We start from the raw sequence: 72,089 nt of genomic DNA on the forward strand, positions 1-72,089 counted from the left end.
TTGACTATATAAAGTAATAACCATGCTGCTGCTGGTAACAATGACAACAATGATAATTTGTGGGATTATGGAAGTAACTGAAATTCATAACATCATATAAATTGGTGGAGGGGTGGTAGTGAATGATTGGAATTCCAGTTCTAGGGTCCTTGAATTGTTCAACAGTATAAGGATAGTGATCCATTTTAGACTTTGATAAGTATGCAAGACGAAATTTATAAGGTAACCACAGAACAAACAGAAACAAGACCATTAACCTCCAATTTAAGTAGAGAAAATGGGAAAGGGAAAGTAGTAAGTCCAAAAGAAGGCAAGAAAGGAGGAAAAAAATGGAAGAAAAAGAAAGTATAAAATAAAATAATAAAAAAAAATCCAAATATGTTATTAAACTAAATACAAATGTTGCTCCCCTACACTGCTGATAGGTCGTGTAAATGGTACAAACTTTTTGGAAACAATTCAGAAGTTTCTACACTGAAGTTAAACATTCTTTTTTTTTTTTTTTAAAGATTTTATTTATTTATGTGACAGAGGGACAGCCAGCAGGAGGGAACACAGCAGGGGAGTGGGAGAGGAAGAGGAAGAGGAAGAAGCCGGCTCCCAGTGGAGGAGCCTGACACGGGACTTGATCCCGGAATGCCAGGATCACGCCCTGAGCCGAAGGCAGATGCTTAACGACTGTGCTACCCAGGTGCCCCTTAAGTTAAACATTCTGATATCCTACTAGGGAGAAATCCTAATTCATACTAAACATACCAACTAGAGAAAAACTCTCCTGTGTGTATACCAGGAAACATTCACAACAAGGCTAAAAATAACACTACTGTCCATCAATAGTAAAAGGAATAACAAGTTGTGACTTTCCATGCCTTCTAGGATATATAGGCATTTGTATTCTACTTATTGGCCTGGGTAACATGTATCCAGGGTAATACTGGGGAATAAGTTTGCAATTTATCATTGCCCTCAAAGTGTACCTGCACACTTTCATATACATTTGTGTGTATTCTATAATCTCACAACAAATAAAAAGAAGATAACCGAGAATCAGAGAATTGTCAAAGGCTGCAAAGCCTGTGAGTGCTAGAGCCACAATCAGAAAAAGTCTTTGTGACTCTCAATCTCAACACCTTAACCATTATTCCAAAAATAACATCAAATACTACTAGCATGGATCCACTAGAAACCAGTGTTAAATAAACAAAAGCAAGCCCACAGTTTTTGTCAAGATCCTTACCAGGGCCCCGCCCGTAGTTTTCAGTACCAGTATCCCAAATGCCAGCTTTGCCTCACCTCCCATTGCATCCTCCTCAGGCCTGGCAGAAAGCCACATCTCAGTGATAAAGACTGAGAGCAACTCTGACCAAAAGGCAGTCATGACCGCAGAATATTATCTGTAGTCACGAGAAACAAGAGCCCTTAGGTTATCAACAGAATGCCCAAAGTGCAACATACGCACGGAAGGGATGATGGCAAACCACCACCACAAAGCTGAATATGCCTTGGAAAGTCTGCTTATCCAGGAAAACTTCTCCCAGGACTGGTCTTTGCGCCAGACTAGGATCCAGGGCCATTTCCCATGCTTCGAGTATGTTTACTGTTTCCTACTATGGCTGCTCCTCCAATCCTAAGAGGTGCCAGGATATTTCAGAAAATCTTGGCATTCCTAGAACGCTGTGTCTGTAAATATGACCAGGACAGAGTTGGAATTTAAAAAGGCAACCTGGAGGCTCAATGAATGAATCTATGCAAGCGTTAGATGAAAGGTCTCATCTCATGGATTTTTCTACCGAACTCTGCCTACCCTTGATATCCAGTTATAATTACAGATGACTCAGAAGTTTAGAAGACTAAACTCTGGGCAGAGAATTTCTAAAGTAGGTATAAAACAATATTAGGGAAGGCAAACGCAAAAACAGGAGTTCTAGGGAGCATAAGCTAAATCTGAGCGATTATTGCTTTCTAAAAACATGTTTGCGGCAGCACGGCAATTCCCTAAACAACTTGAAAACTAGTTGTGTAAGTCAAAGACCTACAGAAGTTCTTCCTGAGACAATGTTAGATTTCCTAATGACTACGTGATAGCATTACTGCTCTAACAGTGCTCTTGGAAAGTTACCTCTTACTGGTATCCAAACAAAACAGCTGTTAGTTGTCTTATCAGCTATTCTGAGAACTGAGCTAATTAATAAAGTGGCTTCATTAACTCAACTTATATTGAATAAGGAAAGTAAAAGGGAGGGGCGCCTGAGTGGCTCAGTCTGTTAAGCATCTGCCTTCGGCTCAGGTTGTGATCCCAGAGGCACCCTTCTCCGTGGGGACCCTGCTTCTCCCTCTGCCTCTGCCTCTCTCTCTGTCTCTCATGAATAAATAAATAAAATCTTTAAAAAAAAAAAAAGTAAAAGGGAAAATGGAACTCTCTGAGAAAAACAAAACGAAACAAGAGTCACTCCAACATACATATTTGGATTTGCTGATTTTCAGTCAAAATCAAAGGGAAGAATCCGGATGCCGGGCTGCCTCAATCAGTGGGCATGCAACTCTTAACCTCAGAGTGGTGGGTTCGGGCCCCCATTGGGTACAGAAATTACTTAAAAACAAAATCTTAAAAAAAAATCAAAGTAAAGAATCAAAGTGTAAGAACAGAGGGAAAAAGAATGGGGGGAGAGTAAGAACAGAAGAGTAGCTGACCATTAGGGTAACCTGTTTACAAATGTTCCTTTGGGATCGAACCCATCTAGTTTGATAAGAATATAATTGATAGGGCTATGCCGGACATACCTAGTTGCCTGAGTTCACCTACAAATTAAGTCTATGACTTGCTCCAGGCAGAGTCCACAGAGTCAAAGTCCAGATAGTTAGGCTAAAAAGAAGAAAAAACAAACCAAAACTAGCTGTTGATGGTCTCATTTCCCAGACGTTCCAGTCCAATAAAATCTAGCTATGTCATTGATATGAAAAACAAATAATCCGTGCTTATAATAAGAAAGAATTTAACTCACCCCAAACCAGAAGAGGGTAGAGGAGAGGGAAAACAATGCAACACGCATTTAGAAATATAGAATTTATTTATATTCACTGTAAGACAGTTTCACATTTTGTGCATGGTTACCAGAAAAGATACGACACTCTCAGAGTTTAACACGGCATTATATCGCTATCAAACATTGCTTATGCTGTGTGAGTTGGGAAACACTTATTTTCCCCTTTAAAAAATTTAAGGCTCAGTTTCCAAAACGTAAGTTTACCACTTATTTTTCTGTTTAAGACCCTGGGAACATTCTGAACTAAACCTCAGAGGGGTGGAGGGTGAGGGGCAGGGCACACACCGGGCTCATTCATCCCCCGCTGAAGACAAATGTGATTTATTGTTGCGAAAGGCTCCTCCTGTTTGAAAATACGTCGGTACAAAATCAAATCAGTAGATGGGAGAGGCACCAGACATACATCTTAGTGTACCAACAAGGGGAACTGAAAATTTTATCACCAGCTGTCAGCTAAAAACTGTTTATTCAAAATTCGCCTACCTATAAATGCACACACAGAGTAACCTGCTCTCACTTTTCTTTGGTACAGCTTACCAGACAGTAGCGCTCTTCTAACACACTAGTAAAAAAATATATTTACATTTGCTTTCAAATTTCAGATCAAGTGGCCACAAATTTGTTCTCTCTCCTGAAGAACGTCCTCCATTTTTCTTTTCGATCTTGCAGTAGAGGGTAAACATGTAGGGGTAACCTTGAACTGACAAGGAAGCCCGCTGTTTAAGTGATTGAAGGGGGAGATGTGGGGAGAAGGAGTGAGAAAGTTAATCATGAAAAGAGCATGGGGGATTTTTTTGAGAATTACCATATCAACAAGTTCGAAACACAGTGAGTTCCAAAAATGTTTTAGAAGCACTTTCTCCTGCACAAGTATTTCATTCAATCAATGATGACATCATCATTTTACAAAAGGCAGAATCTGTTTAAATTCAGTAAACTACCTTACAATTCATGAAGCTAATGCTATTAACAATGACAAAAGCCGAAAAGGGCCCCCGACGGGTTCTGCCTCTGGCATAAAGAGGTAGAGAAAATCCAGCCTGTAGAAAAGATTAACAACAAAAAATCAAAAACAGTAAAACAAAACAATACTTCACTCCCTCGCCAAAAAACCCCCAACGCATTCCATTTCTAGGGGCTGGTTCTGGGAAGCCAAATTTTATCACCAGGGTAGCATTGAGTCCGATTCAAAGAGGTCCATTGCCCACAATCATCTTGCTGTAATTCTTCTGCTGCTCTTCCTTGAAGGTGTCCTTCACCTTTGCTCTCTTCAGTCCTCCATCCCTGGGAATAAAAGGCAAATAAATAAAAGATACTCCCAACAATGAGTTAAAAGCATTAGCTAGCTAACACACAGTTGCACCACAACACTTAGGTGGCTGGCTGGTCAGCAATGGGGCAAAGAACATGGGATTTGAAAGCAGAAAGACCAAAATTTCAGTCTCTGTTCTACCAGTCACCAGATGTGTTTTACTTTGAGGAAGGAACAGTCTCTGTGATGCTTGATTAAAATACAGAATAAAAATATCAGGGGCACCTGGGTGGCTCAGTTGGTTACACAACCAACTCTTGATTTCGGCTCAGGTCATGAGCTCAGAGTCATGAGATCAAGCCCCGCGTCAGACTCTGCGCTGGGCGTGGAGTCTGCTTGAGATTCTCTCTCTCCTTCTGCCCCTACCGCCAACCCCTGGCTTGAGCTCTCTCTCAAAAAGAAAAAAAAATAGGTTAAAGAAATAAATAAATAAAATATAGAATAATATCTCCATTCAATTTCTTTTTAGAAGTTAGTGTTGTTATATTCAGTATTTGGACTTTATATTAAAACTAGGATTGTTTGACTATCCTTTTCCCCAAGGAAAGCAAAGTATTGTTTTCTTTCATCTAATCAACCTGTGTCTTACTAGAAAACCATCCGGAATATTTAAAATAGACCCACAAGTAATGGTGAGGGTACTGTATACGTATGGGTAAAGTACTGAAAGATAAATGGGTCAATCATTATTCAAAACTAATCCTATGCCTACCAAGTTGTATTTTCATTCAAAGCACTATATATTTCAAGTATTTATAATCGTCCATATTCCAAAACAGAGTCAGAATAAAAACAAACAACAAAATCACACGCTGCATTCAAGAAGTAGTTAGCGCCTATGAAAGCAGCATTCCTTAATTCAGAGCCTGTGCGTCTTTGAACTCTGTCCAGGGTGGTGAAAACACAGCGCTGCCTGGTTATGAGGACTCTGCATGCCTTTCCTTCTTTGGACAACACAAAGAAACAACAAATTGGAAGCTCTGGGAGGAGACTGGACTATGAGGGGCCACAATTTCTCTCCTAATCTAATGTTTTTGATTTTGAACTCCTAGGAGAGCATGGATGGTGAACTTGCTTACTTCATACTGTGCCTGTTTAATTTTAACCCAGTTAAGCACAAATGTTTACCAAGTGCTCTCTGATGATAATGAATGGATCATAGGTTAGCCCGTGAACTTAATGCCCTGAAGACAGAACTTGACCTACAAACAAACGTCTGCCTGAAACCACTGCAATGTTCTGGCCTCGAGAGTCAAATCCAAGACACAGCCACCCACCCCCGCCCCCCGTAAGTCCTCAACTTAAAATAGACTGCAGTCCACATACATTCTAGGGGCTCAGCTGTAGGAAATTTCCATGAAACAGGGTTATAAAGTGCTGTTAGCTCCCCAGAATTGTCCCCAAAAGCCTCTTTTATCCAAAGGAGCTGCCTCCAATGACTCACCGCATTTATATGAATTCTGAACAGCAAGAACTAAGCAGCGGAAGGAGAAGCAGAAGAAAGGCCATTCTTTCTTTCCTAAGGTCCAGGCCAAAACTGACAAAGAAGTTAGCAACATCTGCCCCTAAGCATCCTGACATGATTTTGATGCAACTCTCCTAAGCACTCAGAAAACTCACACTGCTCTGAGCACCCCAGCTGTGACTTGCCCCCTCTAGACTTGAAAGTTTTACTCAATTCCCCATTGGAATGGCAGCAGATCCAAGTTTTTAAGGAGGCCAGCAGCCATATATAAAAGCCTGTTTAAGATGATACAATCGAATTCCCATTTAATCTCAGAGAAAAACATTCATACCCAGTGTGTGAATGACAGATACACCTGGAAAGGTAGTGAGTCTTTTTTTTTTTTTAAAGAAGAGGCTAGGTAATTAAAAGCTATCATTTATGACAAAATTGACATTTATGGCCCAATAAAAGGGAATTGAAAAATTCTGAGGTCATCTTTTATATATATTTTTTATGTATTTATTTATTTATTTGAGAGAGATAGAGAGCACAAGCAGGGGGAGGTACAGACAGAGGGAGAAGGAGACTCCCCACTAAGCAGGGAGCCCAACATGGAGCTCGATCCCAGGACCCTGGAATCATGACGTGAGCCGAAGGCAGACGCTTAACCCACTGAGCCACCCAGGCGCCCCCTAAGGATCATTTCTGACAGTTTTTGTTTAAGCCAGTCTGATTGGGATCTGTCCTATGACTGACTGGGGTAGGCTGTTATCTTTCAAGGACTTCTGCCTTTCTTTGGTGTCTGAGGCTACAGATCCAAAGCTCCAAGGATATCATATGGCTTCGGGGCAGGAACAGGACTGAGAAGTTGGGTGAGAGAAAGCAGGGTAAAGAAATGAAAACAATGAGCAAGAAAGAGGAAGTCAGATCCAGCGTGAAGTTGGGTCACTAGGACATTTATGAACTAGGACCTGTGGAAGCGGGTCGTTTAGTTTCACATATTCCCGCTTAGGTAGTGTGATACAAATGTTAGTTTTAACCTATCTTGACTGGAATCCTGACGTTAGGGCCAGTCAAGTGGCCCTAAATCAAGAGCTCATACTGTGGGGATGGTCAGCCAGGCACTGAATTAGAAGACCACCCTCCAAAGGTGGCACTCTGAGGCTTCAGCTGTCTTTGTCTTCCATCAACTTCCCAAACTTTGTGAATTCACATAAGGAATTTTAGAAAGGGGTTTTCACTATAGAAATTAGTGGCTTCCTAATTAGCATAATGGATGCCAGAAACAAGTTTCTTGCGTGAAATTGGTTGTACTCAAGATACATGAATGGATAAAATATTCTAGAGACATTCCCCAGCTTGCATAAAGAGTATAAGAATCCAGCTGGCCGTTATTCCAGAGGCTTAATTCCTGAGCAGTCCTGGTCCCTCTGCAGGTTCTGAAGTTCTTGGTCAAACAGGCTGACAGCCTGACTCACCCAAATCCTGCTCCTAGAACATTACTATAATTGTCTCCAGTGAACTTTTCATGCAAAGTGTTTTCAAAACACCAAAAAAAAAAAAAAAAAAAGATAAACAGAGGGACTTTAATAAACTTACAGGATTTGAAATATGATTACTCCCATAATGTAGGAATAGTTAACCCTCACTGATACAGACTAAATGTATATGCACCCTCCCCCAAATTCATATATTAAAGACCTAACCCCCAATATAATGGTATTTGGAGATGGGACCTTTGGGAAGTAATTAGGTTTAGATGAGTTCTTAAGAGTGGTCAGTAATCCTCAAGGTAAGAAGAGACACCTGTGAGCCTGATCTCTTCTCTCTCCCTCTCTCCCCATATTCACACAAAGGCAAGAAGATGGCCATTTGCCAGCCGAAAGGGAGAGAGCTCCGACCAGAAACCAATCTTGCTGGCACCCTGATCTCAGACCTCCAGCCTTCAGAACTGTGAGAAAAGACATTTCTGTTATTTAAGCCACCCGGTCTATGACAGTTTGTTATGACAGTCAGAGCAGACTACACACAACCTTCCTCAACAAGCAAAACGTTAAATCCAAAGTTTCCATAACTAAGATATTTCATTTATTTCCTTTCAAGTTTTTAAGTTATCTTCAATAGAGTGAGAGCTAGCATTAAACATGAACAAGCCTATCAGTTGCCCCTCGCTCCCAGGGTCCATTCCCCACTCCCAAATCTATTCTCACTTTCTTCTTCAGTAAAAGAACCCTCAGTCTTAGCTAGATATATGGCCTTCCAGAACAAAGACGGCATCCGCCGGTCTTCTTTGCAGCTGTTATCACATCACTTGAGGTCTAGCCAATGGGCAGAGGTGGAAGTGACATGCCCAGCGTCCATCCTGTGCTCGCAAAGAGATGGAAGTGTCCCTGTTTTCATTCCTTCCTGCAGGCCATTTTCTGTACTTGGAGCCATGCTGAAGCAGCACCCTGGACCTGTCACAGAAGCACATTGAGGACGGGACAGCACAGAGCGGCCTGTCTCACCAGCCTGCACTGCCCATGCTTAAGCAAGAGGGGTAAACTTCTACCTTCTTTAAGCCATTGTACTTTTATGAAAACCACTGTCACTTTCAGTCAAACCTCTGGCTAACCACCACAATCACTGACATTATTGGAAGTAATTTTTTAATTAAAAAAAAAAAATGACAGTACTTCTGAGAAATGTCTTACCAGGGAAGCTCAGTCAATCCTCCCTGCACAGCAATGGCAGATTTAACCCTGTTAGCAAACTGGACGGCGTCTTCTCCCTCCTAGGGAAAAGAAAATCACAAGCACATCGTGGGAATAGAGTTTTCAAATAATTCTTAAGATATCTCATAGTTATTTAGATTTGTTTTAAAATGTAAGATTCAGGGGCGCCTGAGTGGCTCAGTCGGTTAAGCGTCCAACTCTTGATTTTGGCTCAGGTCATGATCCCAGGGTCGTGAGATCAAGCCGCACATCAGGCTCTGGGCTGGACGTGACGTCTGCTTAAGATTCTCTCTCCCTCTGGCCCCTCTCCCCACACGCACATGCCCTCATGTTCTTTCTCTCTGTCTCTTCAAAAAAAAGGTAGGATTCAAATCTTAGCTCCATTCTATTCTCAATCATAGCAAATATCATTTGTTCTATCAAGAAAATGAAGTGCTATATTGTTTAATTTTCTATCATGTATATATATTTATTATACTCTTTATTAGTCTTATCCAATATATAACATTCCATAATATCCGTAGGTTCACTAAACCAACAGCAACTATAAAAACTATTATGGAAGAGTCTCTGAATATAAAATAGCCTGATTTGAAGAAACCTAAATACATTTTTTTTAATTGACCCATTCGCTGAGAAGGAAGAAAAGAAGTCCAGCTCTAGCTTGAGGAAGAGAGGCACTCAGGATTTCAGGTAAAAGTTTTCTCGCCTTGATCTGACTGGATAAAGCACCAAAGACCAGTTGTTATTTACAGACAGATACCTCTCTGGTCATGGGGGGCATGTACCACACGTCACAGACGATGGCCCAGCTGGTCATCATTCGAAGCAGGTAGCTCACCATGTTGTATTTACTACTGTTCCAAAATGCATCTCCAAACTGAGGGTTGTACTGAGGAAAAAAAAAAAAGAAAATACATCCCAGTTATGAACGAAGTGGTGGCCTCGCTTATGCATGTCAGTGTTTCCAAGGTGACAAGCCAAACATCTCTATCAGACCACAAGAGAAAGAGAAGCTACTTCGCTTGATAGAAATGATCAAAGACGTAAACCGGGCCAGCTAACTCCTCTGACCCAAGCCCCAGAGTGCTGCAACAAGAGAGTTACCCACTGAGTCTAAAAGATCTGTCTCCCCACTTAACTGAAGGTGGGTGAAAGTGGGCACAGTAACTGTTTTGCTTATTACTGTTTTGTCTTCAGGACTTAATACAATGCCTGGCACACAATCTCCTGGTACCTATCTGTACATACATCCAGAGAGAGAATGATCAAACAAACAGAGCAAAATGTAAACGGCTGGTGAATCTGAGTAACGAGTACACAAACGCCTTGAGGAAGACTTTATACACAAGAGGTCTTTAGAATACGTTGGTTGGCTAAATATCTCTAATATGATGACATCACAATTTTTCCACCAACTATGTGATTGTGAGGCAAATTACCTAGCATCTCTGAGACTCAGTTTACAAACTGACGAAGTTTAATTAACATTGTGGTTTCTAAACGTTCTGGTTTAGCAGCAAATTATAAATCATTGTCTTCAAATCACATCTAATGCAGAGTCCCAGTATATAAAACAGATTTGAAAAAAGAAAAGACAGATGTAAAGAAAAGGGAACCCTGGTGGGGATGTCAATCAATACAGACACTACAGAAGACAGTATGGGGGTCCTCAAAACATCAAAAATGGAACCACCATATGATCCAGCAATCCTGCTTTTGGATATATATCCAATGGAAATGAAAGCAAGATCTTGAAGAGATATCTGCACCTCCATGTTCATTGCAGTGTATTATTCACAAAAGCCAAGATCTGGAAACAACCTAAATGTCTGTCAACAGATGCACAGATAAGGAGATGTGGGATATATATAGTGGAATATTATTTAGCTGTGACAAAGAAGGAAATCCTGACATTTGTGACAACACAGATGGACCTTGAAAGCATTATGCTAAGTAACGTAAGTGAGAGAAAGGAAGGTAAGTACTCTGTCGTATCATCTATATGTGGACTCTAAAAAAGCTGAACGACAGAAACAGAGACCAGGATGGTGGTTACCAGGGGCTGAGGAGGAGAGAGGCCGACGTGGAGGAATCAGGGAGATGTTGGTCAAAGATTACAAACTTTCTGTTCTAAGATAAATAAGTTCTGGGGACCTAATGCAGAGCATGGTGACTATAGTTAGTAATACTGTATTATATACTTGAAAGTTGCTAAGAGAATAGATCTTAAATGTTCTCACCATAAAAAAGAAACAGTAATTATATGATTTGATGGAGGTGTTTGCTAAAACTATGGTGGCAATCATTTTGCAATATGTATCAAATCAACATATGGTATACCTTAAATTTACATGATGTTATATGTCAATTATATTTCAATAAAGCTGGGGCAGGGGGAAGGGTATACAAATGCTTGTTATTCTTACAGTCTTAAGACTGAAGTTATATCAAAATAAAGTTACCCAAGTCACTACCCTTCTGGGGGGCCAGGGGGGCATCTGTTTTACCTTAATTGCAACTGGATGTATGGTTCCTCCAATTTCAAAGCTTCCCTTTTTAAACATCATGACTGAAGTGTTATTGATGCAAGTCCCTGCAAAGGGGTGGAAAGGAGGAGGTGAATATTTGTAAAGGCAGTCTTTTTTTAAACAGATTTTAAAAAGGAATTATTTTGATATAAAATAATCTAAAATATTTAAATTATAGCAAAGTTATAGTTTATTATCATTTTGGGAAATAGATCAGTCCTGCTTAAGTAATTCAACAGCTCTAAGCAAGTTTAATAACAAACTTTTATTTTATTAAATGCTCTAGAGATATAACTTTGGCATGACAGGTGACAATCTCAATACTTTAAAATAAGGATCTTTGAGGGGCCCCTGGGTGGCTCAGTCAGTTAAGCATCTGCCTTCGGCTCCGGTCATGATCCCTGGGTGCTGGGATAGAGCCCCATGTCAGGCTCCCTGCTCAAAGAGGAGTCTGCATCTCCCTCTCCCACTCCCCCTACTTGTGCTCTCCCTATCTCTGTCTCTCTCTCACAAATAAATAAATAAATAAAATCTTTTAAAAATTAAAAAAATAAGGAACTTTGAAAAATTATAAACAATACCTGTCCAAGTTCATTACCCAGACATGACTTTTAAGATCAAAAAGGCACCATGACTTCCATCAAATGTCAAAAGAAAGCAAGGGATTACTGGCTCAGAGAAGAGCAGCCCATTCCTATAGGACAGCAGAGATCTGGACTAAGAATGTAAGAATGCCAATTCTAGAACAATCCAAGTCCTCATACACTTTTCACGCTTGTTGTTACCAACTAAGGCTTGGTAGGCAGTGGCCCTTTCTTACCTTCAGGAAAGATTAATATGGGTAGCTTTTTCTTATCAGCAATGTGTTCTTTTAGTCTGTGAAGAAAAATAAAGGATCAAAATGCTACCTGTATAAAGGTAGAGGTGGGCGTCCTCTTTGGTCTTCTTTACACTCTACTAGCACAAATATAATTGTATAGCAAGAAGGAGGGGAAAAATAAGACATAAGTAAAGGAGATCAACTCAAGTTGGCCCCTTTCTAAAAAGCAGAAGGTCATCTGTACTATTTCAATTTCTCTCATCTCACAGTGAGCGACCTTCAGTGCCTTCTGCCCACTCTAAAAAGAATGCGAGGTAGTCACGTGACATGTGCTCTAGCCCCTCCCCCCCATCAGAAGGTTTGCGCCCTTCTCCATGTACTTATATTTCGTCGTCTGAAAAACAGGGTTACTGATTGCTGGACCAGTCTGCCTCGTGCACAGGAAGTGTAAAGAAACTCCTCAAATGAGGAGGGCTGAGCTTTACTGTGACACAGACGCCATAAAGCTGAGAAGGACGGCTTGCCGCCTTAGGTCCTGCCTTCCCGGCAGCCAGCCCTACATTTCCAACTGCTCACCCGAAGGTGGCGAGGCTCAGGTGGAGACGTTAAAGCTGCCAGGGTCCCAGTGCCAAACAACCTCCAGCTGGGGAATGGTTGTACTGACCTTAAACAGATTTCAACAAGTACTTTTCATTTCACTCTTAAAAGCATAGCTCGCTGTCCTGTTTCTAGAAGCAATAACCACAGGGCCTCCAGGTAAAGGCCTCAGGCAAAAGCTCTTTCCCAGCAAAGGCTTCCCATAGCTCATCTCTATCCCGAGCCCTAGAGGTTCCTTCTGTTTCATAAAGAGCATTAGCTCTGTGTCTCTAGATGGACTTAAGTGATAACCGTCATCCAGGAAACAATCAGCCATTTCTTTACTCAGCAAACAGTTACCAATTATTTAACCTTCAAGGTGGTCATTTTTAATTCTGAAAACTCAGTGACGGAACTATTCCTAAGCCACAGCAATACAAACGTATGGGCCTTCTAATCCCATCATATTTCCCACCATGACTACAGAATTAAAATTTTTAAGAATGTACCTAAGACAGGTTATTCAGCAGAAAAAGCTAACCACAAATAAAACTCCATATATTTTAGGTTTAATCCTTAGTACTGCTCTGCCCTCTTTGGCAGGAAGGCCAAGATGGATCAGATTTTATGCTACCCCCAAGGATACTGAGTAATGTCACTGCTTACCTCTTAGTGACCAAGTGTCGATCCTTCATTTCTGAGCGTTCAAACCAGACATGTGGACAAGCCTTGACCATAGCTCTCTGAATAATTCCCATTAATCCGCCATGGACTTGGCCAACCTAAAGTACCATGAGAAAAAAAGAAGCATGTAAAGGCACAGTGAGGCAAAGAAAGCTTTTTTTTTTTTAAAGTACCAGTAAGCTCCTATTCCCCACCAAGAGAAAAGATTGGCTTTCTACTAATGACTGAAGTTCTTGGTCAAATCAGAGAACAGGAATGGCCAAATGTAAGCAGAAAGAGTTCTTTAGTAGCACCTTTGACTTATAAGCTTAAAATGTTGCTACACTAGTTACACTCTAGCTTTAAAAAGTAGAAGTCTTTCAACTTAGTCAAGATAAGAGAAATGCAAATTAAAACAACACTGAAATATCATTTCTCGCTTATTTCAGTGAAAAAGACTCAAAAACTTAACAATGCACTCTAAGCCAAAGCTAAGGAAAATGGCACTCAGGGGCAGCTGGGTGGCTGAGTTGGTTAAGCTTCTGACTTTTGATTTCGGCTCAGGTCATGATCGCAGGGTCTTGAGATCAAGCTAGGTGTGGAGACTGCTTAAGATTCTCTCTCCCCTTCTTCCTTACCCAGCCCCACCCCCCTGCTGGCCTCTCTCTCTCTCTCTCTCTCTCTCTGAAGGAAAGGAGAAAGAAAGAAAAGAAAGAAAAGAAAAAAGAAAAGAAAAGAAAAGAAAAGAAAAGAAAAGAAAAGAAAAGGAAAAGAAAAGAAAAGAAAAGAAAAGAAAAGAAAAGAAAAGAAAAGAAAAGAAAGAGAGAAAAAGAAAGAAAGAAAGAAAGAAAGAAAGAAAGAAAGAAGAAAGAAAAGAAAGAAAGAAAGAAAACGGCACATATATTGCTTGGGATGGGGGAGATTATAACACCCACAGAAGGAAATTTGGCAATAGCTATCAAAACTACATATACACTTATCCTTCAATTCAATAATTCTACTTCTGGGATTTACCCTGAAAATAAACCTCCAACAAAATGAAAATACATATACACATGGTTTTAATTGTAACATTATCTGTAACTTCAAGATACTGGAAATGACCTACATGCCAAACATAAGAAATCAGATGACTAAAAGATGCTACATACACAGAACAGAGGGCCATGCAGCTGGGAAGGTGCAAGGTTGATCTCTATGACTGATAAGGAGTGATTTCCCAGAGATTCTGGGTTGGGGTTTTTTTTGGTTGGGGTTTCAATTTTTTTTTTTTTTTTTTTTTTTAGTATAGTTGGCACACAATGTTACCCTAGTTTCAGGACATGTACAACACAGCAACCAAACATCTCTATACATCATGCTATGCTCACCGCTCGGGCGATGTTGCTAAGTGAAAGAAAGCGAATTGCCAAAGAGCAAACATAGTATGCTGCCCTTTGTGCACAATAGAAGGGGAAATATATACATATATTTCTTTCTACAAAAAGAAAAAAAAATCCAAAGCAGTGAAGTTGAAAACTACAAGGGTGGGAGGGAATGGGGCAGAACAGCCGTGGGCAGAAGTGACACTGTTATGAGTAGACCTTTATTGTTTAGCTTTGACATTTAGAAGCATTCCAATAATAAATCAACAAGGATGGGACTAGCAAACCGAAAGCAAACTGAAACAAACAAACAAACAACAACAAAAAAAAAAACCACTGTATTTCAAATGAATAAAAGAGTAACACTGAAGGAATGGGGGAAAAAAAATCTAAGAAATGTACAAAGACGGTATTTGACCACACACCCTCTCTCTCTCTTCAAGGAGAACTGCAAAATACCCTGGATTTTTTTTTTTTTTACAACATTTGTTTTTGTAGTAAAACAGGTGAAGCAATGCTGAAACTATTTTAGATGTATCATAGGATTGAGAAAACAGGTAAATATGTTGATATTTTTGGGAGCCAGGGTATTCACTATGAATAAAGGGAGATACAAAAATGGATTAGGAGAAAGCAAGAAAGAACACAATGAATTGCATGAATTGGTACAGTCCCAAATTTCCAATATTATATGACTATTAGAAATAAATACTAAATATTAATATATTAAAAATATACATAATTTATACACATCTTTATGTAGAGAGGCAAAGAGAAAGCCAGCACGTGAGAATGTGGATGATAAAGCAAATGGAGCAAAACGCTACCAACGGTGACTTAGAAAATATTTCTAAATTTTTTTAAAAAGTAGAAGTCTTTGTTTAAGAGGAAAAAAGATTCTGAGAAGCCACTGAGATGAGATCTTGAATATTCTTCAGATACATAATTTATGTTTAGCCAAAAGAGGCCACATGTGACCCCTGGAGGTCAGCAATACAGTCTCCTCCCATTTCTGCCCTCTCCTGCCTCGGATTTAAACCTTCAATGTGCTCTAATTGGCTTTCTGTGTCTATCACTCCACTGACTGGAAAGTTAGCAGGGGCTGTTTTCCTAAGCTGTGGCTAATATTGTAATTGCAGTCACACACAATCAAAAAGCATGGAAAGCTCCAACAAAATTCTGAGGACTCAGTCACCAATGAGTTGTAGTCAACTTTTTGTTGACCAGAACATAGAATGAATAAATATGGTCCCAGAAACACAAAATCATAATTCCACAAGTTGGTTAAAATGTCCAAACCTCAAGCTTTCTCATCTGTAACAAAATATCAGCCCAAATCTCATTGGATTATGGGAAGGTCACATATAATGGAGGTGAAAGTGCTTGTCCACATAAATGCAAGGAATTTTATTACATATGGCCAGAACGGTGCTGGGGGCCTACCAAGGACTGTTAACAGGAGGGTCCTTGAGTGGGCTTTTAAAGAAAACCACGCTTGTATCATGCACATTTATGTCAGTTTTTCTTAAGAAAGGGTACATAACTATTAACTGATGCCTAACCTAAAAAAGGTTAAGAACTACCAATTCCCCTAAGTCTTTTCCTAGAAGTAGTTAAAGCTTCCTTGGATTCCGAATGGGCTCCACAACTTAGACAAAATAATGATTAAAATGTTGTTGCCCAAGAGATGTATATCTGAACTTCTATTTTAGACAGATTAACTATCTGGCAATAAATTAGGAGTTTTTACAAAGGTTTTCAAAACCCCCTCAATGATTGAGAAAGGCAATGTGGTGTGTGTATGTGTGTGTATATATATATATATATATATATATATATATATCTCTTTCTTGCTTCATCATCATTAAAAAGTCTGATTTTTTTTTAATTGTATATGACTCCCTCAGGAAGGAAGACACAACTAATTGGCTGGTAAGGGATTCGCACAGCTCTAAGGAGGGAGACTATAGTCTCAAAGTGTTATTTATTAAACAGCAGGGATTTTAGAAGCAAGATGGAATCAACCTTGCAAAGACCTATCAAGCTCAAATATGTCTACATTTTAGTAAGTCAAAAATTTTACTACCTTTTTTTTTAAAAGATTGGTCCATTTATTTATTTTTATTTTCTAAATATTTTTTTTATTTTTAAGTCATCTCTACACCCAACATAGGGGTCAAACTCACAACCCCAAGATCAAGAGTTGCATTCTCCACTGACTGAGCCAGCCAGGCACCCCAGATTTTTTACTATCTTAATATAATGGCTACCTTCTGTCTTGTTTTTGCACCATGTAGTGCTCATTTAACGTATGACACAACTTATATAGCTACAGCAGTATAACCTAGTCACTTTCTAATATAAAACTCTCATAATTTGTGCCAAAATAAATTAAGAGTTTGAACAGTCCACAAAAGATGCAATGACTTGAACTATCACTGAGCTGCTCTTACCATAGCATAGCATCCGTCCGTGGTCAAGATCAAAACATCTATTGGGGAAGTATGGTTGGCAACACAAATGCCTCCCTTCTGGGGTCTGTACTGCCTGCAATTACAAACAATGGTAAATACCAACCCTGGAAAATTGTCATTATTTTGCAGAATAGCATGTATAGATTCATCCTATTTTGCTTTAAAAAGTAAATTAAAAAATACACTTTCAACGTATATGGTCCATCTTAAAAAGGTTATCTCTAGGCAGTATGATGGGAAGGAGGTGGGAGTATAGGAGAAAGGGCCAATGACTTGCCCTTTATATATATTTACATTGTTTTTTTGGTAATGATTTATTTTCCTTTTATAATGAAAAAGGATAATTTAAAAATATTAGACTGAGTTACAAAGATGCCATGACTTTAATATTGTGATATGCAAGTTTCATTTATCTTAAGGATTTTCCTATTATTTTAGTCTTCATAAGCATCACTTTTAGTAGTTTCACAGTGACCCACAGAATAAATTTACCATAGTTTCCTCCCTCTTATCCTTAAAGCAGAGGTTGGCAAACTTTTCCTATTGAGGGCCAGAAAATAAGTATTTTAAGTTTGCAAGCCAGCCAATCCCTGTCAAAACTACTGACGCTGCTGTTTAGGCACAAAGGCAGTCACAGACAGTATATACATGAATGAGCATGGCTGTGTTCCAATAAAGCTTTATTTATAAAAAAAAAGATGGCAGGCCCCATTGGGTCGCTAGGCCCATAGTTTAGTTTGCCGACCTCTTTCCTAGAGTTCAACCAGTATTTGACACTAATGAAGCAAAGTAGTCTTCGTTGGCCCAATACAAAGAAGAAAGAGAACCAAACGCATAACAACTCTAGCATGCTTTCCTTAAAATTAGAAGCAATTCTGTATATAATAAGTTGTGAACTCTGTAATTAAAGCACCTTTTCTGTAGATAGTGTCTCTTCTGATCACAGTTCTACCAAAGCATTTTCTTCTACTCCTCATCCTAAAACTCAGAGCTCAAAGACAAAATCATGCAATTTTAGAAACTTAAGAGGCCTTTTACGTCGGTAACACATGATAAAGCCAAAGGAGATAATGTCTCCCTTCCACAAATGAGACAGAGAGATCCAGTCAACAAAAATCAGAGGCTTTTCTAGAACTTTTAAAACAATGAAGTTAAATGTAAAAAAATTAAATCGAGTTAACAGAAAAGTAATACCAAAGCAATCAAAATTACTTCAGTCAGCTAATAACTTCAGTTAGCTACCCTTCTCCTCTACAGTTCGGGATGAGGGAAGCAAAGTGTGGTGTTCTGTCTTAGGGCTCAGTTACGGAACTTCAGAAGTGGCGGGACTGAGACTAGAAAGCAGGCCTCAAGGGTTAAAGGCCGGTCCTCCTTCCCCTCCCCTACAGGCCTGTCAACTGCATCACTTTTTACATCGACAGGCCCAGTTCACAACCTGACTCTGCCACGAATGAGCTGCATGACCCTAGACAGCCAGTCCCAGAGCTCCCCCCTCTTCACCTGTACAACAGGACAACAGTGCCTCTCCTGGAGGATGGCCTAGGAGAAGCACGGGCCCGGCCTGCACACCAGACATGCCCAATTATTAAGTGTCATTACAATATTCTGTGGTTCCTTTGGCAAATGAATGGCTGTTTAAAAGTTTATCGTGCAGGGGCGCCTGGGTGGCAGAGCGGTTGGGCTTCTGCCTTCAGCTCAGGGCGTGATCCCGGCGTTCTGGGATCGAGCCCCACGTCAGGCTCTTCCGCCGTGAGCCTGCTTCTTCCTCTCCCACTCCCCCTGCTTGTGTTCCCTCTCTCGCTGGCTGTCTCTATCTCTGTTCAAATAAATAAATAAAATCTTAAAAAAAAAAAAAAAGTTTATCGTGCAAAACCGCTATGTCTGTGACGCTCTCAGCAGCAGGGATGAACATACGAGAAGTATGCGGATTTCTTTCACCTGCTTCCTCCACTCACAGCTGTCAGTGGCAGGCTGGGTTTGCAGACAGAAAGGCAGATGGAAGGCCGCACACACTCACTTGTTATGGTAATGAATGGTACCGGAGAGGGCTCGCACACAGATCCGGCAGCAAGTCAGGTGCACCAGTTCGCTCAGCCAGTTTTTGAGGCTGAAAGAAAGAGAAAACAGTTCATGGCGCAGTTGTGGGCACCCGCAGCAAACAATAAAATAAAAGCTTCAATGTGCTCCTTCCTGGCCGCATACTGTGTTTTGAAACACAAGTACAGTTCACTTCTTAAAGTCTCATTGAGGCATTTAGGACAAAACTCTAGGGGAAAATAGCTCCCACCCGACGAGACTATCATGATAAATTCCTGACCACGATAAGCTGAGGCTTCTTTGGTCTCAGCCCAGTGACCCTGGCCGGGTGTAAGACTCTCTTGCTTTCCGTGAGTCCCTCGGTCTGTTTCCTTCCTTTCCTTCATGTCCCCTTTGAAAAACAATTTCTCACAATATATATGAAAGTGTGATGGCAAATCAAATACAGACTATGAATATGAAGTAAGCCAAATTTTAATAAGTGTGTTGAGGCCATAAATTTGATACAATACATAGGGATCAAATATTCTTTTTGTGGACACAGCTAAGAAAAGTGACAATCCTATTTATGGCCGAATGGAAGGAAACATTTCACCTGCTGTCTGGCAGCTGCCCAACCAGTGTAGTTCCTATAACCAACAAACTGATCCCAATGAAAGCCAAGGTAACCCTGAAAAAGAAAAGAAAAGGTAATGCAAAAGTTAATTGCACAGTAAGAGGCAAAGGGAAATAACCTAAAAGTTCATAGATAATGAAACTGTAAATAAGTTTTAGTCCATCTACAATATGGACTATGGTGCTGCCATTAAAAGAACTGGGTAAATCTCTAGATTCTGACATGGAAGAATGGTCCGTGGTACATTTTGAGAGAAAAAAAAAAGCAAAATAAATTTCAAAATAATTATGTAGAGTGGGGTACCATCTTCAAAATAATAGCAAGCATATAACTAGTTTATAGATGCATAGAGAAGGCCTGGAAAGTCATTCACAAAACTATCAAACAATCTATGTAATCACCCAAGGATTAAACAGGCTAGTGAAAAGAATAAATTAAAACCCTTGCCCTTTGCTTTTCTGAATTATTTTAATGTTTTTAAATATATTCATATTAACTTCATGTATACTATAAGAAAAAAAGTTTTATGTTGTATGAAGGACTCATGTCAGGTTGAAAGTAGTTCCCTTATTTTGTCTGGGATACACTGGTGGGCCTAGTATGATTGTAAATATCCTCCAAAGGTCTAAAAATGACTTGTTCTGTGCCTTTTAACGATGGGGGTAGAGATAATTCAAATTTTTCTCAAAGGAATTTACAATTTAGAGCAAATAGCAAGAAAGGCTCTATCATAATAAGAACACCAAATTATAGCACCATGTGGAAACCCTTTCATGCAAATCTGTTGTCCTTTTGTATGTTCATGGTAACTCAGAAGTTAGTAACAAGATGACTGACAATACCTCTCATCTCCACATAGACACTTTCCATTTTTGAAAGGTGCTTTTAATATTCATCTAATCACTTCAAAAAGAAAATAGTCATTTTCAGAAATGTAAGTAGAATTACACAAAAAGAAAAAATTGAGATTTAAAACCTTTCAAAATAAATAAGAGTTTCTTATAAACACATTGTTAAGGTGTTAAACCTTGTTAAAGTCTTGGCTGAAGACCTTGTGACAGAGCAATTAGAAGGTCAGATTCAGTTTACTTTCGATGCCGTATTTTCGTGCTAACCACTGATACACAATAACTAAATCAGTGTTTAATCTTATCCACCAATTGTGTAAAAGTTTTAAAATAACATTTTGCATTTTGCTGCCTTGCCCTAATGAGAATCATTTGATCCTACACATTGAATCAGAAGGGGTTACATTTGAACATGTTTAATAACTGGGTTCAAAACTATTGAAAGTTTTTACTTGCTAGATTAATAGACCAAAAACTTCTGGTTTCCAGTTTAAGTGAGCCAAGGTGAGAGCTCTCATAGATGTCACAAGTTTTCAGCCACAGTCTGTTTTTTTAAGTTTTACTGAGATACAATTTACCTATCATTCAATTTATCCATTTAAAGTAGTCAACAGTTTGGGGCATATTCACAGAGCTGTGCAACCATCAACACAATCAATGTTAGCATGACCTGCTTTTTGAGTGTTCATTCTGTAGAAACAGATCATCTTATAAAGCATTTACACAGCAATTCTTTCACACTGAAGAGGATGTACTAAGAGTAAGAGTCTCAATTCTATTGCTCTCTTCTTCTTGGGTGCTCACATTACTGGATTATCCTACATCTGTGTTTTCTTTGCAAGAATCTTCTATGTTACTTCTTTAGTTTGCAAGCGTTAGTTTCATCTAAGTAGATAATAGAATCATAACACCATTTGCTGGCACCCACCACCAGTGAAAGCTAACCGACAAATGAGGACATCTCAAATACCCTGTCTTCCAAAAATCCTCACTCTTCTCTCAGGTGGCCTCGGATACAGTGCCTGACTCGTGGGCCAAGTGCAGATGTAAGAGCTAATCTATATAGTCAACTTTACCAAAGTTGCATTTCTTTTTAAGACTAAAAAAGAATAAATGGAAGCTCTAATTATAAATAGCCTAGAAATGCCTAATAAATAAAAAGCTCAGATATTTCCTTCCTGCATACTGATGGATAGTCTTGTGCAAGCTCAGAGTACATGAACCCCCAGTTGAGGAACACTGGCTTAAGGTTCAAGCAAAAATATATGTGAATCCCTGAATTTCACTTTGTTATCACAGCTGAAATGATTCCCAAAAGAAATACTGTGCTCCAACTGGCAAACTGGCAACATGGGGGGAAAAAATAGAAAGAGCTTAGAAATGTGCCTTTGCCTATACTTAGGCAATCTCACCAGTAATAAACCTGAATGAGGCAAGTATAGGCCACCCTAGGGATGGTCAAATGGGTTCAAGTCATGTGCCAACTCAAGGGGACTGATAGCAACTGCCTGGAAAGCTCTATTGAGAGGACGCCAAGGCTATGTCCAGGGAAATTAAGCAAGACCATCAACAGCAATATTGTGACTGGTACATATGCCTACGAGCTGCCGTCACCATGCTAGACACACTGTGGCCACCTGTGCTTCACCCCACTGCCCAGCGTCACCTCTGCTACACTGAGGTTCCCCACGGTAGCTCCAGTAAAGTGCACTTGAAGGTACCGCCTCATCGGGCAGCACTCAAACTCAGAACCGGGGGGGACGCGGGTGGCGAGCTTTTAATAAGAAAAGTGCATCATAATGGAACTAGTGGAACAAGTTCCATCTTCTAAATGGCTCTCTCTCATGGGGTAACCATTAGCAGTAATTTCTTCTCTCCTGTGCAACTGCGAACTGCTACAGACTAGCAAGGAAAGGCAGTTACAGATTGGCTGATGTTCTGGTGAATGCAAGACCATTAAGTCCTCTCTTCTTTTTTCTAACTTCCCTTTTCCATCTATCCTCAAATGATATATGACCGAAAGAACAACATGGATCCAGACTGACACATATTCGATTCTGAATACACACCTTCATTTGGGGAAAAGATGTGAAAGGAGAATAGATACTTGGTATGTTCCTGTGGAAGTCACATTGGGTGGTGTTTTGCAGGTAGGAAGGGGTGAAGTTAGTGCCATAATACTCTCATGAGACCATGACATACGTGATTTAAAAAGAAAGCTGAACCAGTGACACCATCAATTACTGGGCAGGAGACATACCTCAGGGGTAGTAGAACACAGTAGCGTACTATGACGCCCAGCACCCACACCATGGTGAGCCGCAGACTGATGTACTGGAAATTTATATTGGTCCTTGTGAGGAGATTCCATGACACTAGCTCCTCTGAGGAGAACCTCTGGGTCACTTCATCTTCCACAATGGCTTCCAAGCCCTTCTTGGAGAAATAAAACACATCAGACAGCTCAAAGTCCCTTCCTCGCAGGCCAGAGAGCCCTTTTTCCATGGGTGACTCATCTCTTTGGATAATACCTTAAAAGAAAGCATCAGGACATGAGAAAATGCCATAGGACACGAGAACCGACCAATGGGGCAACCCTGTGCAGAAGACAGTTCAACACATTTTATGAGTAGCATGAAGCAGATTTCAAAAATAAAAGACAAGCAACTGCAGTGGGAAAAGAGGTGAAATCACTCAGTCTGCATAAAATGGCCTCTACCCAATGACTTTAATTAATTAGAAAGAAATTTGGTCCTCAATCGCCCTTTCTTGTTGCATTTCCTCCCTACACACCATTAGGGAAACAAGTTACAGAACAAACTCTCTGCAAGGATAGATCTAGACTGTGTAAAAATAAAACCTTCTGTTTTCCCCTGATAAAAACCATAAAGCCAAAAGCAAGCAAAATGGCAAAACATATTTACCCAAATGGCAAAAGGCTGATGTCTTTAATATGTAAAATGACTTAATAAGAAAACAGTCTCAAGATCATGAACTGAATTCATAAAAACATTGATAGTTAATAGACCAAAACCTCTTACTAGCAATCAAAGAAATGTGAATTAGACAAAGATGGGCCTATTTACATCATCAAATCAGCAACATTTTTGTTTAATGATAAAGTTCAATGACAGAAGTATTTTCATACTCAATTTCTGTGAGCATGGAACTAGTAGCAAGTTTGTCAAAATCCCTTTGGCATGAAGAGGCTAAAAATAGGTTTGCTGATGATTCAATAATTCCAATTTTAGGAATCTACCATAAGAAAATAATCAGAAATGTAGGCAAGAATGTTCATTGTAGCATTTTCCATTATAATCAATCCAGATGCTGTACAATACATCTAATAAATACTGTAGTTAATAAATACCTTAATGTTAAGTGACAAAAGGCAGGATCTAAAGCTATAGTTTAACTTTTTGAAATAGATATACATAGGAAAAGTGTCAAGAAGGCCACATAAGTGGTTATCTCTGGGCAATACGATTAGATTTTCCTCTTTATGCTGTTATTGTCTTTCCCATAAAGAAAATAATTCAAAGATGTTTAAAGTAGCATAAATTTGTAAATTGAAAAAATGATCACTGCCACCCAGTTCTGCCTACTAAATACAAGTCATAGAGGAGAAGATCTTCAGAAAAAGAGTAGCTATATACACAGTGACGTAACTAGCCAATCGTCCCTCTGGGGTGTGTTGCAAACGAATTTACTTCCTAAATTAGAAAAGTCTTTCCTTTTGAAACGGAGATTAAGCTATTAAATTCCCTGAAAGAAGACCCCCTCTGATTTTCTCACTTTCCAGTTTACTAGGAAATCAATGAGGAGAGTGGAGAGTGCTATATGACCTATCCCCTGGAGACCTTGTACGTGCATCCATAGACGAGAGCTGATAATACATCGTTTTTTTGAAGGAACAGCAGCATAAGTAAGGAGGACCTGGAGTCCAAAGTCAAGTTCTTTAGGACAACCACCAGCTCTAAGACTATGCGTAATAGATAAGTCACCTAATTTGGTGTCTCCTTTATAAAATAGGAGGTGGGAAAATTTTTAGTTTCTTTACAGGGCTAAAGTTTCATGATTTTACTTTTGGGTTTTGGGGGTAGTTTTTGTTTGTTTTTGCCAACATGCAAATCTAATACCTTACCACCTTAGGAATTAGAGCAATAAAATAAGCTCTTGAACAATTCAATCATCTTTTTTCTGTCTCCAGGTCTAAGTGGTTTAACCTTTCCTCACCCTCTCCAGAAAGGATTTGATTCCTATTAGAGATGAACCAAGACAGTGTCACTACTGAATTACCCTCTTGCTCTGTGGACAGCTGCAATACCTCAGAGCAGGTTACTCAAACCAAGTACTGGCCAATATTCAGCAGTGCAAGAGTTTCGTTATTTAGCAATATATAGGGTTTTGTAGTTTTTTTAAGTCTAGAAGGGGAGGGAAGAACAAATTATTCAGCAAATCTCAGAATGAAACACACTGGAGACAGCGGACAGCCCTTCTAAAAATAACCTTTTTCGGAGGGGTGAGAGATAAGAATGTAAGTTCAAGTTGCCTCATTATTTAACTGAGCCAGGAGAGAAGGGATCTGTAATCAGGGGCCAGCCCCCAGCCCCCACCCACTCGATGTGCAATATTCTCTCTGCCCCCTGACCTACTTAATTCTGTGTAACTCAAATAAAATAGAACTCAATTTTATATTTTTGTTAAGCCTCTTTCAAAAGTATGTGGGTGACTGCAATGGCTCCAATTGACAAAGGATTAATTTCCAGAATATATTAAGATATACACAAAAAAAGAAAAAGAAAAAAATACATATGGCAAACAATTCAGAAAAAGAGCAAGCCTTAATGACTACACATTTTAAAAGATGTTCAACTCCACTATCAGCAGAGAAATACAAACAAAAACGACAATGAGATATTATTTCATACCCATAAAAATGGATACGAACTTTAAATTGAGTCGTATCAAGTGTTTACTGGAAAACAATTTGGAACCATCTAGTAAATGTAAAGATATTCATAGCCAGAGACCTAGCAATTCTACTTCCAGGTTATACCTCAGGAAAATTTTTGTTCAATAATTTCAAATATACAGAAAAGTTGTAACCAGAGTTCACTTTACCCAGCTTCATGAATTGCCAATATTTTGTCACATTCGCTTTATTGTTCTATCCTTAGATGTATAAAATGATACTTTTTTTCCGAACCACTTGAGAATAAATTGCAGACATCATGCCCTTTGCCCCTAAATATTTCAGCACGGATTTCCTCAAGACATGAGGTTTTACTTATTTAATCGCAATGAAATTGTCAAAATCAGGAAAGTGGACATTACTGCAAAACTAGTATCAAATGTACAGACCACATTCAAATTTTGACAATGGTCCCAATAATATCCAAGGATCATACATCACATTTATATGTCATACATTATATTTATATGTCATCTCTGTAGTCTCCTAATTACATGACAAAGTTCCTCAGCCTTTCTTTGTTTTTTAAGACATTGACATTTTAAACCAATAATACATTGTGTGTTAATTAACTGAATTTAAATTAAAAAAATAAATAAGGGAAAAAAGACACTGACATTTTTAAAGAGTACAAGCCATTTATTTCATAGACTGTCTCTTAATTTGGATCAATCTGATGTCCCGTCATGATTAGATGCGGGTTGTACACTTTGGGCAGGAGTACTATGTAAACGATGTATCCTTCTCAGAGCATCACATGGGAACACGTGATCTGTTTGTCTCATGATTGATGACGCTTAACTTTGGTTGCTTGATTTAAGGTGGTTATTACCAGATTTCTCCACTGTAAAGTTACTGGTTTTCTCTTTTTGATTAGTAAGTGGGGAATTATTATCTGTAAGTGTCTATAAAGGAGAGATACTTTGAAACTATGGAAATATCCTGCTCCTCAAAGTTTCACCCAATGGTATTAGCAGCTTTGCTGATTCTTGCCTGAATAAATTGGCACTATGTGTCTTTTTTTTTTTTTAAGATTTTATTTATTCATTTGAGAGAAAAAGAGAGCAGGAGCAGGGGGAGTAGCCGAGGGAGAGAAAGAAGCAGGCTCCCCACTGAGCAGAAAGCCCAACCCAGGGCTCACACCCAGGACCTCAAGATCATGACCTGAGCCGAAGGTAGATGCTTGACCGACTGAGCCACCCAGGCACCTCATTATGTGTCTTTTAAAATGGTATTTTCTCACTCCTTCCACATTTACTATTTCCATTCCACCTTAAAAAAGAGCTTTTCTGTTATACTCTAGAAATTCTTTTTTTTTTTTTTAAAGATTGTATTTATTTATTCGACAGAGATAGAGACAGCCAGCGAGAGAGGGAACACAAGCAGGGGGAGTGGGAGAGGAAGAAGCAGGCTCCCAGCGGAGGAGCCTGATGTGGGGCTTGATCCCGGAACACCGGGATCATGCCCTGAGCCGAAGGCAGACGCTTAACGACTGCGCCACCCAGGCGCCCCTGCACTAGAAATTCCTATAAAATTGTGCAAAATATATATGAGAACATTTTGCCACATTGTTTGCAAGAGCAATCTGAAGGTACATTATATTAATGACAGATGGATATATAGCAATATATACAAACATCATTATGTTGTACACTTAAAACTAATATGTTGTAATTATACCTCAATAAAAATAAATAAATAACAAAAGGAAGCTCCTATGAAAAGGAGATGGACAAATACAGTGCATAATACACAAGAGCTAGAAGAAATTAACTGGAACATTCATCAACTTAGTTAATTTGCAAACATCATCACAAAAAACTCAGAATGATATGTGGAAGACAGTATTTTTATAGAGCTTGAATAATGCAAAACAACAAATACTATGTGTTGTTTAAAATACATACATGGATGGGGGGAGTATGAAAATATGCACATAAATAATAAACATGAAAATCAGAGTAGTAGTTTCAGGGGTTGACAGGGTAATGGAATCAGGGAACGATACCAGAAGAATTTGATTGTTTCTATAAAGTTTTATTTATTAAACCAAGGAGTGGCTACACATATGCTATAACAATAACAACAAAAAATTACATGGAACTGGCTATTGTTCCTAAGATGAAAATCTATATTGTCAGAGACCAGGTACCAGCTTAGAAGCTCTTTCATAAGGCACACAAAATCTGCAAATGGGTATTACTGTAAAATTCAATGTCAAAAGAAGCACTCCTGAATACATATTACTTCCTTCCCTAAATATACTGACTATTGAGGGTCAGAATTACTGATTCAATTTACCCTACGCATACCTTCTGAGAGAAAAATAAATATTTAATCCAGTCAACATATAGGGGACACTCACTATGCATCAGGCATCAAAGTACAGGTTAGAAAGAAAAAGAGGATATATTGTTCTTTTTTTATTTTAAGATTTTATTATTAAGAAGATTTTGTTACTTATTTGAGAGGGAGTGAGCGAGAGCATGAGTGGGGAGGAGGGAGAAGCAGACTCCCCACTGAGCAGGGAGCCCGATGCAGGGTTTGATCCCAGGACCCTGAGATCATGCCCTGAGCCGAAGGCAGATACTTAACCGACTGAGTCGCCCAGGTGCCCTCTTTTTTTTTTTTTTAAGATGTTATTTATTTATTTGTCAGAGAGAGAGAGAGAGCACAAGCAGGGGGAGCAGCAGGCAGAGTTCTGGAGAAGCAGGCTCCCCACTGAGGAAGCAGATCGATACAGGACTGGATCCGAGGACACTGGGATCATGAGACCTGAGCTGCAGGCAGACGCTTAACCAACTGAGCAACCCAGGCATCCCAGAAATATTTCTTTTGGCACCAAGAATTGTTCATAAGTAGACTAAAAGTCTTCAAAATATAGATATAAATACATATCAGATTTAACTGGCACAGACACAATTTTGATATCAGTTTTTATTGTCATTAAGGAAACCTAGTTTTATCATGAACAAATTAGTGCTGATCCTTCAGAGTGATCCACGTTTCTTACCTTGATAAAACCCTGACTCCAGGGAACATTTCCTTTTGTTTCATAAGTCAGCTTCAAGACAGTAAAGCCATAAACATTTGAACTTTGTCCTTATACGGAATGCTCTAACGAACCCGACAAGGTCCATGCTTGGATGAAAATACAACGAGAAAAACTCTCTCTTTCTAATAGGAGAGATTAATTGCACAAGCTGCCCTCTGCCCTATGCCTTTAGCAAGTCATGGTACATAAATAATACAGCTATGAAAAGCCTGTTAAAAGAAATAGAGGCTGAAGTTAAAATCATCTCAAATATAATTAACTCTACATTAGCTGAGTGAACTCTTGGAATGACTGCCCATTGATAAATCACAGTAGTTTAGCCATCCTCCAGATGGAAAGCATGCTTTCTAGGTCAGCTGTTAGGGAAAATCAGGGGCCCCTATAGACCAAAAGTGTATACAATAGGCTTTATATAGAGGAGCTGATCCTTAACCTGCCAATGGGCTATATTCCAAAAGTCAGAAGCTCGGAGTTCAAAACACACTCTCTCCTGGAAACTTTCATTGAATTAGTCTGTTTCAGCTAGAATCCTATCCAATCGTAAGCCCAACTAATGCAAAAACATAGGTGGTCATACAGTGGTAGTACGTGAAGTAGAAACCCCCTTTAGCTCTGTTTCTACCCGAAATTTTTAAATTATATCTGGTTTGGAATTAACAAAAATACACTACCTTGTTCTGTAGTGACTTAGAGGGATACATGAGAACTTTCCAGGGTACTGGTAATGTTCTATTTCTTGATCGAAATGAGAAGTACATGAGTAGTTCACTCTGGGAAAATCATTCAGTTGTACATTTATAATTTTACACTCTTGCCTGTGTATGTTAAGTTTCAATTAAAAAAATATTTTACTTGTGATGTGCTGTACAATATTCCTATACTTAACAATATTGTATTAAGCACTCAAAAATTTGCTAAAAGGATTAAGCTCATGTTCAGTGTTCTTACCACACAATTAAAAAAAAAAAAAAAGAACTGAAAGAGGCTGTATCTGTGAATCCCATTTCTGTGATTTATCCACTATAGGATTAACTAAATACTTCTTCCATTATAGTAAGAAAAAAAAAGTTCATATTCCCCTAAGCAGGTGGGCAGGGAGGAGTTTACCTGTGGGGGCACCAACCACTGGTAGGGAAGGCTTTTCCTGGTGTGAGGAGCTCCTCTGAGGGGCTCTGGTCCGTGGCAAGAAAGCCAGGCCTACATTCAACCCCGACCATGCCCCGATATCCTTCCTGATCAATGTGATTAAAGAAGAGACCAAGAGACCAAAGTAGTTGTAAAGATTAACCACACGTGGCTGGGGGTGGGGGTGGGGTGGAACAGTGCTGTTGGCTTTAAAGAACAGAAATATTCACTGTCAGGCTCCAGAGGAACATTCAAGCAATCACTTAGATGGAGGCAAAGACTGAAAGGTTTTTACACTACTCGTACAACCAAGGCCTGGATCGGTCAGACCAGCAGTCTCTGTCCTTGTTCTTGTTCATCAATCATCACACAGATGAATACATCCATCAGGGCATCAACTACATAGTCACCTAACTGCACAGCTTTCCAGCCCTCTTTTTGTCACCTTTTTCACAAAAACTGGGCTGTCATGCTGCAAGGCTAAGCTCTAGATACACCATGTGCAAAAAATTCCCTGGGCCATTAGTCAGGTCATAATTTCTAGCATGTAAATTAGGTGGTTTGACAATGCTTATTTCTCAGTGAATCCTTTGTGTTCCTGATTACCACTGCTCTCCTTCCTAAGTACTTTTTATTTTTTTATTTTTTTTAAAATATTTTATTTATTTATTTGACAGAGATAGAGACAGCTAGCGAGAGAGGGAACACAAGCAGGGGGAGTGGGAGAGGAAGAAGCAGGCTCACAGCAGAAGAGCCTGATATGGGGCTCGAACCCATAACGCCGGGATCACGCCCTGAGCCGAAGGCAGACGCTTAACCGCTGTGCCACCCAGGCGCCCCTCCTAAGTACTTTTTAAAAATCCAGTTTATTGTTATTAACTTAGTTAAGTTTAACAATGGTGTCAGGGTTATGTTTAAAACAAGTCAGTTTTTTGAGATGTATACACTGAGGTACTTGAAGGTAAAATGGCATACTATCTAGGATTAGTTTTAAAATGCTTCCATAAAAGGATACACATTAAGGTGAGAATACGGTGTTTCTGATCACTTATCTGTATTCTCTAATTTTCTACAATGCTCACATACTGAGTCTGTAATTAAAATTTTAATTAAAAAACACTCCACAAAGGAAAGACTGAAAAAAGAGGGTAGATGATGTAAATTCTTGTTGAATTTGGGTGATAGGTATAAAGAGATTAATTGTACTATTCTCTTTACTTCTTAAAAATGAATGCTATATTTTTTAAAAATCTATTTCAGAAACTCATTTGAAAAGTCAATTTAGCTGGAAATTAATTTCCTCATCTAAATCAAAAGCATTCATTCATTTAATCAGTCAGTCAGCCACTGCAGAGAGAGAGCCAGGCACTAATTATAAAAGAGAGAAAAAAAGGAGCTGAACTCAACAGCTCTCAGGCAAGGCTGCACATCAGAAATATCTTTGGAACCTATAAAAATACAGCTGTCAGGGCCCAGTCCCAGATCCACTGAACTAAAATGTCAACTACATTTTTAAAAATACACATGAATGGATAAAAAAAAAACTGTAAGGAAATACATCAAAATATTAGTTCTTAAGCACGGGGTAGTTTCAAGGAGATAAGCACAATGCTTTTCCTTGTAGTTAAACACATAAGTTCAAAAACACTTCTAACCTAGTGACACTCAGAAAAAAAGTATTAGGTCTTTTCTGCGAAACAAGATCTCATATGGGTGATTTTTAACATTCTTGTTTATACATCCACAATGTCTCCTTTTTCGATAAAGTGTATGTATTATATTACATCGTGAGAGAAAAGCACTTAAGGTGCTATTTTTTTTAAAACTGAAATGAGATGCTACTACATACCCACCCAAATGCCTATCAGTGAAAAGGCCCAAAATGCCAAGTGTTGAAGAGGCTAGGCAGCAGCTGGACGGAACTCACACACTGCTCTGAGTGTACAACCCATTCTGGAATACCAGGTAGCAGTTTCTAATACAGTTAAGCACACACTTGCTTACCCTATGGCTTTCAGTTTCCCTCGAGGTATGTCCTCTAGCAAAACAAGCAAATAGGTTCGTGACAATGGTCATAGCAGCTCTATTCCCAATGGCTAAAAACTGCAAACAACCCAAATGTCAATCAATGTGACAACAAATAAACAAATGATGTATTTCAATAAAGGAATTCCATAACAATTTAAAAAATTCCCTGAGTTGTGCAGCATGGAGAAATCTCATAAATATGATACTTCGTGAAAAAATAGGTACAAAAGAGCACATATCGTATTATTCATTTATGTGAATTTCAAAAATAGAAAAGACTAACGGATGACAGAAATCAGAAGAGAGGTTACAGCAAGGTCCGAGGGGTGAGCATCTGGGCAGGGGCTTGAGAAAGCTTTTAGATCTGGGCTGTGTCCTTAAGGGGGCTATAACAGGTTCTTTGATAGGTCTATAAATACCCAAAAATACCTCTAGCTGAACATTTGATATTTGTGCATTTTAATATATGTTAATTGTGCCTCCATTTTTTAAAAATCAGAAAAATGTTATATTTAAGAGTTGCCATAATTTGTAGCTATAATCCCAATTAGAGGTTCTAAGAAATCATACCTTTTTTTCCCATATTTTAAAATTTCCCATTCTAAACTAGAAGACAACTGACATTTATTGAATGTTTTCTGATGGCAGACTGTGCTAAACCCTTGACACCTATACTTACATAATCCCCAGAATCCTATGAGGTTTCGTCTATTACCCCCATTTTACAGATGAGGAAACTAAGGCTCCATAGGGTTGAGTAACTTGCCTGGAGCCACAAAGACAATAAAGAAGAGAACCAGGATTTCAAACCAACTCTGTGACTCCAAAACTAATTGCTTCCTCACATCCTAAAGCTTCAAATTCCACATCACTCTGTCCAACACCTGCCCTTTGACAAGCCCCAAATATATAAGACCTTCCCCATCGACTCCACATCAGCTCCAGTTCACCTTGATAAACAGAAAGCCCCGAGTAACAGTTCTCACTAGTGTCTCTCCTGCATTTGAGGGAAGGAATGGAACTTCGATGTAGGAAAACCTGTATGTGGCCCCCATCTATCATTAATCTGGATATGCACTTGTCACTAACTGACTTACACTTCCTCGTCCTTCCCAGATAATTGTAACCCATGTCACTTTTTTTTTTTTAAACTAGGACAGGAATTTTTGAGAGCCAGGAACACATTTGATTAGGTCTCTGTGCCTTCTCATGATAAGCCCAACAAACAACAGCCCCTGAGCAGCAGCCCATTTGATGCTCCTCCCCCAGTTCTGTAGTCAGCCAGGTCCGAGCTGTCCGAGGAGGCTCTTCTGTCCAACTTAGAACTCTATGACTTCGGCACACACGTGTCCTGCCAGTATCCTTGCTCTTCAACTCCTCCCCGAGGCACAATCAGCTGCCCCCTGTGTCTTGCAGGCCAGTCAAGGTTTAGAAAGGATAATCGCTTTTGATGTTTTATTTATTTTTTAAGATTTTATTTATTTATTTGTCAGAGAGAGAGAGAGCACAAGCAGGGGGAGCAGCAGGCAGAGGGAGAAGCAGACTCCCCACTGAGCAGGGAGCCTGATGTGGGACTCGATCCCAGGACCTTGAGATCATGACCTGAGCTGAAGGCAGACGCTTAATGGACTGAGCCACCCAGGTGTCCCGACCCTTGATGTTTTAAAGTTGTTGCTGTTAGATATACTCTAAAACCTGCAGCCTCCTCATTAACCTGGACTGTCACCCAGCCAAGGTTTTTAGGAAATAGCTTCTATCTCTTTTGGTCCCGACAGCCTGTTATACCCTCAGCCATGACTCTAGGTTTGAGTTCAAGGTCGCTGAGCCGAAGACAGATTGACCATAAAGCCAATAAGGTTCCTCTTCGGTGTCCTCACCTGCACAGCTCCTTCCAAGGTCCCACACCACTAGAAGTTGTCTTCTAGTTTAGAATTTTGTATATTCTTTTACCTAAAGAGGATCTCCAAATTGTATAACTTCAGGCACCCACAAAACTTGCATTTGGTCTCACCTCACCTCACCTCTGAATCACATTGTCATTTCGTTGCTACAAGCAACAGATCCATGATAAACCATTCACCTTGTAAATTAAATTGATTTAGAAGGAGAAATATTTGGGACTCCTGGGTGGCTCAGTTGGTTAAGCGTCTGCCTTTGGCTCAGATCATGATCTCAGGGTCCTGGGATCCAGCCCCGTGTCGGGTTCTCCACTCACAGGGAGCCTGCTTCTCCCTCTCCTCCCTGCTTGTGTGCTCTCTCTCTCTCTTTTAAATAAGTAAATAAACTCTTTTTTAAAAATTTTTTTAATTAAAAAAAAAGAGAAATACTTGAGGTGAGAGAACCAAGTTATTACCAATAAGTATTAGAACATTGGGAGTTCACAGATACACATTAACATCTTTCTGCTTAATTACTTGTATTATTGATAATATATTATCTATTTGATGATCAAATCACCAATATACTCCTTAGAGGGGTTGCTGTTGGCTAGGTCATCTTTTGGTTGTTGTTTTAAGGTCTGAAGTTTCTTTGATTTTGAAAGTGGAAGATTGAAGAGAAAAATTTAAAAATGTGAATACAAGCAAAATGAAAAAAAAACCTCACTACATAAAAGTTTCACATGTGTCCCTATAGCAGCAAAACTGCTTTAGAAAAACTAGATTATCATATGCCATATAATAGGTCCATAAAAAGAAAAGGGGGCAAAATCAGCACAACAATCATGACTTATCATATGTATGAAATGTGCTCAAAATAAATGCTGGCTTAGCATCTCCTTTGGTTTCCTAAGAGGTATTTGATCATGATTGCCTTGTTTAAAAAAAAAAAAAAAGCATTAATTATGAAACTACTCATGCTCCCCCTGGCAATGTTTCCCCAGTTGGCACATTAAAGAGTGACATTCAACTTTTTTATTTAATTTAATTTTATTACATAAAAAGGATAAAGTTTCCCTTAAGCACCTATATACCCCACCAATTAATTTTCTACTAAAAAAACCCCCCAAAAAAAAACAACAAAAAAAATCTCTGCTAATACTAACACCAAGAGATGAATGCTCTAAAGAGAATCATTTGTACAAATAAAATAATGTGTGGAAGTAAAATAACTTTACCCCCCCCAATAAGCACCAGACCCATACAGTTTTAAGAATTTCTATCAAACCTTTAAATCTAAGAAGGAATGGAGGAAGCGAAGGAGGAAATAAGTAAGTAGCTAATACCTTCATCTCAAGGATCAATTGCAAAAAGCCTAACCTCAATTTTGGCAGACAGTTTCCAGCACCACATTATGACCAGGCAATGTCTATTGCACAAATGCAAAGGTGACTCAACTACGAAGCTATTAATAAAATTCACCATCATACACCTAAGGGGGAAAACATATTTTCATCACCAATGATGTTGAAGAAAACATGAAAAATCATTCTTGATTTAAAAGAACAAGAATCAACAAGTACGTAACATAAGGTGGAGAGCTAGATCAAAGGCACTATGGTGTTTACCAGAAAGACACTGAAGTCCCTACAGCCTGTACCCAACCACAATGGCAACTAGCATCACCGCTATCCAGCACTGGACTGCAGTAGCAGCCAGCACAATTAGACAAGTGAAAGAAATGAAGTATAAACTGGAAAAGAAATAAAATATAAACTAAGTTGAGTAAGAAGTCATTAAACCATCACTATTTGAAGCTAAAATGATTACTTACCCGGAAAAAGAAAAAAAAAAAAGAAATGTGAAAACCTATGGTATAAGCATTCTTACTTTTATATCCTTCTTCTACCTTACTAAAATCAAAAACCTTCCGGCCTTGAATGACACACTGGACCAGATGGACCTAACAGATATATTCAGAACATCCCATCCTAAAAGACAGAATACACATTCTTTTCAAGCATGCATGGAACATTCTCCAGAACAGACCACATACTGGGTCACAAATCAGGCCTCAACAAGTACAAAAAGATTGAGATCATGCCATGCATATTTTCTTTTTTTTTTTTTCTTTTCTTTTCTTTTTTTTTTTTTTAAGTTTTTATTTATTTATTTGACACAGAGAGAGACAGCCAGTGAGAGAGGGAACACAAGCAGGGGGAATGGGAGAGGAAGAAGCACGCTCCCAGGGGAAGAGCCTGACGTGGGGCTCGATCCCAGAACTCCAGGATCACGCCCTGAGCCAAAGGCAGACGCTTAACGACTGAGCCACCCAGGCACCCCATGCCATGCATATTTTCTAACCACAACGCTATGAAACTAGAAGTCAACCACAAGAAAAGTTTGGAAAGACCATAAATATATGGAGGTTAAAGAACATCCTACTAAAGAATGAATGGGTTAACCAGGAAATTAAAGAAAAGATTAAAAAATACATGGAAACAAATGAAAATGAAAACACGACAGTCCAGAACCTTTGGGATGCAGCAAAGGCTGTCCTAAGAGGGAAGTATATAGCAAGACGGGTCTACCTCAAGAAGCAAGAAAAATCTCAAATACACAAGCTAACCTTACACCTAAAGGAGCTAGAAAAAGCACAAACAGAATTCAAAACCAGCAGAAGGAAGGAAATTATAAAGATTATTTTCATTTAAATGAAATTAAATTGAAAGTAAAAAAAAAAAACCCAGTAGAACAGATCAATGAAACTAGGAGCTGGTTCTTTGAAAAGATCAACAAAATTGATAAACATCTAGGGGTGCCTGGGTGGCTCATTCGGTTGAGCATCCAACTCTTGATTTCAGCTCAGGTCATGACCTCAGGTTATGAGATGCAGCCCTGTGTCAGGCTCTGCACTGGACGCGGAGCCTGCTTGAGATTCTCTCTGTCCCTCTCCCTTTGCCTCTCCCCGTGCTTGCTCTCTCTCTCTCTCTCAAGTAAATAAATAAATCTTTTTTAAAAATTGATAAACATCTAGCCAGACTCATTAAAAAGGGGGGGGACTTAAATAAAATCACAAATGAAAGAGGAAAAATAAAACCGACACCACAGAAATACAAAAGATTGCAAGAGAATATTATGAAGAATTATATACCAACAAATAGAACAACCTAGAAGAAATGGATAAACTCCTAGAAACATATAAACTACCAAAACTGAAATAGGAAGAAATAGAAAACTGGAACAGACCAATTACCAACAATGAAGTTGAATCAGTATTCAAAAATCTCCCAACCAACAGAAGTCCAGGACAGACAGCTACCAAACATTTAAAGAAGAGTTAATACCTATTCTTCTCAAACTATTCCGAAACACAGAAGAGGAAGGAAAACTACTGAATTCATTCTGTGAAGCCAGCATTACCCTGATACCAAAACCACATAAAAACACCACAAAAATAGAGAACTACAGGCCAGTATCTCCGATGAATACAGATGCAAAAATCCTTAACAGAATCCAACAATACATTCAAAAAAAAAAAAAATTCATTCACCAGGATCAAGTGGGATTTCTGCCTGGGATGCAAGGGTGGTTCCATATTTGCAAATCAAGGTCCCATTACCTTCCAGAATGGTTTGCCATCTACCATCTCTCCTTTCTCCACTTCCATCTCCTTCTTCCTGTCTAATCCCACTTCTGCAAAGTTACCAGATTCATCTTCCCAAAACTTTGAGATCCCCTCACCTAAGGAAGTAACTTCTTAGCCTGGCATTTAAGGCCTTTTAGGACTTAAACCTAAATATCTATCCAATCTCAACTCTACCTCCAACTCATTTTCACTCATTCTAGCTCCAGCCAAACTAAAGGGGTCTTTGGGCCCCTAATGTTTCCTGGGCTTTCTTACCCTCCTGCTTTTGTTTACAATTTCTTCCACCTGATACCCTTATTCCTAAAATCATTCAAAATTCTTCATATCCGCAGAATGCCATTTTCCCCTTTTTTTGTTTTCTTTGAGCTCATGAACCACCAACTCCATCCATCACATGATGCAGGCATTGTCTTAACTGTTTATAAGTAAAGACCAAAAAAAGACAAAGTTACATCAAACTTATGAAATGCCATTTCTAAGTTTCTAAAACCAGCTTGTACTAAAGGACACAAGGGGTGGCTTACCCTATGGAGGTAAAGGTGGAATGGCAAGGCAATGGCTTCCCTTAAGAAAAAAAGGATGTTAGTTCTTTTTGTTAATTACAAAATGCCTGCCTTTCTCTCTCCTTGAATAGGTACCCCAATGCACATGCTTGTCTACTGACAGGAGATTGTAGGCACGGGCTCGTTGTGTAGAATGTCAGACGAGCCTCAGAGGCCGCACACCATCACACGCTGGGATTTCGTCATGCCTACTGGCATCACACACTTGACATCTGTTGTGGAGAAGTCATGTGCATTGGCCAATGACGGGAAGATAAACTCACTGTCGTGAACATATGAGTCATTGCAACTGAGGATGTTCATTTATTTGAGTAGATTTGTACCGACGTCATTGCAGAGGCAGGAAGAGGAAGTGATATATATGCATGATAACTAACAGATACCAACTTAAGCAAAAAGCTTACCACACTTGGGAAAAAGGAATATACACTTACTCTTTGCAAAGACTAAGTACTCTACATAATCTACCGAGCAGGTGAATGTTACTAACTACTCATAGCCAAAGCCTGTACTCTCTGTCCAGTCTTAATCTCCTTTTTCTCTTGTTGTTGTTGTTTTTTTTTCTAAAGGGATGGTCTCTGGGATTTGTGATCAAGTTCCTTCTGCGTCAGCGAAGAGAATGTCACTGGTTGCAAAGGGAAACCAGAAATCATAATGCTGTTTTCTCTAATAACCTGAAGAAGAGTGTCACTTGGGATGCATACGCACTGTCTCCAAAGTACTTCAGCTTTTTGTAAAGGTCAAAGTCAATGCTCCTTCAAGTTGCTGGACAATGAATGCAGTGCATTTTTCCAGATAGGTAGGGTAAAGGTAAAAGGTAAAAGGGCCAAACTATCCCACCCCCAAAGTTTGTCCACAGCATCTCCTACATCCTGGGGTTTTCAGGTCCACTCTGTTTCCCAGTGAAGTGAGCAAGTGCGGGCTGCCCAGCACGCAACATCAGAGAAGCACAGAGGCATGGCCCATCCATTCCAGAAACACTGAGGCGAGACGTGGGGAAGGCTCTGCGACCCTAACAGAAAAGCAGACCACGCCCTAGTCTTTCCTTTTGTTCACCAGGTGTCCCCAGAGGTTACAAGGAGACATCAGGGCTCTATGGGTTTTATTCCCTGAGGAAGCTTTAAAAAACAAAATAGGACTCCAGGGAATTAATGTCCTTCCCTAGCCAACCCAAGCTTTGGGGGAAACAGAACTCTGAGGAAGAGAAGCAGGAAAACCAGGCACCTGACCTAGAAAAGTCAGTGAAGGGGGTACAGAGGAGAGCTCCCAACACGCTGAGGCGGGCACACCAAGAGAAGGTCCTAAGGGTTTTGCCCATCCCCAGGGCATCCAGACATCACTAGGCCACAGATTCACATTACATGTTAATCCATGGTACAGACGTAATACTGTTGCCCTAAGAAAAGGACTCTGTCCCTATGAGAAACAAACTGAGGGCCTCAGAGGGGAGGGGGGTGGGGGATTGGGATAGACCGGTTGGGTAGTAAGGAGGGCACGTATTGCATGGTGCACTGGGTGTTATACACAACTAATGAATCATCGAACTTTACACCAGAAACCAGGGATGTACTGTATGGTGACTAAAATAATATAATAAAAAAACATTAAAAAAAAAAGAAAGAGGGGCGCCTGGGTGGCACAGCGGTTAAGCGTCTGCCTTCAGCTCAGGGCGTGGTCCCGGCGTTATGGGATTGAGCCCCACGTCAGGCTCTTCTGCTGTGAGCCTGCTTCTTCCTTTCCCACTCCCCCTGCTTGTGTTCCCTCTCTCGCTGGCTGTCTCTATCGCTATCGAATAAATAAATAAAATCTTTAAAAAAAAAAAAAAAAAGAAAGAAAGAAAGAAAAGGACTCTGTCCAATCACAAGTCCAGCAGGCTGTCTCCTCTCCCTGAGCCCCAAGAGCCACTCCTCAACTACCACTATCTGTTCCCCGTCTCCCCAGACTTGCGTACCAAGCACGCTTTGGCACCCTGGCCCCTCACCTTCTTCTTCGTTCAAAAACTTATGCTGCCCTAAGCGCTTCCGCGGGAAAACACAGAAGATTGGGAAGTGCCGTTCTAAAACATCCGAGAGAGAGGAGAAAAGGGGGAGAGGGCTCGAAGGGTTGCTGCTACTCGCTGGCAGAACAAAGAACTGATGAAGAGCTTTCTTGCCTTCTCTGCTAATGGAGTCAGTGACCTACAAAGAGATACCCATGTTACAGAGACAAATACTACTGAAAGACAGATTAAAAACGGAAAAACTTAAAATTCGTACACGGGATTTATTACAACCAAGATGACAAGGCACTGCTAACAACTGAAAAGAGTTTTATTATATAATTCATGCTGCTCCCCAAATTCTCAACTGTCCATTCTATGTGTAAAACTTTGTGTAATCTACTTAGTAGCCTGGCCCAGTTTCATGATCATTTTTTGCTAAGAAGCTCTTTCTTACATATAACATTTTCCTTTAATGTAAGCCAGTCTTTTTGCTCCATCTTTTATGGATATGGAGAGAAAGAGGAGTGCTTCTTCCTCCTAATAATTAACCAACTGTCATATGAATCATCCCTCAGTTTTTCCCCAATTTCCTCATCAACCTTCGCAGGTCTGGTTGGCCACTACAGTCATCCTTTTTCCCAGCTTCAGAATTTCCTCTTTACGATCCTCAATATAAACCATAAACCTGGGATTCTCTGTGCCTTGACATCACATCTAAACCACTTTGCATTAGAGCCCTTCATATCCAATGTCGCCCTCTTAGCCAACTTTATTTCTATGTCTGTCCCCTTCCACGAACTAAGCTCACTCCACTGCTATGCAAGCTATTCCCTCATTCCCCGAGTTTAGAAAGCCCTGTCATCTCAGTTAAATCCAAGCCACCTCTACATGACCGGTTCAACACTAACACGTCCACCAAAACACCCTCTCCGAAGTCTCCCATCCAAAATGATCTCTTTTCATGCTGCGCTTATGAATTTTCTTGCTCAAGTTAATTGTATTTATTTTTGTGACATTCCATACCATTGGCACCAGCTGGCTTCCGGTTGTCCCCGGGATCCGTGGAGACTGGCGGTATCTCCTAAGTAGGCCAAGGGTTGCCTGAGGGCATAGTTCAGCACATGACGTAGGTACACAGATAACACCAGGTAAACATAGTTCAGGCCGGGACCAGGGTCAGTGATCGCCAGCGGCCCAGGGTCAGTGATTGCCAGCGGCTCACCACTGTGGAGCTCAGGGAAATTCATCACGCTCCTGCTGCCGTGAACTACAGCGGCATTTTAAGTTCTGCGCTCTCCCTGGCCTTCCATGCCTGAGAGTCTAAACTCTGCCTTCTGAAGCTGATGCCTTTTCCAACCATGTAACCAAGGCTGGCTATCCCATTCCAGAGCATCCTCCTTGCGTAAAGGATCTTGAATGTCACCCCTCTCTCTGATGGCTCATTTATCAAAACAATCAAGACTACTTTAAATTCCATTCCGTTTCTTGGTTATTTAAAACCCAGCTAAGGGCATTCAGTCAGTGACAGGGCACTTCAATTCCGTCAGTCATCAACACAACCCCAAACAATACAACCAAATCTTCGCCAAAACCCAATCACTCAAAGGATTCTCCTCCTTTTCGTTAGTGATCCTTTGGTACACAGGGTGAGAAACTTCATCTATTCTCCAGATCAACAGCGGTGACAAGGTTTCATCAGGAAGAGCAAGTCCAAAGCAGTCGGCAGTGAGAAGCTGTCTGCAGGTTTGTGTTAAGGACGCTACATCGTGGTTGGGAGGCAAGGACTCATCACCCAGTGATGTCTGCCAGGGTTGTGGGGGGGTAACAGATAGAGTGGATTTGTCGACCTGTCATTTGGAATAGGATACAATCAAAAGCTTTACTGAAATAAAGGAACATTCAATTTTCCTGTTTTCTATATGGTTTATGTATCTGTAATAAAATAATCTGCCCCTTTTAAAATTCTGAGTTATTTTCTGTTAGTGTCTCTCAGTTACCAAGACTAGAAGTACTGGAGGTGTACTTGTTCTCCTGAGAAAACCAAATGAGAACATCAGCTCCCTTTTTCATCATTATATGCCCCAGTAGCTCCCCAGAACCTTACAAAATAAGCAATGTTGATTATAAAAGAGGAAGATTTTAATCATGAAATTAACCATGCGTTTATACCTACTTTGAAGCATAAACAGAGTGGAAGTATGGACATTGTAATCCATTGTCAGTCAACACTGCAGAGAAACTAATAGGCATTTAGAATTAACAGGCTGAGTTTCATTTTAACAACTAACATTTTTTTTTTTAGTTTTTTTTAAATTTATTTGAGACAGAGAGTGCAGAACCAGCGAGAAAGAACATGAGTGGAGGGGGTAGGGGCATCAGGAGAGGGTGAAGCAAGCTCTCCTCTGAGCAGGGAGACTGACTTGGGGCTCTATCCCAGGACCCTGAGATCATGAACTGAGCTAATGGCAGACAGTTAACCCACTGAGCCACCCAGGTGCCCTAACAACTCACATTTTAACATTTTAACATCTCGTTCACTATACTGTTGACCCATTTCTTGGCTGACAGCCCACATTAAACTTTGTTGACTTGGACATGACTAATTTGATTAAACAAGAAATCCCACAACAGAGAAACATCTGTAAAACTTCATTGTCAAATGAGCCATCATATCAATTAAAATGTCAGCCTTAATGTTTGGCATTGATGTAGAGTATCTTTTATTATAATTCTAAATATTCTCATAGAGTCATTTTTTTAAAAGCTCTGTTGATGATTTGAAATTGAAATGTTATGAGTTTCCTAGTATGTGACAAAGCCAACATTCAGCAGAGGAGTTCCCATTTGTGGAAGAGTTACACCTCAACCTTCAAAGGGAGAATTGAGAAGACACAGATTGACCAGAGGAGTAGAGAAGGAAGGGATAGTTAGGCAGGGAGTGGCGGGCAAGGGATTTTGAAAAAGAAAGACAAATTGGATTGGGATTTCTTTTCAGTCTGCCTTCCACTACTTACAAAATCCGAAGCAAGTTACCTGACCTCCTTCACCTATAGTTTTCTCATCCATTAAGTGAGAATTAACAAGACCTTCCTCATGTAAATAATTTTGCACAATGGAGCCATTGTTTAATAAACGGTGGTGATTATTATTATTATTGATCGGTTTTTGTCTATAAAATAGAAACAAAATGGAGAAGCTTTGTTCTTTTGACTGGGGTTTTCTCTGAGGGGCAGGGTGGCCAGAGGGGTGTGTCAGGTGAGGACGCTGGTTTGGGGAACACTTCTAAACTGACAAGATGGATTTTGTGTTTCATGGGTACCTGAGGAGACGTCTGCTTCTCCCAGTGGGATGGAGAACTTCTCTAAAAGAGAACGCATTCTCGAGTCAACTCTCCTGTCACCTAATCCGGTAATCTCACTCCCAAAGAATCCCCAAGTCTCCATTCTCAACTGGCTTTTTCAAACCTCCACAATTCTGAGATGCGGGTTCTCTCCTCATCTGATGAGGAGTTTAGGACTGAGAGAGCTGAACACCAACAAGATCGTCACCAACTCAATAGTCCTGGGGACAGAACCGTCTAAATCCTGCTTTTATCACTTATATTTAAAAGCAAAATTAATTTCATAGAAATAGGGATAGGACACAAGGCATGTCACCTGCTTTGTTACTGCAATGCGACAAGAAAAATGATCTGAAAAATAATAGTATGTTTTATGAGCTTCCTCGCTGCTTTCTTAAGATGGGAGCCTTCCTTTCTGTGATTAAGGACTTCTATCACTTCCTTTCCACCATTACTTCACAATGCAATAAAGACGATTTGTCTGATCTGACCTTTTACCTTCTTTCCTGCCAGAACCACTCCTTCCTGCTTACTCACTGTTGGCCAGAAAAAAAAATGCTAAATCATCTCCTTTCAGAGATTAGAGTACATAGTTACACACAAGTCTCCAATCCAGTCTAAAGTAAAGCTCCCTCCAAAATAGTATATTCTCATCAGATTATGAGGCAAAATTTGAAGGAAGATTCCCTTGTCTCACCTCCACCTTTCCTTAAAGAACATGCCTTCTCTCCCACCATTCAGTGTTGTCTGTTAACCCTGTTGTTCACAAGACTTACTCACATTCCATCCTTCCCCACATCAGCCACCAAAGACTGGAAATCAAATTCTGCTCCCTCAGGGGCCTATTTATTAGAAAACTAAGAAAAATTATGCTAACAATATTGGAGACCAAGAGATGAACGCATTATTCTCTAAGAGCAGTGGTTCGCAAAGCAGTAGACGAGGTTAGGAGTAGAGAAAGGCTTTTGCCCCCAGGGGACATTTGGCAATGTGTGGAGACACTGTTGGCTGTCACATTAGGAGTGCGCTACTATCATCTATTGGATACTGCTAAACATCTTACAATGCATATGACCACTCTCCATGAAAATGGATTATTCAACCCGAAATGTCCGTAGTGCCGAGGCTGAGAATCCCACCTCTAACAGGTAAGACATCTTGATTAACAACTCTTGTTCCATAGGTTTACGTTTCAATTCCAGACACCGGTCAGACTCCACGGGGATGTGTTTTGGGAGCAGGTAACCATCAGTCACACCCTTGAGACAAGTATTTATTTTCTATTCGTATAAAACTAGTTCTATGCATCAGACTAGAGACTTTAGCTGAGCAATTCTTGATATTTTATTTAGTTGGGTTTTTTAAAATTTTTATGCTTAAAATATAAGTTTATCCAAAAACTATGAGTTCAACAAAGACAAAAGATACCCGTTGTCATATTTGCCTCAGACGTTCTTTAAAGACAAAAAACTGGAGATGCAGTTAAAGCCCATATCCCCATCCTTTCTCCTCCTTCCTAGAAGATAACCTCTAACACGTGGTGCGTGTCATTTCCACGTATATTTTACACTCCCCTACATCTGTCAACATAATTACATAGTATCTGCTTCTAGCAGTAATTTTAAATAAATGTTTTTATACTATACATTTTCTTTTTGCTCAACATTAAGATTTGTGTACTTTGTTCTCTTCACGTAAATCCAGTTAATTCATTTAGACCAGCTCATATATTAATTTTCCTCTGGATGAGTGACTGCATTGTCCCCACACGTTCACTATTTGTATCCACTTGTAGCAAGTCTCCTAACACACACATGCTGAGAGTTTGGATAGGTTTGCTATTTTAGGAGAAGCGGAAGTGAGGGATTATAGACTAAATTTCATGTAATATAAAAATTTCATGTAATAAATTTCATGTAATAAATATCATGGAATATTGCACTTAGAAATACAGATGACTAATTCTAGGGTTTACAAACAAACAAAGAAAAGCCCAAGGATCAAAACTTTGTCTTACACAGAGCTATAGTAAGCTGTGAGGATAAAAATGTATGGTATGCTAGTGAATTTTTTCAGAATCACCTGCTATTAAGTAATTTTTGTTCCAGGAACAAAAACTGTACTCCATATGTCCAATAAAGCAGTATCAATAAATAAATAAACTTATCTGTAGACCATGACTGAATCTCGGTTCAAACAAACTTTAAAAACATTTTTAAACTGTTAGGGGAATTTATATATGGACTATGTATTAGATGATATTAAAAAATTAAGTTTGAGTTAACTTAACAACACTGTGGCTATTTTTTAAAATCTTTTTTTAAAAAATGCATAAAAGATATGAAATCTTATATTGCATTGACTATTTTAGTAAAAAATAAGGCACAGATGAATCAAGCGTGGCAAATCTCGACAAATATTGCCTATATCAGGTTCATTATACTATTTCTCTACTTTTGTGTGTGTTTGAAAATTGTCATCATCATCATCACCACCATCAGGCACACGATTTACAGAGGCAGGCTAATAAAAGCAGGTAGACATTTGGCAGTGATAAGGAAAATCTCACTCTAAATCCTTCCATATCCCATAACTGGATTATTTTTCTCTCTACAGGTAGCTAGACAAGTTCCAATATTTTATCAGCAAGATAACCTCATTAAATGCATTATACTCCATATCCGTGAGGACAGCAGATACTGACTTGTATTCAGGGAGTTTACACCAAGACAATACTACTAAATCAACTTTGTTGATTTAAACAGACTCTCTAACCCCCTTACCCTCCACTCCCCACCCCTTTGCCTGCCCAGTGGGGCGCCTGGGTGGCTCAGTAGTTTAAGCAGCTGCCTTCAGCTCAGATCATCATACTGGGGTCCTGGGATAGAGCCCCACATCGGGCTGCCTGAGTCTGCTTCTTCCTCTCCCTCTGCCCCCCCACCCCCGCTTTCTCTCGCACTCTCTCTCAAATAAATAAAATCTTAAAAAAAAAAAAAAAACCAGCCTGCCCAAAACAAAATCAGTATTAAAAATGATACAAATTTCTGTCACAAAATGTTATCCCACATTTTCTATAAATGCAAGAGATTTAATATCGACATGACCAATGTTGTACCAGTATCAACATGGTTCATCAAGTCTCACAGAAAGAATTCCAAAAGTAAAATCAGAGGGAAATGTGAGGCAGCCTGAATTCTCTCTGAATAGGTACAACATCAGAAGTTTCACTGTAGCGTTTTGTCTCTTGTGTGTGTTTGGGTGGGGAGAGATGGGGTCTGGGGGTAAGACATACAGGGCAGGAGAGAATTTAGCACGGGGGCTTAATTAACAATAGTTCATGTGACCGCAAATCCCTATGTGTGGTGCCTGCCGGAGTAGGGCAAAAGGGAGGACCTGAGGAGGTGGCATACATGGCCCTCGCAGACATTGCTGAGTCAGGCCAGCGGCACATTCTAGAGGACAGTGCCAAAATGACTGAGCTGCGGCCTCTATTTATCTGTACTGTTTGTGACACCTCCAGGACAAGGGCAAACTCGGGCCTTTCTTCCTGCCTGTTGATTTTGCTTGGTAAGCGTTCAAAATGTCCTAGTAATATAATGCAATTTATAGTGGAATTAATCTCCAGTTCTGAAAATGGCATAATGAATTACATTCATTACAAGTACAATCCTAATTACTAACTAATTGAAGTCTATTGCACAATAAATCCTCAAAATCAGTTAAGTACCCAAGGATGATGTGGATGGCTCTAAAAGTCAATGGGGCCTTGCACTATTTACAACAGAGTAAGATAAAAGCTGATAAAATCTCAATCAGACCATGTTCCTGGGTCCGAGGAGATGCACTTGTCCCATGGCTGGAGTAGTGAAACACATCAGCCCTCAGAAAACAAACTAGGGTAGAGGGTAACTACATTCTCTACTGAAGTTGACTGTTCAGTATAACACAGTTACTTAAAGAAGGGAGAGAAAGATTTATCTTCAATGTTGTAGTAACAGTGAGGAAATGTCCTTAAAACTGGAAGAAGGTGCAATAACAGGGCTTCTTAAAGAGATGTTGCTCCTGACCCGATCTGAAGCTCAATCACTAAAGGAGACCGTTTTTTAATAGAAGACCCAGCGGAAGAAGGCTAAAGACAGGAGAGAACGATTTAACCACAAAGGTATTTCCCTAGGTCAGCTTTCAGTTGGCTTATTAATAAAAGCACAAGAGAAATATAACGCAAGAGGGGTTTAACTAGAGAGAGAGAGACTCAAAAAGTGCTTCCAAACATATGCTTCATCAAATAAAGAAGCAGCAGAAGAAATTTTTGGTGCAGAAAATAAACATAACTATTTTCCCTGTTTAGCCAATCTCTCCCTCTCAGTTTCCCGAACCTGTCGTCGGCACTGTAGCGCTCACACATGTCCAGATCACACCTGCACTGCTGGGGCCCTTGGCCTGCCGGTGACCCTTGCCTCAACTTTGACCGGCTCAACGCTGACTGGGGCTCTTGTTGGCAGCCGTCCAGAGACAGGAGGCTCCAGAGGCAGAAGATTGCAGCAGCCGGGCACACAGCGCTCAGTGTGTTTGTGTGTTTCATCACCCTCGGCCAGTCTGTCGAGGAGGAAGCTATTCCCTCTCTGTGGACTCCAAACACCAGGGTGTATCAACAAGGCACACACCCCGTAACAGGGCCACCCAGGCAGGATGGACATGAGGATGGGAGTGGAGGTGCATGCCATGCAGAGCTGTGGGATTAACACAGATGAAAGCAGCATGGATCAGAGACTAAATTGGATCCCACGTTGTCCTTGGCTTACGCACCTACTTGAGCATTTATCACAGCCACCTGTCGGATACCTGTCTCCTCACAGGACCCGTATCTTCATCATCTGTGGCTATCTCATGAAACTTACAGGTAGCCAACGCTCAGTTACTGCAACAGTCATTGCCAGTTTCACGGCTAAAAGGAAGGGCAGCTACTCTGAATGAAAGAAGATAAATTGGGCAGCCTGTAGCCTTACTCTAAACCATTATGATTTATATTTTCTCCTGTTGTTCACTTCCACTCTGTCCTGGAGGTACCATGGAAAAGACAGATGCATGGAAAAAAAAAAAAAAAATCCGACAAGTGACAATATTCGCTTCAGTACAGGCTAAAAAATCCAAACCAATGCTAAGGACATCCTCATCCAGTGATTTTTAATCCTCTTAACCTACCAAATTGAAACACCCTGTGCCTTTTTAAAGTCATGGCCTAAGATGTGTACCACCACTCCAATCTATAGGGCTCCACAGAATTTCACTCAAGATCAGTGACGGCCCAAAATCTCACCAACTACAAGAAAACCAGCCATAAAGTTTGTTGTCTCCTTAAATCATAAAGATACACATTTAAAAATGTACCCAGAAAAATTAGAAATTAGTAGATCTGCTATGTCCAAGAGAAGGTATCTGACAACAAAAAGAAGACTGCGTATAGCCAGAAATATCCAATCTTGGTAAAATGTTACTGGTGATAATACTTGGTGTTTAAGTACATATCATAAAGATCAACTAGTCGTTTCAATCATTTGAACATAACAATCCAATTACACAAAATGAGCAGATGTTTTCACTCAAATACTTCATTTCCAAAATGCATTGTGGCATACAGTTTCTACAATTTCTCTTAGACAAGCCTCCAGAAGATAAATTCCTCCTAGTGAGGTGTGTGACATTTTGATTATCTTTAACCCTAAATTAGATGGGCACAAAATTGTTTCTACATTTTTGAAAAACACATGAAGTTTCAGTCTTTTAATTAAGTCAAGTGACTTATTTATTCCTAATTTCATAGCCGTCCCTCCAAAGAATTCTACTTTCCTATGAACCCTGTGTCTTAAACAATTCTTAAAATTCTTACGCGAAGTAAAAGGGTCTATTGGAACAACGGCAAAGCACTGATAAGCAAAGGCACTAATGAGCTCAGTTGCCTTAACTCACTTCTAACAAAAATTAACAAGTGTCTTTACTGTAGGACTTTTCCGAGCCTTTGTTACTACGGAATATTACTTTCCAAAAGCAAGGTGTCACATGTGGTGATTCCCAAGCTTATTTCACAGGAGGGGAGCAATTACGTATTTCACATATTACCAATCAGTCTTTAGTAGGAAAGGGTTATCTTGAGGATCATTTTTGAGAACCACAAGTTAGAATAAGCTGCTAATAAAACCTCAAAAATAGTTTTAACTCCAAGGTAGTCCAATTAGCATTATTTTCTTAAACCATTAACTAGATCTTTAAAACTACAGGCAACCATCTTTACATGTATTCCTTCAGAAATGCCCTGTAAGAACAGATAGACGAACTCACACATTATTACCACCTTTACAGTTAAAACTCGTTCAAAATTCAGGCAGCTACTATTTTGCACAAAGGACAAAATTATGAATGATCCAAGGCCTAGAGAATGCACTGCTTTCTGCATATTTCAAGTTCAAACTGAGTAGATGTAAATTTATCCAATTTGGATAACATAACCATCATAAACGAAAAAGAAGACTTACCGACAGAAGCTGAGTTTTTAAGACCCGACTCCTTTGGGACTCCTTTTTCAATTCGTATGGTGGCCCACTGTTTAGAAACAAGTAGTGTTGTTAATGTAAACGGTTCCATGGACACGATGTGACATACTCAAACCGTACTTACATGCAAGTGAAATTAAACATTAAGCCCAGCACTCTCTGAATTAGAGATGCCCTAGTAAACCGCGGAGGTAACGGTATTCCAAGGCTCAAGTACACTCCTATACTAGTCACTGATCATGCTCTAAAAAAATGAAGACAAGATCGTGCTGACCCTATTGAAACCCGTCACACACACCTGGGACCCCATAAAGGACTCCCTGAAAGCACAGGTTATGGCATCAAGACTGAGATCAAGTTACTTAATCCTTCTAGGCCTCAGTTTCCTCATCCATGAAATGAGGATAATAGTTCCTATCCCATAGGGTTGTTAAAAGGATTAAATGAGATTAACACCGTAAACACCTAAACACAGGACCCGAAGAATGACTACTGTTTTCATAACAAATAAAGCATTCAGAGGCCAGATAGCTCAGAGAGACCGAATTGCCTGCATCAGAAATAGGCTTGCAGAAGGAGGCAGTCTACACTTGGGGAGCTGGAAAGGAAGCGGTGAAATCGCTAACTAAAGACACCACGTAGCCACCTGGTCACTTGCCCCTAGTGAAATGCGCAGGGAAAATGTTATGATTAGGAGGAACAGGACAACAGGAAAAATCAATTCCCATTTTTGTTTTCAATGTACATAGGAGTGTAAAGAGAGATACCAAGATGTGATTTGTTATTTTCTTCCTTATACTTTTTCTATGCATTTCCAAAATTATCTACCATTAACATACGAGTTCAAAAACCACAAGTGAACTTTGTTGACAGCATTCCAGAAAATCCCAATGGCTGTCTTTCCAGTTTAGAAAAGGAATGATTAAAATATTATTTCAATGATTACAATTCCAGAAGCTAACATTGTTGAAACTGACTGACTGGAGAGGAAGTGGGAAATTAGAGGTAAAGGGCATTGGGATCATTAAAATTAGGACTTAAGCACCCTTGAAGGAGCAAAAAGAATTCATCGAAAATGCAGTGGCTAAAAACAGGTATTGCTAGGCTCACAAGGAATTAAACAGATTTTTAAAAATTCAAGTAAGTAAGACAATGAAGGACACAGGTTAAATGACCTAAAACATATACTTGAAGGTCAAGGAGAAGGGCATGATCTGACTACGTCAGGACCCCCTGCACAACATGCCGAAGAGCCAAGTAGGAACATGCTATTTGTGCTTAGAGAACAGCCTATAAATAGAGACTTAATCTTCCCAGCTTCAAGCGGCAAGTGACAAATGATAATAAGACTCAATCTTAATCTGATTGCGGCTTTTTCCTTCTTTGCTGATTTAATGCAGGAATTCTCAAACTCTAGACATGCCTCTCACCCCTTCTCAGTAGAGGTAAAGGTTTATTTCCATAGTTTTTCACTTTCAAGCTTTAGTACCTATTGTCATTTATAATTAGACCAAAGATAGAATTAAAATAAAATTTTGTCCATAATCGAACATTTGTTATCTTGGAGCTCACTTTTTTTCTTGTGGCCAGGTGATTTTATATTTTATATAAATGGCAATTACCTTAGATTAGGACAATTATTCCAGGCTCGTGTGATGGAAAATATTGATTTTTTGAGGCTGTTATGGGCTGAATTGTGTCTCCCCCCAAAATTCATATGTGGAAGCCCTAACTCCCCAGCATCTCAGGATATGACTGCATTTGGAGACAGGGCCTTTTTAAAAAGGTGACAAGGTTAAAATAAGGCCTTTAGGGTGGGCCTTAATCCAACACGACTGGTGTCCTTCTAAGAAGAGGAAATTTAACACACATAGACACCAGGGATTTGCACACACAGAGGAAAGATCATATGAGGCCATGGCAAGAAGGCAGCCATCTGCAAGCCAAGGAGAGAGGTCCCAGAAGAAACCAAACCTGCCAACACCTTCATTTTGGACTTCCAGCTTCCAGAATTGTGAGAAAACAAATTTCTGTTGTCTAAGACACCCAGTCTGTGGTATTTTGTCATGGCAGCCCGAGCAAACTGATACAGGGGCATGCCTCCTATAGCGTGATGTGCTACAAAGGGCTCCATATTCTGTCACCAGACAAGCGTCAGGATGCATAACCTCTCCTGAAATGCTAACTCCAGAGGTCTGCCCTACAAAATGCAGTTATGGTGTTCAAGACTAGCAAAGTTTCAGGTTAGAGGAGAAGTCATTTAATGCCAAAGGAAATCAGTACTAGAGAACCATTTTCTTCTGTGGGCTTGCTCCAGGGAAGGTGAAAAGCACGGAGGCTTTGCAGCCAGACACGTATGCATATGAACTGTAGCTCTGAACTTCCTGGCTGGGGTCACCTTAGAGGAGAGATTTTTCACCTCTTGAGACCTCGGTTTCATCATCCCTAAACCAGGGACAGTACCAAGACAAAAGATGAAAGAAGATAATCTATCCCATGACCGCCTCACAACAGGCCACAAAGTAGAAAATGTTGGCTTCCTCCTTCCTCCTCACACCCCACTATTTATTTAGCTTCCAAAATGATTACTTTTTTTCCAGACCACCAGTGCATCTTCCAATAAACAGCTATGTCTCTTCTACCACGCCAACTGATCGGGTTAAGCCCAAAAACAGAGGTGGGAAATATCTCTTCAGAAGTTCTAAGCCTCTTCTAGAGGTTATCTCAGAAAACATCTGCCTCCAGGAACCACGAAAAATGCAGTTCTGACCACAAGCTGATCCTGAAATATGATGGTGACTTCTAAGAATCCCCATTGTTACTCCCATCTCACTTCCCCTTACAAAGAAAAGTTGAAAGATACTTCCCATCAGGTTTTCACTCTACTTTACTTTAAAAATCCTCTTGGGAAGCAAAAGGAGCTGTCTCTAATTCACTCACACAAAAAGGGTTAAGTCTGATTTTAAAGTATCTTCCTTTTTATTCATGTATTCATTCATTTATTTTTTAATAAAAACATTTATTGTTAATAAAAGCATTTTAATAAAAACTAGGTGTGGAGCCCAGCTCAGGGCTTGAAATCATGACCCTGAGATGAAGACCTGAGCTGAGATCAAGACTCACACTGGGCTTGAACTCACAGCCCTGAGACCAAGAGCTGAGCTGAGATCAAGAGTTGGACATGTAACTGACTGAGCCACCCAGGCACACTTAGGTCTGAGTTTTAAAGCTTAGATCAAAATCTTGCAAAAATGTGACACTGTCACCTAGATAATTACGACTTTCAGTTTTTATGCTAAAAAGACATTTAAAAATTAACTTAGAAAAGGAGAGGATGAAAATTATATAAAAATTCAAATATTAGGTTTAGCCAAATAACAGCAGGCCACCATCTGTAGCATAATGAAACAGCTTCTTGACAGAGCTGTTATCTTGGCAGAGTAAGAATTGAGGCTCTAGATTCAAATTAAAACCCCAATTCTACCACTAATAGCTGTATGCCACTATTTGGACAAATTACCTCTCTGAATCTCCATTCCCCAACCTATCAATGGGAGTAATAAAGCCACTGTCAGAGAGTTGTGGAATTAAGCACATTGCCTGGGTAGCTTTTTTTTATTAATACTTTCTGTCGTAAACAGCCATGGCCTTCTAGCATGTTTATTGTATTTCTAACACCAGGAATAATACCTGAGTATTATATTAAAAGAGTGTTATAACCATCTGACATGACATTTGTGGAAAGCCTTTTATTTCTTTTCTTTTTTTTTTAAAGATTTTATTTATTTATTTGACACAGAGAGAGAGAGAGACAGCCAGCCAGAGAGGGAACATAAGAAGGGGAAGTGGGAGAGGAAGAAGCAGGCTCCCAGCAGATCAGGGAGCCTGATGTGGGGCTCAATCCCAGGACCCTGGGATCACGCCCCGAGCCGAAGGCAGATGCCCAACGACTGAGCCACCCAGGCGCCCCATGACATGTCTTTTAAAAAAGATGAAAAACTAACTGGTGGATGGAGGAAAGTGTAAAGGGAAAGAATAATAATCAAAATAAAAGACAAGAATAGTCTGCTCTGAGTTGTATGCTAACTCCTTAAAGATCTGAAGGTAAGTTAAATCAAAGACAAAGACAAAAAAAAAATAAAAAAACAAAAAAAACAAGACCAAAGAGTGTTCCAATTCAAACTCCAGGAAGACTGGAGCATCTCCAATCTGTGCATCACTGCTTTCCTTGACCTCTCCTCCCTGACCTGCGCAGTAACACTCTGAGGCGTACTCCTCTACACCCATGGTGAAACTAACTGCCCTGCCCATGGTCACAGGGCCAGAAATTCAGAGGAACCTGTCCATGCTTCCAGCTTATTTTTCAAAAGCTGAGGAGAAAAAATAGTCTATTAACATTCATTATCAGTCCATTGCCTGTGTTATCTGGTTAGATTAGATAATTTACATACCACTGCCCTACCTTCTACTCTACCGATCCTATATTCTCTTCCCATCTTTATTTCCCTCTAATCATGAGCCTTGTGCCAGCTCAGAGCAATCCTTCACCACCCTCACCCCCATTAACTGCTGTGGTTGAAAACAGCATTTTTTAATCTTAAATCCATGTTCCTGTTTGGGATAAACACGAAAACCTCACTCACACACACACACCCCTTCCATATACCCTACCATCCAAATGCACGTCCCCACCCCAAGGTTTTACTTTTCACAGTTCGAAGTCCTAAAACAATCTTCCTAATATGAAGTTGTAATAATGCTGTATATACTCCTTAGAAATCATGATATACCCCTGGAAAATCACCGGCTTAGAGAAAGAAACAACCAAGTCCATTGAAAACTAAGTGCTAAGGAATAATGAGGAACAGAACGACAGGGCCTTGCACAGAATCGACAAAAAAGGCAGGGTATTTGTCCAGAACTAAAGATGTCCTAATACTAAACAACCAGCACAACTTTTAAGGGAATTATCCCTACAGTCAGGAAAAGCAATCCACTGTACTACCCAACCGCCTAACAGAAATGTCGGGGAAACATCTAAGGATCTTCTGGCTGAAGGACGAGAAGAAGCCGTGGGTCACCACTTCCCTCTTCTGTGCCTAAAGCAGACATCACTGTGGGATCACAGCTCCTTCCTGAGGAGCCCACCTGCTCCCAAACACAGGCGCTCCAGTCAGCTACAAGTCAGAGCTGGTCCACAAAATGAATCCCCATTCTAGTTACGTATATGCCAAGAATCAGTCTGACCCAGCAAAGGGGGTAGTTCCTTAGGCTGTCATCTACCTGGTTGCCAAGCTAAGTGGTCTATCTCTCAGCAACAAGCAGCACATCTCTAAAAGTCTCTTCAACTCTAGATGGACAAAAAATTAAATTCAGGCCCTACCTAACTGAAGACCAGATCCTAAACTGGAGAGATCCCTTCCAAGTAGAGTAGGTATTTGCCAAGCCGACAGCTACTAGCTGGTTCTCTCTGCTTGACATCTCTTTAGTTGTACCTTGAATTATTAAAGCAAGACAGACAGGAGTCAGCCGCTGGAAGCCAGTGTGTGGGATTTACCTTCACTCCAGGCTCACTTGGGGTATAAATTCCGAAAGACTCTGCTGTACAGGGGAACAACTCAATCATTTCAGAGTTCTGAGAAAGAGTTCTGAACACCAGCCAAAGAAGATCGTCTGCTATGGAGAGAGTATTTGTTGAAGATCTAGCAGTAAGAGGCAGCCTAAGAAATTCACAGCAGAGTGACCAAGTTCAGAGTGTGAAGTCAACAGGAAAGGTTACAAACTGCACCAATATCTCCCAGGCAGAAACAACAGAACTTTTAAAACGTGAGGGCTGAAGATAAAGAATCAAATATAACTTCAGAGACAAGGCAGAAAAATCGCCATGAAAAGAAAGTACAACAAAAATCTGGGGCAGAACAGGAAATTAACAGGGAGAAGAGAGTCGCAGGAGGTTAGTAAGTGAGAGATTAGCAGGCAATCTCCACATGGGAGATTAGCGGGTTAGAGATGTGTATCTGAGAGCCACCCCCACTCACTGAGGGAGAAAAAAGCCAGGTCCTGGGGGCGGACTGAAGATAAGGGCAGAAAAATGAGAACCGTACTAGCAGGTCCTGTAGAAGTTAGAGAAAAAAGGATGCTAGAGTTTAAATAGTATTATTCATTTAATTAGTAGCAGCAAACACTGACATAGCACCTAACACCTACAGGCACCCTTCTAAAATGCTGGACATATGAACTCATTTAAACAACTCTATGGGGGCGCCTGGGTGGCTCAGGTCCTGGGGATTGAGCCCCAGGGTCCGGCTCCCTGCTCAGGGAGTCTGCTTCTCCCTCTGCCCCTCTCCCAGCTCATGCTCAAGAGCTCTCACACTCTCTCTCTCGTTCTGTCTCTCAAATAAATAAATAAAATCTTAAAAAAAAAAACCCAATCCTAGGGAAATAGGTGTTATATTGCTATCCCTGTTTTATAGATGCGGAAAATAAAGCACAAGAAGTAGATGATTTCCCTAAGGTCACATATTGAGGAGCGGAACTGATTTTGGAACCAAATCTAAGCAAATCTGTATCCAAAGTCTGTACTAGACTACAGGGCCTCTCCCCAGTTAAGACTCCAGGCTCCACTTAATCCAAGCAAACCACTGAACTTCTCTGAGTCTCTATTTCCTCCCCTGAAAAAAAGGGGATGACGATGGCCCTCCCTACCTTCCAAGGCTTTGGGGAGCATCTGATGAAAGAGCAAAGGGGAAAGCCCTCTGTAATCTAAGCTCTGTGTAAGGGTGAGCTGCTGTTGCTCCCCGCCAGGCTCACCCCCAGCTAACACCTTTCTTTGCAGAATTTGGGAGCAGGAGTGTAGGGAAAACAGAGGTCAAAGAATATACATTTTCAATGACATTTCAAGTACTTTTGGTTAGATAAAATGTCCATGACTCCACTAAAATATTATCAGATTTCTCTCTGCCGCCCAGCAATTGGTTTCTTATCTTGAGCATAAACTAGAACACGATGCCTCTCTGGACAGCATGCCTTAGTACACGAAAGGACCTCTGAAACCTGGGGCTATAAAAACTAAGGAGAGTGAAGGGACAACTGCACTACATAATGGGTATAAAGAAATCGATAATATAAAAGACGGATGCATTGTTACTCTAATCAGTAATAATAATAATAACAATAATAAAACAGTGGGTGGGGGTGGTTCTGCAACCAACTAGGGGAACAGCAAGGTGGTCCGGTGGTCACAGCCCGGATCCCTCCACTCTGCGGAAGTAGCCAAGATGCTGTCTCCGCGCTAGTGCGGGAGGTAATCTGAAACGCACACCCCTCGGGACCGCTGACCTTCCAAGATGGTCCCCTCGCATCAAACCGGCTCTCCGCAGATCTACTCGCGGCCACCACTGCCCCGGGGTCTCTCTCCCTAAAGCCTCAAAGGTGTTGGGGCGCCGCATCCCCCCGGCACTCACCTCTAAAGTTTTCACCAAGATCTTCATGTAGACCTCGGAGATGCCCAAAGACACCCCGAAGACTGAAGGCAGGAGGATGAGGCAGAGCACCAGCGTCAGCCAGGTGGAAAGGATCTTCCCCGCCAGCTCCGCGCCCTCCATGGCTGGGCGCACCCTCTCGGAAGGGGTCCGCGGAGGAGGTCCGAGCGCGACAGCTGTCCCTGCCCCTAGGCAGTCGGGCAGCAGCTCCGGGAGCAGAGGCGCGGAGCCGGGCTCCGGAGAGTCAGCGCCGCCACCTCCCAGCACTCACCTCTGCCGGGAAAGAAGAAGGGAAGGAAAAAACTTTCAGAACGACGGCAATTTCCTTCCTTCCCCTTCGGGCTCCTCCCGGCCCGGTTAACTCTTTCTCCGCTGGAGGCCCAGGCCAGCGCCGAAGCCACCGCAGCGAGGGCAGACCTGGTCGCGCCGGCAGGACGACTGGAGCTGGGGTGAGCGAAGTGACACCGCGGCGCGGGCAAGGCAGCGCAGCCGGGAACGCGCCCCACCCTGGTGCCTAATTTCCTCTGGGTGGCGACTGCGACGACTCAAAGGCTGACTCACCGAGGCCCTCCCGGAGGCCCTCCCGGAGCGCGGATCCCTGCGGGCGCACCGCAGCACTGCACACCCGCCGCGGGCGGAACTGGCCCCGGGCCGAGCACTGGGCTGGGGCAAGCTGCGCTCCCGCTCCCGGCGCCCTATTTCTGCACCCTGCCCTCGCCCCACCTCCCCTGCCACCCAACGGGGAGCTTCCAGGCGGGATCTGCACTGCCAGCGCCGCAGCCCCCACCCCCACCGCCGCCCCGGAGGCCTCCCTTCTTGCCCGCGCCCCTCCTCCCCCAGCTCGCCCAGCCAAGGTCCTTTAGGGAGCAGAGCTTTCTGCAAACTGTTAGCATTTCTTCACCCTCAAAATGAACTACTGACGTATCCGGGACGCTTGAGAAGACCATGTTTGTATGGCTGTAAAACCACCTCTTTGGAAGGGCTTTCGGGGAGAGGGAAAGGCACAGAGCGCCGCTGAGCTGCAGTTCGCGCCGCGTCCAGGTCTCCCACGCCTCCTTCCCCTCTCTCCGCTGAGCCGCTCTGCGGCTCTCTCTTGCTCGTCGGGAGAGGGGAAAGCTCTCTACACGAGTCGCCTACCCCACTCAGCCGCCATCGCCCTGGCACAGGAATCCTTCCGCTGAGGGTCGCTCTCTTCCTGGGGGACGATTCCAACCACAGTTTGCCCTACCGTTTACCCAACACTCAGCGCACGGAAGCTGCAGGAAAATGCCAGGTTGGCTCAAATCTTCAGCAAGCTGCTGCGCGCCTCCCGGGCATTCGGACCCCCCCCCCCCGCCCCGTGCTGGCGCCTCGCTAGCCCCTATTAGAACAGTGAAGGGCAAAAGACGTCTATGGCTATTTGCGACCTGATCTGTTCTTAAGAATGAACAGAAGACGGGATGTCGAGACAGCAGGAGGTAGAAAATCAGGCTGCCCAGGGCTTCCAGATCTTTACGGAATGTAACCAAAATCTCATACAGACAGGTCTCTTTCTGGCATTATTTCAAGCTGGAAAAACTGGGAGGGCAAGCAAACTGAATTAAAGCAGTGTTGATAGCAAACACTTCAAAGAAAGCTACCCCTGCCCAGGCTGTGGAGGAAATGGGGCGCAGAAAGGAGAGAAGCCCCAACGCAAAGAACGTAAATAAACGTTTGTCCTCTGCACCTCCTGCCAGGTGTGTACCACAACCCTCCTCCACCGCTAAGAAAAAACAATTACGACTTGGTCCTAAGAACCAAGTCATGAATGAAGAAGTTTCAGGGCTTTGGCTTCTCTGTATGTCCTGCCAGTTTGCAAAAACAAGGAAGACACGATTGCCAAAATCTGTCCCAAGTCCTTGCTGAAAACGAACACATATTTAGCATAAAACCTCAAAGGTTATATTGACTCATTTAACATTTGTACTTCAGGCAAAATTCTTACTCTCCTTATGTTGCCTCAAAGGAAGGTGACTAAGGAATGTGGCATGATCGTTCCAAAGTTTACCCAGCAAACACCCAGTGCACGCAACTCAGCGTCAGGATGGCTTTTTCTCCCCAGCCAGGCAGGGTGCTGGGTGCCCACAATCCCTAGTCATTTATTTTGTCATGGTCAAACTCCATGAACTGGTTTTGGTTTGTTGTTTCTGGTTTTTCACTACTGTGGAGGAATTACCGTCCCACAGCCCAACGGTAGTATGGTAATAACATGGTATTGTGGTCTCAGGCTGACTGCAGTGCAGACAACTCTAATATTGAGCTTTGAGTCCTGTGCTTCAGCTCTCTCATCAGTCAAATGGACTCATTTTCGGGTCAGACGTGTGATTGTGAGTTTGAAACTACTCTGTTTAACAACAAAGCTCTCGGCAGAGATCAGAAGGAAAGTTGGTGCAAGTGCAAATCTGCCATCTTTTTCTTGCCTAAAACACAGAAGAGCCAAGATAGGCTCACCCTTGCAAGTGATGAGGGAGAGGGAGGGAAGGGGAGAGAGGGTGGGTGGTCCCACTGTTCCATTCACTCACCTACCCTCACCCCTCTCCTGCAGCCCTTGAGGCTCTTTTCATCACACCTAAGTAGGACCCTCCTTCGTTTCATGCAGTTAGGACTCCCTGCACTTAAACTATTAGCTTCCTAGGGCTGCCTTCACAAATGACCACAGACTCAATAACTTGAAACAACAAAACTTTATTTTCTCAGTTCTGGAGGCCAGAAGTCTGAAGTGGAGGTGTTTGCAGGGCCAAGTTCCTTCCGAAGGCTTTGGGTGGGGGAGGGGGATGACACATAATCTTTTCTTGCTTCCTCTTGCTTCTGGAGGCTCCTAGCATTCGCTGGCTTATGGCAGCACCACTCCACTCATTGTCTCAGTCTTCCTAAGTCTCCTCTTCCCTTCTCTTCTCTGATAAAGACATTGTCTTCCTGGACTTAGGACCCATCCTCATCCAGGGTGACCTCATCCCAGGGAAAGCCTTCATTTAATTATACAAAGTCTGCAGAGACCTTTTTTCCAAATAAGGTCACATTCACAGATTAGGATTTGAGCATGTCTTCTGGAAGACTACAGTTCAATCCACTATACTTATCATCTCTGTAAACTGAGATAATAACACCCACTTGGAGAAGTTGCTATTGGGATTTGAGATTATATTTTAAAAATTTAGCTGATAGTAAAATGCTCAATCATGAGGTCATTTAGAACAATCCTGTTTTTCACCTTCTGTCCTGGCACATATTTTAATAATGCTTCCTTTCACTCTCGAAAATTGCCTGGTTTGAATGGTAAATCACATGGTTCCCTTCTGTTTACATAGTTTCTAAGATACTTCCCAGTCCTAAAATATTAGATCCTTTGAGAAAAACCACTGCCAAGTCCATGCATGACCCTTTGCCAACACCTGAGGCCAACTGAAGTTTTATTAGAGAATGAAGGAAAGGGATTAGCATCTAATTCACATCTTCTCAAACTTCAGTGTTGGGTAGAAATTCCTGGGGCTCTTGTTAAAATGCAGGTTCTTAGCAGGGTCCAGGTAAGTCTCTGGGAGCCAATGCAAAAAGAACTGATTCCAAAGAGCTGGCAGCCTTTATTTGAGGACTCATTTTGTGATTTTGCAATTCTTCTTACCCTTGCTTTGACAACAGTTGTGGGTCATGTGAACAGAGGAGTTTAGGTTAACAAAATTTAGCAAATGTCAACACTTCCATGAATGGATACCTATGGCAAATACGATGCCATCCTTGAAGCCAAATGCTGACTACTGATTTACTGTAAGAGGTAGCAGAGAACTGAGGAGTCTGCGGGTGAACACATTGCTGAAGCATTTTATTTAAACAGACAAGTTTTGCAATTCTTGTCTCCAGTCTTGGTATGAGATCTCTCTTTCTCTGACTTCACACCTTTCTTGGGCCTTCATCCTATCCTGCCTTGATTCCTGTGTTTGCTTTACTGTAAACTATAAACTGCTTACTATCAGGAATCTTTTCATTCATCTGTAACTCCCTGCCCATTATCCACTCCTCCACCTGCACAGAATTGTACTTCATGCCACACGGTTGTTCAAAGCCGGCAGTGTGACCCTAATGGTCACAAAGTAAAGTCCAAATATCTTAGGCTAGTTCCTGAAGCACTCCAAATTTAACTCCCATCACCCTCCAACGAAACCTTTCTGAACTTCTTCTGGTTTCTGCAGGGTTTCTTCTTCTCTGGGTCTTTGATCACATCACAGTTCCCCCTCCCCATGCCCCCCAACATGCCCCCTCCAACACCCACCCCATGGACCTGCACTAAAACTCCATCATTCCCCTGACCTCCATAAGCTTCTATTTTCACTGATAAACCAGAGTGACATTTTGGGTCTCTAGGAGTTAGTATCAATTCAGAAATAGTCACCAGTATTCCCTGAAAGTCTGATTACTTCCCTTTCTTCAATATGGAGTAACCCTGATAAATGGCCTTACGTCTTTTGGTGGAAGAGACCAAGAGATAGATTAACAGTATAACATTTTGGGCAGTCTTCAAGGGGACCCAGCCTCCTCTTCTTTCAAGTGGTTCTGGGTCCATAAACTGGCTCAAGTTTGGAAATTAATTGAGGGACCAAGACTATCTGGTCATTCAAAGTAAACTTCTGTTGATTAAACCTAGAAGTCTTCCACTTATACAGAATACAAGTGAGAATTTCGTACACAGCCTATTTCTTTTGATCAACTGGTCAACACCAGAGGTTTCTTGGAGTCAAACTAAACTATTCTGATTACTACTCGGACTCTGCTGTCCATTACAGTCATCATGCTCACCTTGTCTGGGGCAGTTAAGTGCAGCCTCTTGGCCCCTGTGTTCCTAAAGTCCCGTTATCTCCCTTATGTTTAAGGACCTCAGTTCAGTGGCAGCAGCTCCCACTGTAAACTCTGACCTCCAGAGAAAAGCAACCGCAGAGCTCTTCAAGGATGCTGGGGTTCCCTTTCACAAATTTATTTCTCCCAGTTGAAGTAAGAGGTTATGTCTTTGGATCTTCCTGGGATGAGTGATCAGGCCTTAAATGATAAATCCACTCTAACATTCCAGTCTCCCTAAGCCTTTGGATACTCTCCTCTACAGTATACCAAGGTAGTTCTGCCTTTTCAACTTTTTTCATGTAGACCACCTTTGGATACATGTTTCAGACCACAAGTCTTACCATTAGATTCCTTTTTGACCCCTGGAGCTGAAACACCAAATCTGGAATTTCTGCTTAGTGGGCCATCTCCATAGATTTCACCTGATCCAACTTTACATTCCTTCCACCAAGCTCTCACACCCTTAGTATCTATGTCCACACATATTCTGCATGTTTTTTGCCTGTACAAATTTTTAAATCATGCAGTCCTTCCGGAGCATAATGTACCTCCCCATGGGTCCTACTTTGTATTTCACCTTTCAGGGCCTGCTAGGACTTGAGTGTAGTTACAGGTCTAGAAGCCAAGAGTGGTGGAGGCAAGCCCTGAAGAGAATCATCGTGGTCTTTCAAGGAAAGTGCCTCAGGGGAGGCCATTACATAAGGTTCTTCAGGCAAAGGAGGGCTAAGTTCTTCAGGCAGACTAGAAAGCTGCTTCCACTGGCAAAGATGACTCAGCAGAATTTAAGGGTTTGATGTCCCCTAGCTCTGCCAAGATTTGCCCTCATATCCTCGTGTCAGTTTTCAGAATCCTGTTTCTTCCCAATCAATGCCATCACTTTTGTGTTATAATTCAGTCACTCAGAGGATGAGACTCTAGGCATGCTTTTCAGAAATATCGCCCATGGCTACAGAAGATTCTGGTTTGTTTCAGGGCACATACAGAAGCTTTCAGTTCATTTCTTTGAGGTGCCACCCAAGAATTTGAAACCCTGAGCTCACTCTTTTCTTTCCCTACTATTGGAGTGCAGTTAAGAACAAATAGCCAATCCCATTATATTCCTTAGTTTAACTAAAATGATATAAAATAGCAACTATATGGTTACCCAGAATCTTGCCTTTTATTAACATTGATTAGGAATATCCAATGGCCATATTTTGCACGTCTCTTACTGTATCATGCTGTGGACTATCAGTACCCTCCTTATATCACTGAAAATAGAGCCGTTGGTGCAATTAAATCGAATGTGATTAAAAGACAACTCCAGAAAACTCATCCTTTAGATTCTGAATGAGTACATGTAGGAATAAAAGGCACGGCACAGGAATATATTCAGTGATATTACAATAGCCTTGTATGGTAACAGATGGTAGCTATACTTGTGGTGAATATAGCATAATGTATGAACGCGTCAAATCACTATGTTGTACATCTGTAACTAATGTAACATTGTGCATCAACTCTACTCAAATTAAAAAATAAATTTAAATACCATCAACTACACATGTGTGAGAATGAGGGCAAAAAAGGAAAAATAATATCTTACTATAAAAATAGTAAAAATAAATTATTACTGTAAGAACAGTTGTGACTTCATGCACCCCTGAAAGGGTCTCAGGGACCTGCAGGAGTCCCTGGTTATATTTGGAAAACCACTGACCTAAATAAAAGTATTTCTCCAACAATAAAATAACAGTGGTTGGAGACACATTATTTATGATGGAGTTTTCTTTTTTTTTTTTTTAAAGATTTTATTTATTTATTTGACAGAGATAGAGATAGCCAGCGAGAGAGGGAACACAAGCAGGGGGAGTGGGAGACGAAGAAGCAGGCTCATAGCGGAGGAGCCTGATGTGGGGCTCGATCCCACAACACTGGGATCACACCCTGAGCTGAAGGCAGACACTTAACCACTGTGCCACCCAGGCACCCCTATGATGGAGTTTTCTAATACCTAATACCTCATGCCTCATTTTAACTTCTATAAATTAAATTATATGACTAAAAAATGAAAAGAGCAAAAATAAAACAGCGGCCATTCCACTCAGGTAGCATTTTGAGATGGAGAATATAAATCTTCTTTTCCTTCTCAAGGTGTCGGTTTCTGGGGGGAGGGGGTCCTCTCAAAGTGTGAACATTTCTCTTGCCAGGTATGATTCTAGTGTTAAAAACTGTAGTGCATATTTTCAACTGCTTAGCCCTAAAAGCCAAGCGTTTGCTTCATCTGTGCTCAGTCCAAGGAGCAATGAATCTATTACAGTACCGGAAGGAGAACTGACATGGTAAGAGGTAGTCTGTTGGTTTCCATGATGGAGCATTCCTAGGGAACTCTTCAAGGATGATTTTGACACACTCAACTATTTCTTTATGGATAGACTGAGAAACTAACTCTTGGATCTAAAATGTGACCCCCACAGGGGTGCCTGGGTGGCGCAGTTGGTTGAGAGTCAGACTCCTGGTTTTCTGCTCAGGTCGTTATCTTGGGATCATGAGATTGAGCCCCGCCTGGGGCTCTCCTTCTGTCCCTCCTGCTCGTGTTCTCTCTCTCTCTTTCTCTCTCATAATAAATAAACAAATTTAAAAAAAAAAGAAAGAAAGAAAGAAAAAAGAGTGTGACCCCACAGGCTCTACTCTACGGTCTGATTGGGAACCACTATCATAGGACCTGATAGCTGAACCTATCAGTCTATCTATCTATCTAGTCTCCAAACGTAGGAGTCAGAACCAGTAGTTAAAATTTTTCATGCCATAGCAAACTGTTAGGATATAGTGATATACTCAATGCACATTTGCTGAATTGAACAGAATGTCCCAAAAGAGCGAGAATGCAGCTTCCAGGCGTATGTACGCAGGGAGAAGGGAAGCCTCTGACCAGAAAGCCGGAGCCCCCCGCCAAGTCTATTTATTCACTGATTTTATGTAAACAGCTGTCAGAAGCAAAAGGGACTTTATAAGGATCCATTCAATGTTTTTTAAGAAATTTGGATTGCCCACATATTAAAATCTAAAATTAGAAATTCCAGACTCTCTTATAATCAGGCAACACTGACCTGGCTTCCTATAGGACAGAACCTCTCCATCTTCATCCCTCTCATAGTCTTTTGTGATCATTATGGCACTGGTGTTTATTTCTTAGAATAGAATAGAAATAAGAGGAAAATGACTTGTACTTTGTACCTAGGTACTTATCAAAATTTTTCTTAACCCCAGCTGACTTCTTCATTTTCATTACCTGCCCAGCCTCTTCCAGTAGGTATTTGAAATTTGAACGTAGATAAACCTCAGTTAGCCCAGTTAGTCAGAATTTCTTCCACAGGACTTTTATTATCCCATTACTACCAAAGCTTTAGAGTTTCAGTATTCCCAAGAGCTGGATCTTATGAAGAAATGAGTTTCTTTTTCTTTTCTTTCTTCCTTTCTTCCTTCTTTTTAATTTTGTTGTTGTTGTTCAAAGACTAGAGATCTTCATTCAAAATTAGAGAAGGAGTTTGAAGACCAAGTGCCCTGTGTCCCTAGGACAGTACTAAAACAGAAGACCCCGCTATAGAGTTTGGTATCTCTGGGGAAGGGGAGGGAGATGACGACAAAGGAGAATAAAATTGGGGAAATAATAAGAATGTTGACAAAAGTTTCCATTAAGAAACTGCTCGCTTAGGAAAGGTCTTTTTCCTCAGGCAGGTGGAATCACTTTATCCCCAGTAATATCCACTTTATATCATTTACCAATATTCCCAAAATATTTCTCCAATTTTGGAAGAATCATTACATTATTATAATAACCAGTAAAATCTTCAACAGATTTTAAAAGTTGACTTCATATTCAAAATTTCTGGATAATAACAACATTTTGCTCAGATGCTAATACTCTGTCTAGCCTTCTGAACTTACCTGAGAGTGGGTACAATCCTCGTCTCTCTGATGGAGGTATTGTATTATATGTGCACACACACATGCACACACATAGTTGCTTATACAGAGGTCTTGGTGGTTTGGTGATTCCAGGCATGATTTCACGATTTATCATTCTCTGATGATATAATCAATCATGCACTAAAATTCATTCATGATTGGAAAACTTGTCCACAGAGATTGATTTTCTGTCTTTTGTCCTTAAAATATTCACATTTCAAGGAAAATTTTAAAAACTCTTAAAGATAAAAATTTTAAAAGAGCAAATGCAACTCTGCATTATATATTTTGACAAGAGGTAATAACCTGAAACTGGCATTTCAAATATTATTTAGATGCATACCTTCCCTTCACTCAGAATAAAAATAAGTAGATTGATAGTTAAGGAGAGCAGTCAGATTTATCCCAGGATTAGTCTTAGAGTCTTTCATTCTGCAAGTTCGTAAATTAAAAATGTTTCCAAATCACAAGAGTTGCCTTTAATTAATGGATTGCTGTCACCGCCCTGTAATACATGGTGCTAAAGTTCACTTCTGCATTTTAAGCAGAGAGCAAGTAGCTGACAGCAACAACTAAAAAGAAAACAACTTGCTGACTAATTAGTAGCTTCAATGTATTCTGGCCTCTGTTGAAAATAAAATCTCTTCAACTACCATGATGACTGTTATAATGCACCACTGTTACTTATAATGCTTCACCCATTACTCTTTATTTGTGTCCTTCTCATGTCTCCCCACCAAAGTTGGAGGAAAAACACTCCCCTCATCAAGCCAGAGTTTAAAATAGGTAGTGATGCCAAGCACATTCCAGCATGACTTCTGTGCTTCAATTATTTCCACCATTCTTTTTGTTCTTCTAACAACTGAAGACTTTATTGTTTTACTTACTTTATTAAATCCATCAGGTATTATTTTCACTAGAAAATGACTAATAATATTTTGGGTGGGACCTCAACATAAATGCAAAGAAAACTGGTTAACCCAACGTTGTCCATGAGTAGACAGTAAGGTAAGGCAATCATCTCCTCAGTGCTTCTCAAAATGGAGTTCCTGGAACCATAAGAAACACAGACATAATCGTGGGGGGTCCATAAGTCCTCTGTGCGTAAGTAGTGGCCATCTACTCCTTAACTCAATATTTCTTAAATTAGATCATAAACATCCTAGAGATCTGAGAATTCTCTGGTTTGAGCATCCCAGGAAGATGGTGATATGGTTCTGAATCTGGTGAACTTAAATCTGGAGGAAATGTTCTTTGGAACCAGGAAAATCCTGGCCTATAAGTCTGTCATTAAAGACCTTAAAAACCAGATGGTTCACCTACACTGTATATGTTGAATGACTTAAGGAAAACATCAGCTTGCTCTCTGTTGACTAAAGTCTCAGCCTCAAACTTTCTTACTGACCTGCCTTTACAAAAGTATGTCAGGGGCAAATTCTTTGCAACTCCTGTCTGGAAAATACCATGACCCAGTCTCCCCAGCACACCTAAAGCCAAACACAAATGACTCCACGCAGAGATTCTGCAAGATTGCCTGGAATGAGCTACCTTGACGAGGCAGGTTCTTATAAAATTCCTATGGGGTTAGAGAGAGTGAGACAGAACATCAAAAATGCAGACCAACCGCCACCTCAGTGTGATCATCTCCATTTGAGATAGCTAAAATGGCCCTTGGTTTTAAGATCTCAGATTGGTTGAGTCAAGCTCTTGTGGCCAGTCCATAACATCAATTCACAGGAGACTGAGCTATGAATCAGAATGCCTAGTGCCATATATATATATGGTGCTGTGTATATTTTTCTAGTAGTCAGAACACCTTCAAAACATAGTACGTCCTTTACTGCATCAAAGGGCTGAAAGGCCAAACTCACAATCAAAAGAAATGAGAGCAAGACAGTTGTATAGTTTGGAGGGTTCTTTCCTCTGTGGCCAAGAGAAACATGGAGCAGGATTGCTGCTGTGTGGCTAAAAGATGAGTTGCCACCTGCCAGTGCTTCTCCGGCCATGCTATGTGATAACCACTCAATCAGCCTCTCTGGTTTCTCACTTTTTCCCGATTCTACTTGGACTCTCATCTTCCTACCTTAAATAGGTTTCTTGATAGTTAGTGAAGTCATCGTTCCTTTCGTGTTAGTCATATTCTGGTCACTTATCTGGGAAATTTACTCTAGTCACCTTCATGGGTGTTCCTCACATCTCTTCTGCAACACATTTACCAGGTTTTCCTGATGTTTTGTTTTGCTTGCCACAAATGACTCATTATGCATAGTTTCATTCATCCTCTTAAATCATTTTTTTGAAAAAAGTGAGAATAGGTGGGTCTGGATGGCTCAGTCGGTTAAGTATCCAACTCTTGAATTCAGCTCAGGTCATGATCTCAGGATTGTGAGATAGAGCCCCGTGTTGGGCTCTGTTCTGGGCTCTGCGCTGAATGTGAAGCCTACTTAAGATTCTCTCTCTCCCTCTGCCCCTTCTCTCTTTCCCTCTCTGTCCATCTCTCTCTCTCTCTCCCTCTCAAAAAAAAAAAGAGAGAGAAGTTAGAATAGGTAATTACTTCAGAAATAAAAAGTGATGAGCAATAAATGTATAAGTTATATACCTTCATATAATTGTATACATTATTTTCATTCCCAAAAGATGTTCTTATTTCCAAATTCTGGTGATCCAGGGATATCTTGTTCCATTCTCTCTATATGGACTTTTTTTTAGTAATTCTTAATGAAAAAGTCCATTCATTCAGTAAGCAAATATGGAGGTCATACTATTTATAAGCCAGATATTATGATAAATAAAGAAGAATAAAGTGTTCCAGTGCATGTGAAGAAATTGACTAAGAAGGTCCATAAATACAGTATAACCTAGAATGAATCCACTTTTGCCCCTTCTAATCCATTTTCCAGTATGTTATTGGAGTAGTCATTTTGAAAGAAAGCACCAGCATATTTTAGCTTATTTGGTCTTAGAGCCATGTGTAAGATATCTACAATCCAGCATAGATTGGGTTGTGCCAAACCCAGTCCTACTCCTCATTACTGTCTCTTCTAGTAGAAGATTAAGACTCTGGGTCCTTGGCACAGATACAAAAACTCTGGATCCTCTGCAAGCAATTCTTGAATAAACCCACATCTGCCTCCCCAAGGCTAAGCCTCCTTTGCTGTACCATGAGCTGTAGGTATAAATAAAGTCAAGAATCATTTCCCACCACAGAAGCAACTGGGTCCCAGTGTAGTAATGATTCAAGGGAAAATTAATAAAGGAAACCTCACTTAAAATGGAGTCAGGAGGCCAGAAGGGGGCGCTCTCATGCCGTGACGCTCAACATCAATTACAGCAAGAATTGTCAATGAATTATAGACCCCGACAGAAGAACTGTCAACAAGAAAAAATCAATAGTCATAGGTCCCAACAGGAAAAGATGAACACTGCATATTCTACACAAGAAATCAGCTACCGCAGCCACTCAGCCAGATGAGAAACCATCATCTGGAACTCTTGCTTTTCTCCAATGGACCTTCATTCAAAACAACCCCTCCAACATCCTCCTTCTTCTCCATGAAATCACATCCCCCTTATTTGTTTGTTGGACTTGCCTATGGTTTTTGCTGTAGCTTGTTTGTTCCAAATTGCAATCTTCTGCTATTTCCAAATAAACCCATTTTTTTGCTGGTAAAATATCTGTTTTATTTTTAAGTCAAAGCTATATATGACTATTTACAGTACAAACATGGCACTGATTAAGACTTATGTCTAAAACATCTACATTCCTGTTTTTCTTTCAGGTTTCACTAAAAACAAAGCGTAAGTATTTCCTTTACATTTGTGTAATTAGAGTCTGTTCACAGTTGACTCAGAATGAGATTCCAAAATATATTTTAGTTCTCTCTCTCTCAGTTCAGGTAACCCTCCCCCAAGTTTTAGTCAGAACTTCCACACCTGACGTTCCTTTTGGCTTGACACTGGCTCTCCCCACCTCCTTTCTCCCTATTTAAGACCTTAAGAAGACTTTCCTTGATTCCAACACTAGGGGGGGTAGGTACCTTAATTATTCTTGCTTCTAGCTTTTTCGGGCAAAGTGTTTATCAGAATTGTGTAATTATATTATCATATAAGAGATTATGTCTTAAAGGTTTTGTCTCAGGGGCGCCTGGGTGGCATAGCGGTTAAGCGTCTGCCTTCGGCTCAGGGCGTGATCCCGGCGTTATGGGATCGAGCCCCACATCAGGCTCCTCTGCTATGGGCCTGCTTCTTCCTCTCCCACTCCCCCTGCTTGTGTTCCCTCTCTCGCTGGCTGTCTCTATCTCTGTCAAATAAATAAATAAAAATCTTTAAAAAAAAAAATTAAAAAAATAAAGGTTTTGTCTCAAATTAGATTATAAATTTCATTAGGGCAGACACTAACCTGACTTAAAGTAGATATTCAATAGTTGTGAATTCATGAATACGAGGACAATATAAAGCAGCATTCCTATCCTCCAAGAATTTAGAATCTTATTAAGGAAAGAAAAGAATTCAAGAAACATTTACTATTCCCAGCCATCAAAAATTAAGAACTGGGGGTGGCTGGGTGGCTCAGTCGGTTAAGAATCTGCCTTCAGCTCAGGTCATGGTCTCAGGGTCCGGGAATCTAGTCCCTCATCGGGTTCCCTGCTCAGCGGGGAGTCTGCTTCTCCCTCTCCCTCTGCCTCATCCCCCGTGCTCATGCTCTGTCTGTCTCTCTCAAATAAACAAATAAAATCTTAAGAAAAATTAAGAACCAAAATTTATTCATTCCACAAATATTTATTGAGTGCCAGCTTTGATTTTGACATTATTCTGGGGATTGAAAATAAAGTAGAGGAGGGAACAGATAAATAATCTCTACTTGTATGAAGTTCACATTCTAGCAAAATAATTGATGCTGATTAGAAAATCTCTATGGAAATAAAAATACCTTTCTACAATAGAGAAGGGGAAACTGGAACTCTAATAGGTGGGATGCAGATTTGTAGAAAAGAGAGAAAGGGATTATTATGGTCTGAATGTTTGCGTCTCCCCACTCACCTCCCAGAATTCATATTTTATTTTATTTTTTTTTAATTTTTTTTAAGATTGTATTTATTTATTCGACAGAGATAGAGACAGCCAGTGAGAGAGGGAACACAAGCAGGGGGAGTGGGAGAGGAAGAAGCAGGCTCATAGCGGAAGAGCCTGATGTGGGGCTCGATCCCATAACGCCGGGATCACGCCCTGAGCCGAAGGCAGACGCTTAACCGCTGTGCCACCCAGGCGCCCCCAGAATTCATATTTTAAACCCTAACCCCCAACTAATGGTTTTAAGAGGTGGGGACTTTGGACACTGATTAAGTCATGAGAGCAAAGCCCTCAAGATTGGGCTTAGCACCCCTACAAAAGAGACCCCAGAAAGCCAACTGTCGTAGGGTTACTGTGAGAGGGAGCCTTCATCAAACACCGAATCCGCCAGCACCATGATCTTGGACTTTCCAGCCTCCAGAACTGGGAGAAATAAATGTTCGCTGTGAATAAGCCATCTAGTTTATGGTGTTTTTGTTAGAGCAGCCCAAAGAGACTAAGACAGGAATATAAGAAAGTAAAGTTTGGTAGAGAAAGCATGACCTTAGTGGGGAGTGGAGAAAAGACTCCAGTTTAGGGCCATGTAAGATTAGGTGGATTAGACAGAGATTTAGCAGCAAGGCAATTAGCTATTTTAGGAAATAGTTCATTTGCTCGGACTGCCTTAACAGAGCATCCCAAACTGGGGGGCTTAACCAACAGGAATTCATTGTCTCACAGTTCTGGAGGCTGAAGTCCAAATTCGGCAGAGTAGGGAGGGTTCCTTCTGAGAGCTGGGAGAGCGAATCTGTTCCTTTCCTCTCTCCTAGCTTCTGGTGGTTGACCTGAAGTCTGGCATTCCTTGGCTTGAGGACACATCAGCACATCTCTGCCTTCATGTTCACATGGCATTCTCCCTGTGTGCGTAACTCTCTCTTTACTTGGCATTTTTGTTACAAGAACACCAGTCATACTGAAGTAGGGGCCACCCAATGAGGTAAGCACTTTACTTACCTCTAAAAGTTGGATAATAAAAGCACTTGTAATCTCCCGTAAAGTAGTAGTTTATAACTCCAGTGGCTATCAGAACTACGTTTCTCAGAAATGACAATGCCTGGGTCCTACCAGCCTTCCAGCATGTCAGAGGATTTCCCAAAGCCTAATGGCCTTATATATGAG

At 40.8% G+C, this 72,089-nt stretch overlaps 1 protein-coding gene across 6 annotated transcripts; it reads right to left on the reverse strand.

Moving 5' to 3' along the window:
- Positions 1-3,053: 3,053 nt before the first annotated feature.
- GPAT3 (glycerol-3-phosphate acyltransferase 3) lies at positions 3,054-57,741 on the reverse strand. 6 transcript variants are annotated; one of them, XR_004628806.1, is made up of 14 exons: positions 57,630-57,741; positions 57,051-57,341; positions 49,570-49,636; positions 22,707-22,977; positions 19,578-19,652; positions 18,963-19,052; positions 16,925-17,018; positions 13,111-13,226; positions 11,869-11,924; positions 11,028-11,113; positions 9,281-9,409; positions 8,497-8,576; positions 7,610-8,259; positions 3,055-4,328 (listed from the first exon to the last, which is right to left on the reverse strand). XR_004628806.1 is itself a non-coding variant. In XM_034671592.1 (13 exons), the coding sequence occupies exons 1-12, from the start codon at positions 57,189-57,191 to the stop codon at positions 4,232-4,234; spliced, it is 1,302 nt and encodes a 433-aa protein (XP_034527483.1). In that variant the 5' UTR covers positions 57,192-57,555; the 3' UTR covers positions 3,489-4,084; positions 4,211-4,231. The 6 variants fall into 6 exon arrangements, 2 of the variants coding, with proteins under 2 accessions (XP_034527483.1, XP_002912506.1); XR_004628805.1 differs by lacking the exon at positions 57,630-57,741 and adding an exon at positions 57,486-57,623; XR_004628803.1 differs by lacking the exon at positions 57,630-57,741 and having other exon boundaries at positions 57,051-57,560.
- Positions 57,742-72,089: the final 14,348 nt, after the last annotated feature.

Source organism: Ailuropoda melanoleuca, chromosome 11 (genome assembly GCF_002007445.2).
Source record: "Ailuropoda melanoleuca isolate Jingjing chromosome 11, ASM200744v2, whole genome shotgun sequence".
Lineage (NCBI taxonomy): Eukaryota > Metazoa > Chordata > Mammalia > Carnivora > Ursidae > Ailuropoda > Ailuropoda melanoleuca.

Excerpts from the sequence above, each read along its gene's own strand:
- GPAT3 (XM_034671592.1), bottom strand. The coding sequence starts at position 57,191 with ATGGAGGGCGCGGAGCTGGCGGGGAAGATCCTTTCCACCTGGCTGACG. Across the intron at positions 8,577-9,280 it reads TGCCCCCCATGACCAGAGAG|GAGGGAGAAGACGCCGTCCA; the intron begins GTATCTGTCTGT and ends TCTTTTCCCTAG. Across the intron at positions 4,329-8,496 it reads GGATTGACTGAGCTTCCCTG|GGATGGAGGACTGAAGAGAG; the intron begins GTAAGACATTTC and ends TTTTATTCCCAG.